At 38.7% G+C, this 72089-nt stretch overlaps 3 protein-coding genes and 1 long non-coding RNA gene across 4 annotated transcripts in view; 1 reads left to right on the plus strand and 3 right to left on the minus strand.

Annotated features, from left to right (window-relative positions):
* LOC135088435 (uncharacterized) overlaps positions 1-527 on the minus strand; it is a 2963-nt gene extending 2436 nt beyond the window's left edge. Inside the window, exon 1 of the long non-coding RNA XR_010261038.1 lies at positions 227-527. This is a non-coding gene — a long non-coding RNA (uncharacterized LOC135088435). The remainder of the gene's footprint in view (positions 1-226) is intronic.
* A 6105-nt stretch (positions 528-6632) lies between these two features.
* Positions 6633-23369, plus strand: LOC135088436 (small ribosomal subunit protein eS4). Its single transcript, XM_063983250.1, has 6 exons — positions 6633-6716; positions 7053-7311; positions 9286-9383; positions 15277-15448; positions 18560-18689; positions 23197-23369. The coding sequence occupies exons 1-6, from the start codon at positions 6714-6716 to the stop codon at positions 23324-23326; spliced, it is 792 nt and encodes a 263-aa protein (XP_063839320.1). The 5' UTR covers positions 6633-6713; the 3' UTR covers positions 23327-23369.
* Positions 23370-29230: 5861 nt separating this feature from the next.
* LOC135071312 (zinc finger protein Gfi-1-like) lies at positions 29231-33941 on the minus strand. Its single transcript, XM_063965105.1, has 2 exons — positions 33449-33941; positions 29231-29781 (listed from the first exon to the last, which is right to left on the minus strand). Exons 1-2 carry the CDS (start codon positions 33939-33941, stop codon positions 29231-29233), a joined length of 1044 nt encoding a protein of 347 aa, XP_063821175.1.
* A 3251-nt stretch (positions 33942-37192) lies between these two features.
* LOC135071313 (radial spoke head protein 3 homolog B) lies at positions 37193-54074 on the minus strand. The gene is made up of 8 exons (XM_063965106.1): positions 53254-54074; positions 52607-52697; positions 48629-48784; positions 47767-47895; positions 46958-47324; positions 45735-45821; positions 45336-45467; positions 37193-37350 (listed from the first exon to the last, which is right to left on the minus strand). The coding sequence occupies exons 1-8, from the start codon at positions 54072-54074 to the stop codon at positions 37337-37339; spliced, it is 1797 nt and encodes a 598-aa protein (XP_063821176.1). The 3' UTR covers positions 37193-37336.
* Between the last annotated feature and the right edge of the window lie 18015 nt (positions 54075-72089).

Genomic DNA, 72089 nt, shown 5'->3' on the forward strand with positions numbered 1-72089 from the left:
TGATTATATTAATGATAAGATTAATTTAGATATAAAATAAACTTAGTTTACAGTAACTTTAATTTTTCTCAAAGATATAATAATACGCATTATAATATCTTTGAGAAAAATTAATACTGTAAACTTAGTATATATTCAATGTGGATATAACATAATTTAGTAATTAATATAATCGCACACTGTTTCTAACCTATAGCAACAAATAGCTGGAAATTCGGTAACTTACTCATCACTAGCATCGCTCCCATGGGATGCCTTTTCCCAAGTAAAACTTTCTTCGCCAGAAGAAGAATCCATAATAAATTTTATATTTAAATTTCTAAAAAATACATTGCATGAAACACGCAGTAAGTAAACCCTGGTTCACTCGCAGAATTCCAAAAATAATCAAAGTCAAACATAACCTCACTTTCATATCACTCATTTTTTTTAAGGCAATGACATTAAGGTATACAACCAATTTTTTTACTACTGATGACTAGGCAGCATGGTCTTTGACCTTAGCCTGTTCCAGAAGGAACGAATCATGAAGCTAAAGATAAAAATTGAGGGCAAACTTGGAACAAAAACTTGAGTCAAATACCTACTTATATCTATCTCGCTCTCTGTGGCCCTACCTCTCTTTTTAGTGTGAACTGTAAGTATTGCTATCTTCTTATTTAAATATCCTTGTAAATTCTTCGAAATAGCCAATTCACTAACCAAATCAGAAGTTAAACAAATAAATAATTAATATTCGAAACTAAGATTACCTAGTTAAATAAAAAATCACAAAATTGTCGGCCATTTAGGCTTAATGTGTTGGCGAATCAGGGAATTACAATCCCAATTCCTGGGGAATCGGTATCATGTGGCAACATCGGCCCAATCCGGCCCATCATGGCGGTTGTTTACTATTTTGTTTATTATGCAGTTAACTTCGTTTGAGATTTTTTACAGTTAATTCACAAGAAATGGTGCAAAATTTTGTAGTGCGTGGTTGCGGTAGTACGTGGTGTCCCGGAAGTCACTTAAGATTCCACGCGTAAGTGTTTATTTCGTGATTTCCGACATTGGATCATTGTAAACATTTTTCACATTTTTCACAGTAATTTCTTCCTAAAACGTTTTACCAGTATTTACACTTATCATTTAATGATACCTATAATACCTATGTCAAGAAATAAAGATTTTACATTGAGTTTCATTGACTTTGAGCAAATTTATATTTTTTGTTTACTTAAAAAGAGAGAGTCTGCCCACAAAGAGTGAGATAGTGATACATAGGTTGTGCTTTAATTAGGTGTTAAAAACGATGGTGGACTGTATTATAGAGAGGCCTGCCGGTGGTGATTGTGGTATGCCACTAGAATCAAGGAAACTCCAAAAAAGGGCCAAAACAGTAGGTATATTGTAGCTCAAAAACATTAACACGAGAGTACAAAAAGCAACTTCAAAATTTCAATCTAAAACAATATTAAAAAAAAGTAAAAAACCATAAACAGTTATCAAAAAGGATTGCTGGCCAAACTGCCAGCAACATCCTCCACCCCCCTGGCAGAGCCGATTTAGTCAGGAGGGGAACTTGATAGTAGTTTGACCAGCTTGATGACTGGTCGCCGCAGAATTCCGCCGGGAGAGTGGTGACCTCTGTGACGCGGATTATGTCGTCCTTGCCGGGGTGGACCGCAGATATTCTGCCTCGAGGCCATGTTCCCCGCGGGAGATTACCGTCCGCGATAAGGACGAGGTCACCAACTCGGAAATTCTGCGACGAAGAACCTTCGGGCGACCTTCTAGGAGCGATTAGAGGAAGGTACTCTTTGACCCAACGCTGCCAAAATAGTTCAGCAAGGCGTTGAGACTTCCTCCAATCACTCCTACTGAGCAGGTCCCCGGCATCAGTCTTGATAGGATGGTACGGTGACGATGAACCGATGAGAAAATGAAACGGCGTTAATAATTCGGGAGCGTGAGGTTCGCTGGATGCGTGGGTAAGCGGTCTGCTGTTCACCAGTACTTCTGCTTCATGAAGAGCGGTGCATAGAAGCTCGTCTTTGGGCACTTGCTCTGCCAGCATGGCTTTCAGCGCCGTCTTCACTGTTCGAACCATCCGTTCCTACGCTCCCCCCATATCAGGAGCTGAAGGGGGTATGGACTGCCAGGAAATATGTTAATTAGCACATTCGTCTCCGAAACACTGCTGGTAGCTTGCAAGAAGTAGATTATTAGCCCCAACGAAGGCAGTCCCATTATCTGACAATATCTTGCATGGGGTGCCTCTTAGAGCGACAAATCGTCGCAGGCACATGACTGCAGCGTCCGCTGAGAGGCTGTGTACAATCTCCAGATGAATGGCTCGGGTAGTAAGACACGTGAAGAGAGCAACGTATCTTTTTTCTCGTCGTCTTCTTACAGCGACTAGCATCATCGGTAGTGGGACCAGATTCGCGCGACGAATTGTGCAGGTAGTACAACGCAGAGTTATGAAGCGGATTGTGTTTCGCAGTCGCAAAATCCAGTAACGTTGGCGTATCTCGTTCACCACTAGTTCATTCAGTTTGTGAGCAGTCTTTTTATGATATGTAGTGTGTTACAAGGAGGCGAGCGCTGTGGTGACGACCATCCAATATTATCGGTCTCTTAGTGAACGAGGGCATATCAGGCGTGGCAGAGACTATTCCGTTCATTCGGAGTAGGCCTTCAGAATCGAGCGTGGGAGTCGAACGAAAGAGACGGCTGCTTCTGTTGACAGCTTGACGTCGGCGATTCGACCTCAATTCTTCTGAGAAGGACTCTTCTTGACATTCACGAATGATGTGAACCTCTGCCGTGTATAAATCCTCGTCGCTGAGCAATGGTAACGATGATAATGAATGCGCTGGATGACTATTATGAGCGCGCGAGGATGAAGAGAAACGTGTAGCCAAATTATGTGACCCCAATTTTGAATTTATGCGATTGCGGAGGATTTTGATATACTGATGCGCACGGGCGGTTGCACGCACCATCCGCAACCAACTGCTAAATCGCGAAGGGTCCACCGCCAATGTAAACGAAACAGGCGTTGGCGTGTGAGAATTTTGATCGTTTAAGGCATGAATCTGTATGTAATCTGCCTTAAACTCCCGTCCGAAATCATTCTGAGTTAAACTAACGGGTGGCAAAGTCTCCGAGGGCCAAGTTTCATGACTCTTAAGGAGGAAACTAGGACCGCTAACCCATCGAGAGGAGACTGCAGAACTCATTCGAGTAGTTTCGTCCGCGACGTTTAAACTAGTCGGAACCCACCGCCATTCACAGACCTCAGTGATTTCGGATATTTCTCCTACACGGTTGGCAACAAAGGGTTTTAATGAGCGGGCTTCAGCTCTTAGCCAACCAAGAACGTTCATTGAATCTATCCAAAATACACGCCTACATGGAGTTACATTGTGCTCCGCCAGTATAGTGGCCGCGAGGCGTGCGGCCAGCAGAGCACCCTGTAGCTCCAGACGCGGCATCGAAACTGGCCTGAGTGGAGTGACCCGTGCCTTCGCTGCAATGAAGGATAATTTGACTTTACCGTTTGAATCCAAAATACGCCAGTACGCGACACTCGCGTAAGCTAACTCGCTGGCATCAGCAAAGACGTGTAGCTCCAGCTCAGATTGATCTAAGTCCGCGTTGCAATGAGATGCATAGCAACGTGGAATGTTCATATTTTCAAATAAAAATAAAATAAAATAATGCGATATTTTCTAACCATGAACCCCATTCTTTTTGTTGGTCCATTGGTAAGGGTTCATCCCAAGATACTCCTGTTCGCCAACATTTTGAAGGAGTATCTTGCTATGAACTGTCAGTGGCGAAAGAATTCCTAATTGTCTTTAGCCATTTTACGCTCTAGACCTAGAGTATTGAAACGAGAACGAGCGAGAGCATAACTATCAGAGACATGCGGGTTATCCTCGCGCCAGAGCAAACCGACTTTAAACCTACCGCTAGATAACCTTTCAGCAGTCTTGTCGAGAGTTTGTAATGCACGCTCGTGTAAAGGTCCGCAGGATGTGGAACGTTTAGTAATTCCTAAAGCTTCTAATTTAAATTGTTCCTTGACCAAATTATCTAGTTCCGATAAATCGATATTTTTCACATTGGTTTTATTTATAAAATCAAATCCTTTAACATTCCTACTATTCATAGAAAGACCATGAAGTACCCAGCCTAGACGTGTACGAGTGGCTATTGGTTGTGAACGCGAACCTGACCTTAACTCTTGTGGTACTGTCAAAAACCAATCCGAGGCGCCAATAAGAACTGTAGGCTTGGCATCTTCATATGTGAGCTCAGAAACAATGTCACTCAGGTGTGAGTATTGAATGTCTTGAACCGAAACCGTTTGCCTAGACAGATCAATATTAGAAATAGTTCGAGCGTTATTTATTGTATAAAATTCATTACTGTATTTTCCTCTTATTTTAAATGAAACATACTGTATATCTTGCTCACAAACCATACCTCCTACGCCTTGTATGCGTATGCGTCCATCTCTGCCCTGGGTACCTATTTGACGCGCGATGGTGGAATCTATTAAGCTCGCTGTAGATCCATCGTCCAGCAACGCGAAGGTTTCAACATCACCTTGGGGTCCCCTTACTACCACAGGAATCACCTTTAGTAAAACTTTCCGTGAGGGATGTGAAGGGGCTAATGAACACGAAAGGGCAGTATCATTAGACAACGGATGCTCAACAGGACTAGATGGTTGAACTATCGGTTGGATATTGCTGTCATTAGTCTCCTGTTCGACGGAAACGTAGGTGGACATGTTGAGCACGGACGGTTGACAAAAGGTAGGTGCAGCAGCATTTTTAGAAAAACTGGTTGACGTACGATGTAACAGTTGATGATGATTGAGTCTACATTGATTTATGCCACACATTTTTCCTTTGGAACATGAACGCCATTGATGTTTCTTTTGAGATAAGCATTTATAACAAATTTTATTATCACGAAGAAATTGTACTCTTTGGTCAACATCGATAGACTTAAAACCTCCACAGTCTATGATACTATGAGATTTATGACAAAAAAGACAAGTGTCAGTTACGTCTGTCACAACATGGACGTGACACTTCCTGTCATGTGTATTGTTTTGAAAATTAATTTTATTTACAGGAAAATTTTGTTGAGGAATTAAACCAAAACGTGTGTGATTCCTGGATTCGAAACGAAGAAAATCAGACAGTAACTCCAGTTTGGATTTCTCACCTGTGTGTTCAGCGGCATAGCGTGTCCACAGCATACGCATCAACGGTGTTAACTTTATTAAAATTGTGTTGTAAAGTTCCGGTGAATGCAAATATTCCAACTGAACTAAATGTTTCAAAACTGAAATTAAATTGTGTACACGACATGAAATGGTGTTTAAATCTTTGAGATCTGTTTGTAGTCTAGGTAATGAGCGAATTTGTGCAAGCTCTTCTAAAACAATGAGTTCTGGCCGTCCAAAATTATCTTCTAGAGCTTGTATGACCTCTTCAGGGTCTCTAGAAGTCAGTAAGAGGGCGGACACAGATAGAGCTGCGTCTCCGCGCAAGGAAGATCGAATCCGTGCTAAATTTTCGGTGAGAGAGCATGACTGACTGGTATGATAGTATGACTGTTTGAAAGCTATCCAGTCAGCTGGTTTTCCACTAAAAATAGGTAGTTGAGATGGTCTAGGTTTGTTGGTTAAAGAAGTGATGGCACGAGCTAGCTCTCTAATGTCATTAGATTGATGATGACAAGAAGGAGAAACTAGATGTGGTTCTACATGTTTTGACGTCAACTGACTATGATTAGGTAGTAAGCCTTCTGAACCTTTGGGTACCGTGTTGACAGCATCAAAAGGACCTGGTCTGTCCTCTGCACTTGAAGCGGCGGGATTCTGCGGCTGTGCAGCGGCTGATACGATATCCGAGAAATGGTCAGGCAAACTGTGAACCCAAGAGTTGACGGAATTATTGCGTGTACTTGACTCGATGGCAGCGAGTTGAGCTGCCAGAAGTTTGTCTTGAGCTACCCTCTTTGCCTTAGCTAACTGCTCCTCAATTTCAAGCATAGCCTTAGCGTGAAGAGCTTCGGCCTGTAAGCGAGCTTTAACAGTGCTGGATGTAGATTTAGACCTATTAGAGTGAGTACCTCCAGCATTTGAGGTGGAGGTATCGACGCTTGGAGCGACTCCACCTGCTTGAGGCACCGTGACACTAGGATCTACACATACCTGTGAGGCTTGGGGCTCTGTAGGGTTACCTGATTGGTTCTTTACCTTGCTTCTAGTGAGCATGGTACCTTCACCTCTCCTATCGGAGGACCAATGTTAAAAACGATGGTGGACTGTATTATAGAGAGGCCTGCCGGTGGTGATTGTGGTATGCCACTAGAATCAAGGAAACTCCAAAAAAGGGCCAAAACAGTAGGTATATTGTAGCTCAAAAACATTAACACGAGAGTACAAAAAGCAACTTCAAAATTTCAATCTAAAACAATATTAAAAAAAAGTAAAAAACCATAAACAGTTATCAAAAAGGATTGCTGGCCAAACTGCCAGCAACATTAGGTATTCGGAGTGTGGCCTCCATTTTTATCTATAGCTTCATGGTCTCGGTATAAGTACTATACCACAGACTAGAGAGGACTATACTCTATGGTCTGCTGTCTGACGTTTGTTCTCTGATGACAGTTCTTTCTTGTTAAAATTTGTGTCCAACATGGTGAGTTTCGCGAATATTTGCCTTGAAATCCATTAAAATCTGAGAGTCAAATTAACTTTTTTAAACATTTGGTCCATATTCGTAAAGTTAGTGCTTGTTATAATTCGAGTTCTAGTTAATTTTCGTCCGTAACATATTTGAGCTTGATTAAAAACAGTTCGCGGGCGAGTGATCTATTTGTTGATGTCCCATTTTATACTTAGTTTGTAGCATTTATTTATTTATTTTAATTTTACTATCAAAAGCAATGCTTCTCAGTGACCGCATAGATCAATCACGGAAAATATTTATCTTAAAGTTTGAGGTTAAGCCCGGCTCTATGATGTTTGCCTGCAGGCTCGAGGACCTAAGAAGCATTTGAAGCGTTTGAACGCTCCCAAAGCATGGATGTTGGATAAGCTGGGCGGCGTGTACGCGCCGCGGCCGTCCACGGGCCCGCACAAGCTGCGCGAGTGCCTGCCGCTGGTCATCTTCCTGCGCAACCGCCTCAAGTACGCGCTCACCGGTAACGAGGTGCTCAAGATCGTCAAGCAGCGCCTCATCAAAGTGGACGGCAAAGTGCGGACAGACCCGACGTACCCTGCGGGCTTTATGGGTGAGCATTTAGTATTCATCTTATAATAATAAAAAAACAGTCATGTACCTTAACTATTCGCACCACAGTGACCAAAAAAGTACCTAAGCACAGAAATCTAAAACAATCATAACTGGAAAACTCAAAAATCGCAGAACATACATGGTGATGCTCTACATCTAGGCTTTAACTTAACACTACTTTTTGGGCAAGCTTTGTATATATGTCACCGGAAAATAACAAGACTCGTAAGTTGATCAATTTTCTAGGTAGTTGATCAACTCTCGGAAAATAATAAACGGCATTTGAAATGTACTATTTAACGTATGTATTTTAGTAAGTTGATTAATTTACGGCGTCTTGCCGTTAAATCATCCGACAAAGGCAAGGTGCAAGTTGATTGGTTAAAAGACTCACGTGCTCTTATACCGCTCCCCGCCACCCGGCCGCCGCCATTACCGGTTTAAACGTAAACAAATATATCTAGTCCGTACTTGTTTTCCTTTATTTACAGTAGCAAAATTAGCAATTGTTGTTTTGTTTGGTAATAATTCTCATTATAATGCGTGATTCTATTTATGATGAGTGAAATGGAGTCTGTAGTGAGTAGAAATAAACGAACAATCAGTGAGCAATACTAGTTTTGTCGATCGAGAACACTTTGATGCAGAGTTACAAAAGTACTACAGTGGGCTAAGTACAGTTTATTTTCTGTACTTAGCCCACTGATTGTACTGACTGATTAAACTGATTATAATACTTATTATGAATATAACTTACAATCATAAAACTCTGAGCTCCAATATGTTTTTTTAGACATTTTTCATTTACTTAACCTAATATAGCATAGACGAACTTGAATATCCCTATCTCTAAAATATAAATATTAAAACAAAATATCTAAGTGTTTGTAACTCTATGAATAAACACTTGCTAAATGCTTATAATTAATGCTGTCGACCAATCAGAGAAAAGTGTATTAAGTGACGGATAATAGTGTACCGTCAAATAGTACTCTGGGCAACGATTGGCCCATTTGTGGATGATTTTACTTGAAGCAATATAGTAAATTATTAAATTACGGCTAGGCACCGTAAGTTGACCAACTAGCTAAAATTCAATGCGTTAAATAGTACATTTCAACTGCCGTTTATTATTTTCCGAGAGTTGATCAACTACCTAGAAAATTGATCAACTTACGAGTCTTGTTATTTTCCGGTGACATATAGATTAAATCTTAATATTTTAATCATATTATAAAAATATTTTACAAGCTTTTATTTAATTTCACCTGTTCTATTGACAGTGAAAAAACCCTGTCGAGCTTGGGCTCATTTTAACAAATCGATGGGTGCCTGGAACAAAGCCGCAATAGCCATAGCAGCAGTTTTCCGATTAAGTGATTTTAGTAAACTGCGGGTCCCTATACACCTTTTGAATTTTTTTCAGAATTTTATCTTTGAAACTGCCTGATTTACCAAAAGCACTATGGATATTGAATCGTTATTCCCATTCACCATTTAAAATTTGTTGACCGGAATAATCGTGCCATATACAATGTTAAAACTTTTATTTAAATCTTCTACAAGCAAACGGCTATTACTGTATCCTTCAGATCAGCGCCCGAGGCTGCAATACACTATTGCTGTTTGATTAATTGCACACTTTTTACCGGAATAAAACCACAATGGACTCTTACGGAACCGACTTTCAATGTATGAAGCGGCAATATGTATTTCTACCTTTTTTAAAGTATATTCTAAGCACTATAACCTTATGCACATTCTATGTTACTCCAGAAAAAATAACGCATCGTTTGATATACAAACCGTTTTGATACGCCTCGTAGTTTAGAATTATTCAAAATTGACACTAAATCTCTTCTCCTGTAAAATTGTGTTTTGTCGATTGCGGCTTTGTTCCAGGCACCCATCGAAATCACCATGTAGGTTTAGAGGTTATAATATTGTTAAATATTATTATTTTCAATTTCAGATGTTGTTTCTATTGAAAAAACAAATGAACTTTTCCGTCTTATCTATGATGTCAAGGGCAGATTTACCATCCACAGGATTACTCCAGAGGAAGCAAAGGTATGCTTTATTTTTCATAAAAAAAAATACTTTGTTTAGTCACAGTGATTCTTTAACCACAGAATAATAATATTGTCAATTAGAATCATTACGATTTTTAGTTGTTTAATGCAGATTATAGAGCTAAGAAATCTTTAATATAATTATGTACATTTGTTCTACGACAAAAATTGAAGGAAAGGTAAGCTGCCCCCTCCTGGCAATCTCTCACTGCCACTCTCTACACACACACTGTATATTAATTCTTCCTTATAAATAAGTAATAACTAATTATTTTTATACCTTTTATTGCATGTTCTTTATTTTACACAACATGAAAAAATGCTAGTACTAAAACGACAAAAATAATTGTATGCAAGTAGTGTTGCCGAACTATACAGGATGACTGGAACTGAACCCGCCATAGCTAATACGCGTATAGAGGAGGTCATTTGCTAATTTATTGAACCTTACTTTCTATGACTAAATTTTTATAGTTTAGGAGATACGTCAATTTTTTACTTTTTTCCGATTTTTCCGAAATTTGACCTAAAAACTGCTTATTTTTTTTATATCATTGGAAAGAAGAGAAGCTAGAGATATTTTAAGGATTATTGGCAATCCGTTATCACCATTAATTTTTTTTTAATCGATTTCGAAGTAGATTTTTTTGTCGTGGTTTGTACTTTTGTTAGACTTTGGCGGCTCGTAACTAGCTATTCAAACATTATCTGGATCAGAAATTTATTTTATTAGAATAAAGACATGGGTCATTGTCAAATTTTGCGCAGGTAAATGTAACTTAAAATCATATTTTTTTCAAAATAAATATATGCTTAGATATTACTTTTTTCTATGTCCGTGTCCGTTAAAACAACTGTATTATTATCTATTACAGTTTGCCGCGATGTTTAACCAATAATTTAAGATTTATTCCAGATTTAATGGATCAGGGTGAAAAAAAATACAACTTTGTTACCGTTACGTTTTACCTTTTATTATGAAATTAAACAAGTCAGTCGCAAATATTTTGGGACTAATATTAAACAGCATTATATCTTTTACATATATTTAGAATCATAACAGTCTTTTTTTAAGTTTAACAATCATCAATCTAAACTCTTAAACAACTCTGTTACTTCTTGAATATTAAAATACCTTAAATTCTACTTAAGTCCTCCAAATATCTATTTATCAGCAGCTAACTGGAACATAATACTGTAAAAATATGTAATAAATTAACGCATCGCGATATTTGCTATATTATATTGACTAGCTTTTCTTTAAAATCTTACTATGTTCTTTAATCTTTGGGACAGAAAAGTAACAGAGTTGTAACACAGTAACATAGTTGTTATTTTTATTGAATATTATGTAATAATTTGCACTTATTGAGCTTGAGATCCAAATCACTTCATCAAAACATTAACTTATGACTGTAATTCATCAATCAAGAGCTTACTTTCTTATAGATTCCTTATCTTTATAGTAATAAAAATTAGATTTTCTTGGAAGAGTAGCTGAAAATTTGAAATAACTTATTTCTCAAGTTTAACTAAGGGATTATCAAATTGGTAATATACTCTTTTACCTTTGCAGACTTTTTTAGGTTCTGGAACAACGGCAAGCAAATTATCAAAAGCCTCATAGGATAAATCACTTAATTAATTTGAATTTTGTTGCATTATCGTCGATTGCCTTAAAAACATTATTTTAACGTCTTTTTCTTGATTATTTCTACGGCGTTCTCGGGTATCGTCGCTGCTTCTCAGCAGGCGTTAGAGGCATTTTAATAACGTAAATATCCTGTAACAATGAGTTTTTGGGGTTATTAATATTTATTATTTCGATTTATTTGTATAAAACAAAGTTACCCATTGCTTGAACTTTTTAAATTGCAACTGATTAAAAAAAAGTAATTTAAACATAATATTTTAGCAAAATTAAAGAATAATATAATGGCATAAGCAACTCTGTTACTTTCTAAACAACTCTGTTACCACACGCTAGTAACAGAGTTGCAGCAACAGAGTGGTAAATTTTACATTCCATCATACACCAGTCAAAAAATAAAGCGTGTAGCAAAATATTTCGTTCACATTTAACACATTTACCCCTTAGACAATATACTGAACGTAAACTAATGAAAAAACATTCATTTACTTACGTGAATAGGTAGGTAACAAAGTGGATGCGCAATAAAAACACGCAGCACGTTCAACACCTTGCGGTCGACTGCCGAGCGACTTACCCCTCCTCCCGATCTAACGAACTCCCACGACGAATGCAGACATCCCACCCAAGATTAAACAATATCCAAAATACCGCCATTTCCATTTTGAGTCGTGAATTAGTTAGTAACATAGTGGTCCAGGTGGTTCCAGATAGTACGTGGGACAAAGTTTAGAAAATTATTTAAAAAGTACATTTTATACTGACTGATTTTAAAACATATTTTATTGAATATTTATAATAATCTGTTTACGATGATAATTTATTTTAAGAAGGTTACTATAGTAGAAAATGCAATTATTTGATGTTTATTGTAACGGAATGCTACATGGGACAGGTACAATTTGTAAGGAAAACCTTTCTGTTACCAATAATGACCACTCTGTTACTTTAAAAAAAATTAAAAATATTGAATCTTGAGTCGTTATTCCAATAATGGATGTTCGCTAATGCGATGTATTTTGTATTTAATACATAATTCGTAAAGGATTTTGACATTATCACTAACAAAAAAATAAAAAATGTTGAGGGACACGTTTACCTGCGCAAAATTTGACAATGACCCACATATTCGATATTAATATCAAATAAAAAAAACTATTGAAATCACGCGAGAAAAAATATTGAAGCAGTTTTTAGGTCAAATTTCGGAAAAATTGAAAAAAGTATAAAAATTGACATAATTATCTCCTAAACTATAAAACTTTAGCTATAGAAATTACGGTTCAATAATTAGCAAATGACCTCCTCTATACACGCGTATAGAGGAGGTCATTTGCTAATTATTGAACCGTAATTTGTAATACGCATTAGCTATGGGTTCAGTTCCAGTCACCCTGTATATTGATGGTAAAACTATCGATATTTTTCATCTGTTAAAGCGTTATCTATCGATAGGCCAAAACAAGGCAATACTATTGCAATACTATCGATACTATTGATAGTATTGCTGCTCGCGAAGAATAAACTATAGATTATATCGATACTAATGTTGCTAGTAAATAAAAAAACTATTGATAGTATCGATATTATCGTTATTATTTAAGACTATCGATAGTCTGTAAATTTGCAATAGTATTGGGTATGTTTGTTTATATTCATTTTTACAATATTTCAAATGTTTCGCTTGACTTACCAACTAAACATATATTTTATTTTTTTTTCCTTTTTATATTTGCAATCGACTTAGGTCATAATCAGATGTTTTGTCTTGCTTTTTTGTTTGTGTTCATGAGGAGGGGTATTCCAGTAAATTCTCTCCCTCGGTTTTTACTAATTCACGTAGCAATCTAGTCCAGCCTTCCAATATTCAGTCCAAGCCACTAGCATCTTTGGTCCAACTGTAATATTTGCCATCTTTTCAGTCTTGTGGTGGTCTTGTGGGTTTGTTCCACAATTTCTCTAGCAAGTTGGTTTGTGTGATGTTTTAGCCTTTCCTTATATTTGGTACAGTATTTGCTCACCTCCTCCCTGACTAACTAAACATATAACAATAATAATCTCACTTCTATTTAAAACTACCTGCATTAGTTAAGTACGGCAAATAAAATGTACCTATTGCCAATTTTGGAAACATATAATTAAATGTTATTAATATATGAAATAATTCAAGTATTCCAATAACCCTATTGTTGTGCTTATTAATTACTATTATACCCAAATATTGTAAACGATATACATAGATGACCCACGCTGAACTGTCCCACCAAACTTAATGACAGGGGGGCGCTACCATCGTTCAACTATATGGTTTCCAACATGGCAAAAATCGGAACCAGCGATCCAGTATTGACGGTGGCGCCCCACTGTATGTCACGGATAGGACAGTTCAGTAATTTGGAACTATACTATTGTAAATTGCCAAACTATCGATAGTCTAGAACAATCGATAGTATCGATAGCTTTTTATTCAAAAGCGACAATACTATCGATACCATCGATAGTTTATTCTTCACGAGCAACAATACTATCGATAGCACATATTCAATAGTATTGCCTCGTTTTGAGCTATTGATAGTATCGACAGTATCGATACTATCGATAGTTTGGCTATCGATAGACTATCGATCGGCAACACTATATGCAAGGTTAAAATAATTTCGAAAGCTCTTAGCACAAACGGAAAAAAATTAATGATGGGAGAACTCGTAAAAAATAAAACTCGATTTAACCCGAGTTAAAATCCACATAACTCGGGTTGAACTCGAGTTAAGTAACTCGAGTTAACTGGGTGGACAAGTGAATGTTTTTTATTTATTTTTACCAGTTTAATCCCTTAGCTTCGCATTAATACTTAGTTAAAAAAATTAGACCTGAATTTTCCACTATCTGAATGGCTACAAATCTTTTACTATCAAATTAATTAAAGCGTTAATACCAGAAATTTAGCGTTATTTTTTTTGGCACAGTGACGGGTTTGAGTGTGCCTTAACCTTTTTTGAGGAGGCTCAACATCCAATGTGGTTGTCAATACAAGTAACTGCGATGAATCAGTCGAAGTACTCATATTAGGTACTTTCATTGTTGATAATGAACTCTGACTTTCCTCGATGGCAACATTAGGATGCTTTTTTTAATGTGGTTTAATAATGTGGTCGTATTTCCACTATATTTGAATGAATCTGAACACTGTTTACACGCAACGCGTCCACTCTCCGGCGATTCGAATACGTCCCAAACTAAAGATTTTCTTTTAGGACCCGGCATTTTTCAAAAACAGAACATAAAACACAAAAATCTACAACAATAACCGGCAGTTTCTGTCGGTTCCATACAGTTTACGAACTCGAGTCAGAGAGAATTCAACTCGAGTGGGCTCGAGTTACGCCCAACTCGAGTTAACTCGAGTTAGGTACTCGAGTTGACCATCACTAAAAAAAATGAATAAATTCCATACGCGATACAAGCTTTCGAAATTATTTGAACCTTGCATACAATAGGGATGATGACTGGGTAATTAAATCGAAATTTTATTTAGTCCATCAGACAGATAACAAAAAAATTTTGGAAATATTTTAGAATTTTTTTCATAATGTAATAAATACAGAATTATATTGAGTTGAAATGTCGCGTGACGTCACTTTTGAGTAAAAAATCTACTCAAACGTGACGTAACGCGCCATTTCAACTCGATGTAGCACTGTTTTTTTTTAATTATTTAATTAAGAAAGAAAATAAAAAATATGAGTAATATTTTCTAATTATTTGTCTGTCGTTTTAGTACTAGCATTTTTTTGTGTTAAGTGTAAAATAATGTTCCTTACAGAATACAGGTTAACCTAAAAAGACCTTAATCGTCAGCCCACCTTAAAAACATGACAGAATACAACTGGCGGTCTAAGAAACTATTATGTATCTGGAAATGGAATTTTACCTTCTATCATCAGCTCCTCAATATAATAACTTAAGAAAAAACATGAAAAACGATATGTGCCTATAAAATTTCAGGGTTGCCCTCGATTTCCCTAGGATCCCATCATCAGACCCTGACTTGGTGACAATGGGACCACCTAGGGAGTATAGGGTTATCAAACAAAAAAAAATACAAAAAAAACATGCACTCGAATTGAGAACCTCCTCTTTTTTTATGTCGGTTAAAAATAAATGAGTAAAGGACAATGCTCACGAAGTATGGAAAAAAACCCAGGCCCGGCGCAAATGAAATCCATTTTGTATTTTCCAGTATAAGTTGTGCAAAGTGAAGCGCGTGGCGACGGGCCCCAAGAACGTGCCCTACCTCGTGACGCACGACGGCCGCACGCTGCGCTACCCCGACCCGCTCATCAAGGTCAACGACTCCGTGCAGCTGGACATCGCCTCCTCGAAGATCATGGACTTCATCAAGTTTGAATCAGGTGACTTTTCTGACTACTGTCAATTTTTATTATTGTTTGTCTGATAGTGGAAAATTTAAATCCACTCGGCCATAATTTTCTACGTAAATTCCATTTTGGAAATACCTAATTAATTTCTGTCAACTAACCAAACTATTAAAACCAGCGCTATAGTCCGATTTTTAATTCGGCGGAATTCTGACAGCTGTAATTTTTTGACAATTTAGATTAAGAAAACTTTTTTGCTTTGAATTATTAATAATAAATATGAAATAATGTTACATCAAGTACAACTTACAAGAATGAATTATTGTTTGTTTTGTGAATTCAATGTACACTAATTATTATTATGTACATTTTAGAGATTAAATAGAAAAAAACGTGTTTTTAACACAGTAAAACAACATAATTATCATAAACGAAAATATGTATTGATCATCATTATCATCATCATAATCAACTTGGATTAGAAAATTGGCATCTTGTTGTTGGCTATTTGGCATCTTGTTGTTGGCTATTTTATGAAGCGAAGATTTTACTAACAAAAGAATTTTCATAAAAAAGGTTTCTAACCTATGGATTATTGGCCGGGGAGTCCAGTAGTAGAAAAATAATGTCACAAATTTTTTTGTAACTTCAAAACTATGATTAAAACTCAAATAACCATTTAGATTAATGATCAGTAGAATTTTAAGTCTTAGTTTTTAATTTGTGAAAATGCTCTCCATTCTTAGTGGGAATGTTTCAATGTTGGTAACACTTCTGTCAAAATTCCGTGGAATTAAAAATCAGACTATAGATCGTTTATAATGTCTAAATCGTACTAAAGTAAGGCGATTAAGGGCCAGTTTCCCATATTCATTCCTTGTCCAAATCCGGATTGCAACTGTCAAAGAACAGACATTTTGTATGAACTCCGTCCCCAGAACTGTAGCACTTTAAATACCTACCTTATATGATAGTACATGCTAATACTATAATTTTATTATATGACAGCTCAAGTCTGATATGTCTCAGTAAAAAGTTATGTCAAAAAATAAAAAAATCATAATGAACCCTAGAAAATACACATTAAATCACTTTTGACCAATTTAAAATGGTATATCAGGAGAGCTCGACACTGGGCCAAATCGACTCCTGCGACAACTCGACCCCTGTGACAACTCAAACCCTGCGACAACTCGATTTTTTTCAACTTATCTATACTTTTGACTTACTTCAAATGGTTCCACGACTGCTGGACCCTACGACAGTTCGACCCCGATGACAACTGGACCCTTGCGACAACAGTTTGAGTAGGTCAAAAGTAATTTAATCGAGTTGTCGCAGGTTTTGAGATGTCGTAGGGTTAAACTGTCGTAGGGTCCAGCAGTTTTGAAACCATTTAAAGTAAGTCAAAAGTGTTGTGTTGAAAAAATCAAGTTGTCGCAGGGGTCGAGTTGTCTCGGGCTCAAGCTGTCGTGATACCCTTTGATTGAAGTTGGTCAAAAGTGATTTACCTAGTATGTATGTATTTTTTCAGAGTTGATTATGAATTTTTATTTTTGATATAACTTTTTTCTGAGACATGTCACACTTGAGCTGTCTTACAATAAAATTATAGTACCTATTAGCATGGTCTATCATACAGGGTGGAAACGATAAGTGATCTCACCCGATTATTTCTAAACTATACAAGATATCGAAAAACTGGTTACTGATCCTGAAAGTGCTTCACGAGCTCTTTCAAACGGTGCTAATAATAGGTTTCAGAATATACTGGAACTATCCGAAAATTCAGTGTTTTCAGCTTCCATACATTTGGTAAAGTTACATAATTTTAAAAACTTCACAAGATATCGTAAAACTGGTTACTGATCCTAAAAGTGCTTCACGAGCTCTATCCAACGGTATCAATATCAAGTTACAGAATAAACTGGATCTATCCTAAAATTCAATGTTTCCGTCTTCCATACATTTAGTACTATCACAGTCATGGCACTCATCTCTTGATAATTTTATAGCAAGTAAAGCCTGAAACTTATGTTTTTCACTAATAATTTTAAATAAGATGCAAGTTACGAGTTTATTTAACCGACTTTTTAAGTTTATTAACTAACAAAAAATAAATTACACTTCTAATAATGTGTCGTCGGCATACATTTAGTATGGAAGCTGGAAATATTGAATTTTGGGATAGTTCCAGTTTATTCTGTAACCTATTATTGGTACCGTTTGAAAGAGCTTGTGGAACACTTTCAGGATCAGTAACCAGTTTTTCGATATCTTGTATAGTTTAGAAATAATCGAGTGAGATCACTTATCGTTTCCACCCTGTATAAGGTAGGTATTAAAGTGCTACAGTTCTGGGGACGTTTTGTCCCATTGTTCTTTGTATCTGTTTTCGATTAAATCTCCATAATTTTTGATGCATTTACACTTTAAGGTCTCTACCCACTACACTGTATCATACCATGACCGTGTTAGCAACGTGTCAGGCACGAAAAGGAACACGATACGCTCTACTATGCCCACTGAACGGATCGACGGCGTTCTGTGTAACATTTGTTGACGCTCCGTGCATGGCACGCGACGGTGTTGGTCGGTGACGGAACGGTCTACTGGGAACAGTGTCATACTTTTCAATACAAATAATATTTATTTGCCTTACACGTTCGTAGCACAGTCATGGTATGATACGGTGTAGTGGGTAGAGACCTTTAATATTGTAATAATTTAATAGTCTTAAAATTAATATGAAAAAGTATTTAATTTTAACAAAAACACCAATAAACCTGCACTAAAAAGTAGAAAATAATAATTACATACGTTATTTATTTAGACAAAAATGTATACCTTTACGACTTAAACTTATGATTTAAACATTATCAGAGTGTAAATGCATCGAAAATTGTGTATATTTAATCTAAAACTGCATTAGATTTGACAGATGAAACTTGAAATCCGTATTTGGACAAGGATTGAATATGGGAAACGGGAGTAAATCAACTGCCTATATATTTCAGTAACCCTGAACGATTTAAATAAAAAAAAAAGATTATTGAATAAACTCTTTATTTACAAAACGTATAAATTTACAACAATTTAGTGGAAGGTGTATTCCTGTCATGTATTATATTTGTGTCTGGGCAGGCAACCTGTGCATGATCACGGGCGGCAGGAACTTGGGGCGCGTGGGCACCATCGTGTCGCGCGAGCGCCACCCCGGCTCCTTCGACATCGTGCACATCCGCGACTCCACCGGACACACCTTCGCCACCAGGTCTGTCGCAACAAAACACAAAAGTTAATGATAAGCTTAACATTAGACCATTAGTTTTGATATTCAAGGATTTGTCACACTGGATGCGGTCTGCGGTCAGGTTGAAGTGAATGTCGTCCACGTACGGTGCGGGCTGCGTTCACTTTGACCTGACCGCAGAACTCATCACGTGTGACAAATCCTGTTAGTTAAAACCATCTGGATAAAAAAACAATTTTTAGAAATCTTTGAATACAGTTTTATTTCTTTTCAAAAATAATATCTACAGTATTAAGAGTACTTTCCCCTTCAGGTGGCATTACAAAATTCCACCCTGTTTAGTTTCCAACATGGCAAAAATCGGAATCAGCGATCCGGTATTGACGGTGGCGCCCCGCTGTCAATGTCACGGGTAGGACAGTTCCGTATATTGGGTCTATACTCAAATTACCTACATAGGGTAAACCACCCAATTATTGGCACTTTAAGCAGCTACTTCACAAAAACGGTAAAATTTACATGTAAAAATATGTTTTATCAAAGATAAAAACATTTATATTGGTCTTTTAATCTTTGCAGAATATTATAAAGTACTTAGGGTAAACCACCCAATCATTGGCACTGTACCAATTTATTGGCATGCTTCAGTTTTTTAAGAAAATTAAGATTCTTTGTAGCCAAACCTTATATTTTTTAGTAGAAATTGAAGAGTAATATCATCTATTACTCAACTGGCTACACACGTTTATTATTTTTTCAAACATCGCGGTGCTTCAACCATTTGTTTGACAAACCGGGACCTGCGCGAAAAAAACAATCGAAATATTAGTTTTTTACTAAGGTAAGAGCTATCATAATCTTTTAAAAAAATGCAAATCTGTTTTGTTGTTCTTATACATAATCATTTTGTCTTATTATTGAATATATTAACTGCCTTTTTAAAACATTATATTATAATTTAACCGCCAACTTTTAGTTATTTGTAGTGTGCCAACATTTGGTATGCGTAAAATCTGTTTATCCATTTTATTGGCACACATGCCAATAAAAGGGTATTTAAAATAATTTGAGTTTATTAAAAATTATACCTTGTTTGTCTCAAAATTGAGTTAAAATTGCATTTAAAATATTTTCAAACATTTTGGATATATCAATCCAAATGTTGGCCCACTGCCAATTATATAAAATCCATTTATTGGCACGGGTGTCAAACATTGGTTAAAAAGGTGCCAATAAAAAATATTATCCTTTTAGCCACTTTTAAAGCCTTTCAAAGTCTTATTCCACTAATCCCCGTTGACAATCCCTGTCAACGGGATTAGTGAACTTTTTGTTCATTAATCCCCGTTAACGCCAATGGCGTTTATAATGGGGATTAATGAACTAAAAATTTTATTTTTCTTTATTCAGAAAACTACGTTAAAAAATAAAATACTAATGTAAGAATCAGGTACCTTCTATTTATTATTGGATAACAACTCACTTATTATTTTTACTATTAAATTAAATTTAAGACTGATTACAATACTAAAAAAAATTAACACTTACCTGATAACCAAAAGCACTATGGATATTGAATAATTATTCCCCATTCATTATTTAAAAGAAGATGGAAAGTATTACATACAAATTTGGCCCAAAATGTAACAAGATAAAAATGGTGTAAATTAATAGTTTTGTAATCAGGCTTAAATTTAATTTAATTCGATTATAAAAATAATCAATAAGTGAGTTGTTATCCAATAATAAATAGAAGGTACATGATTCTTACATTAGTATTTTATTTTTTAACGTAGTTTTCTGAATAAAGAAAAATAAAATTTTTAGTTCATTAATCCCCATTATAAGCTCCATTGACGTTAGCGGGGATTAATGAATAAAAAGTTCACTAATCCCTGTTGACGGGGATTAGTGGAATAAGCCTGTGAAAGGCTTTGAAAGTGGTGCCACGGTCTACTATAATTCGGATTGAAACATCCTGATCATCGCTCTAAGACCGGTCCGTTCACAGTTTTAACTGACGAGAAAGAACAGCTTTTTGTTGACTGGATAAAATAAAAATCAGTAGCAAAAAGGATTTCCGAAGAGAAAAGAAGATTTGATAAAAGTGGTTATGGAAAGTTTAAAACCATATTTAAATATAAGCGTTTGAACTGATATGGTATACTATGTTCCTATACAAAAAAAAATGTTACTTTTCCTTAAACAAAGGATTTTATTTTGTTTATTTCTATCATGAATCTCTTTAAAACCTCTACATAAGACCTAGCAGCTATTTTTCAGTCTTGCGAGAACAGTGCCAATAATAGGTAATTATCACTGCCAATAAAAGGTTTGGCTATGCCAACAACTGGTATTTTGAGGTATTTTTTTAAAAGGTACACTATATTGAATAAATGATTTAATTTATTAATGATAAGTACTTTATAATATTCTGTAAAGATTAAAAGACCAATATAAATGTTTTTATCTTTGATAAAACATATTTTTACATGTAAATTTTATGGGTTTTGTGAAGTAGCTGCTTAAAGTGCCAATAATTGGGTGGTTTACCCTATCATTAATAAATTAAATCATTTATTCAATATAGTGTACCTTTTAAAAAATTACCTTAAAATACCAGTTGTTGGCATAGCCAAACCTTTTATTGGCAGTGATAATTACCTATTATTGGCACTGTTCTCGCAAGACTGAAAAATAGCTGCTAGGTCTTATGTAGAGGTTTTAAAGAGATTCATAATAGAAATAAACAAAATAAATCCTTTATTAAAAGAAAAGTAACATTTTTTTTGTATAGGAACATACCATACCAGTTCAAACGCTTATATTTAAATATGGTTTTAAACTTTCCATAACCACTTTTATCAAATCTTCTTTTCTCTTCGGAAATCCTGTTTTGCTACTGATTTTTATTTTATCCAGTCAACAAAAAGCTGTTCTTCCTCGTCAGTTAAAACTGTGAACGGACCGGTCTTAGAGCGATGATCAGGATGTTTCAATCTGAATTGTATAGTAGACCGTGGCACCACTTTCAAAGCCTTTAACAGGCTTATTCTACTAATCCCTGTCAACGGGGATTAGTGAACTTTTTATTCATTAATCCCCGCTAACGTCAATGGAGCTTATAATGGAGATTAATGAACTAAAAAGTTCATTAATCCCCATTACTTTATTTTATTTTTCTTTATTCAGAAAACTACGTTAAAAAATAAAATACTAATGTAAGAATCATGTACCTTCTATTTATTATTGGATAACAACTCACTTATTGATTATTTTTATAATCAAATTTAATTAAATTTAAGCCTGATTACAAAGCTATTAATTTACACCATTTTTATCTTGTTACATTTTGGGCCAAATTTGCATGTAATCGTTTCCATCTTCTTTTAAATGATGAATGAGGAATAACGATTCAATATCCATAGTGCTTTTGGTTAATCAGGTAAGTGTTAATTTTTTTTTAAGTATTGTAATCAGTCTTAAATTTAATTTGATAATAAAAATAATAAGTGAGTTCTTATCCAATAATAAATAGAAGGTACCTGATTCTTACATTAGTATTTTATTTTTAACGTACTGGGGATTAATTAACTTTTTAGTTCATTAATCCCCATTATAAACTCCATTGGCGTTAACGGGGATTAATGAACAAAAAGTTCACTAATCCCGTTGACGGGGATTGTCAACGGGGATTAGTGGAATAAGACTTTGAAAGGCTTTGAAAGTGACTAAAAAGATAATATTTTTTATTGGCACCTTTTTAACCAATGTTTGACACCCGTGCCAATAAATGGATTTTATATAATTGGCAGTGGGCCAACATTTGGATTGGTGTATCCAAAACGTTAGAAAATATTTTAAATGCAATTTAAACTCAATTTTGAGACAAACAAGGTATAATTTTTAATAAACTCAAATTATTTTAAATACCCTTTTATTGGCATGTGTGCCAATAAAATGGATAAATAGATTTTACGCATACCAATTGTTGGCATACTACAAAAAATTAAAAGTTGGCGGTTAAATTATAAAATAATGTTTTAAAAAGGCAGTTAATATATTCAATAATAAGACAAAATGATTATGTATAAGAATAACAAAATAGATTTGCATTTTTTTAAAAGATTATGATAGCTCTTACCTTAGTAAAAAACGAATATTTCGATTGTTTTATTCGCACAGGTCCCGGTTTGTCAAACAAATGGTTGAAGCGCCGCGATGTTTGAAAAAATTAAAAACGTGTGTAGCCAGTTGAGTAATAAATGATATTACTCTTCAATTTCTACCAAAAAATATAAGGTTTGGCTACAAAGAATCTTAATTTTCTTAAAAAACTGGAGCATGCCAATAAATTGGTAGAGTGCCAATGATTGGGTGGTTTACCCTATGCCATTAGCTGAGCCAAGCTTGTCATCCTGCTCACTCAAGAACAGGGTGAGCAGGACGTCAAGCGTGGCTCGCGAGCGCATGCGTCCGGCGTGACACTGCTATTGTTGCCAACGTTTATTCATTTTGGTTGTTGCAGACTGAACAACGTGTTCATCATCGGCAAGGGCACGAAGGCGTACATCTCGCTGCCGCGCGGCAAGGGCGTGCGCCTCACCATCGCGGAGGAGCGCGACAAGCGCATCGCGGCCAAGGTGGCCGGCCAGTAGATATAAGTCGACCAATAAAACATCAAAAAACATCAAAACCCTACCGATGTCTTTTATTCATTCTTCGTCTCCGATGGCGCATCCACACATGCCGGGCGGCACGGCCGGCGGCCAGGACGGCACACTGAAAGGCAAAGGCATTTTGAAAGCCGGCGGCATGTGTGGACACGCCATAACATTTAAGCGGCCACATAGGCTCTGTCACTGATAAATGTGAAAACATTATCCCCCTGGGCCACACACGTCGCGTTCAACGTGCGTGTTTTTACACTACCATTATTTTTATTCTGATAATTTTCGTTTAAGCCCATGCACTACGAACAACTCTCCCGCCTCAGTAATGCTAAAATGTTTATAACTTTGGGACACTATAGTTACAAAATGTCTTTAAATATGCATTATGTATGTCTAGTCGTTTTATTATTTGTAGTTTTTGTTTTAATAAACGTTTTACGATTTTTCCTACCAACATGACCAACTATTATCGACCGAGGTCCTCTAAATTTAAAGGTTCATAGAGATTGGAACATTCAATGAAAACAATAAAATTGCCTTGCGATATCAATCATTATTTCTAATTAAGAACCTAGGTGATGGTTAAGGATGAATCACAAAATTACTACCTAAATCGTAGAACATACATAGGGGTGATTTACACCTTGATGCTAGAAATTTAAATATCAGCTTTGAACGTTAACTCCCTGGCCACCCTGTATAATATGGCTGGTATAAGATGGGCAGACCATGAAGTGTCGGCATACTAAGATTGTCCGGGCACATCACGACTGATCCTGAAAGTGCTTCACGAGCTCTTTCAAATGGTACCAAATAAATAGGTTACAGAATAAACTAACTTATGTTATGCATAAAAAAAACTCCGAAAATTAAAGGTTTCCAGTTTCCATACTAAATGTATGCCAGCCACACAATATTAGAAGCACTGCAGACCCACGATACCCCTGGCGATACCCCTGGTGGTATCGTGGGTCTCGTTAAAGAACTACACTTCAGACCCACGATACCCCTGGGAGTAAAGTTGACAAACGAGGACCGGCGCGGGCGCGGCGCGCGGGGAGGGGGGCACATCGCGCGCACAGTGTTGTGGAATACCTCTATCAATTCTAAATTGATTTCATTGAACATGCAATAAAATGTATATCGTTAAAAATAAAATAACAACAATTCATACCTACATACAACGAATAAAATTAATTAATAGCACTTATAAAATAACTTTTTGACTTTAATTATTTATTTTTGTCCTGATACTTTAATCTATGTTATTTAAGATAATTTCAACTACCACGTTGTGTGTGACAATGATTTAAATGAGTAGTTTGCCCTTGGAAAAAGAATATTTATTCACATAATATTAATTTTAGGCTATATTTTAATTTTATGTAGTAAGAATAAAGTTTTTTATAACATTACAAAACTTCTCCAGTAGAGCAGTTTGTATGGCAAATATAACCAGATAAGATGCCACTGTGTTTAGGTTGATGTGCTGTCGTCCGTACCTATCACAAAATAGCTCCTTTATGGTTATGGTGCCCTGGTACTTTACCTGATACTAATTAATCATTATACGAGTACCTATGTAGATATAAATTGTTGTTATTTTATTTTTATTATTAACGATATAGGGGAACCTGTTGTACTTAGGCCAGTTTTTCGAATTTTGATTTTTTGAAAAATAATGGTGATAGTTAAACTTGTCTAGTGCAGTTATATTTAAAGATCATTTAATTAACTACATAATTCATTCATAAAATTGTGTATAATTTTAAAAATTTGGGCATACTAGCTGCTAGAAAAAAAAAAGGGAAAACTGTCCTAGGTACAACAAACCAGATGTACCTTGGACCGTGTACATTGTACCTATTTAAATAAATGCTTATATTCGCTTCAATTTGTTAATTTTATGTTAAATTATTATTTGAAATATCAATTATTACAGTTATTAGCAACAATATCTAAGTAAAAGTATTTTTTTTAAAAGATTCTCATCCATATTTTTTGTACTATTTATTTTTCACAATTTTTTGGCAACAAATCACTTAAATTTAAGCCGGCTCTCCAGTCCATGTTTAGCCTTACACAATCAACAAAAATATGACAATATTCAACATTTTTTCTAGAAAATTTTGTTGAATGTTGATATGTTATGTCGTGTAGGACAAAATACGCGCTGGAGTGGCTTTAACTTTTAATCTAGATTTTTTTATTTGTTATGATTTAACTTAAATTCTAGCAAAATATCCATTAAAACCGCTTTATCAACAAAAATAATCTTAAAAAAGTCATATGAAGATACATTAAACGTAAATTTAAAAAAACATTAGAAATTAAAAAAATATATATCAAAAACAGACTTTAAATTGCTATTTTGAGGTCTTCGGGGCATTGTTTCTACCTAAAAACATACTATAACACTATAATATGTTTTTTTATTACAATAAAATTCTCATTAAAACGTAATCAGTGACCAAGGTACATCGCTAGTTGGGTGGTCAAGGTACAACATTACGACTACTTCACTTAATAAGCATAATAAACCCACTTCCATTTGAGCTTAGGATCTGAAACTCATATCGTCCAGTAGCTAGATATATAAAGATTATGTTCTAACTATAACCGTTTGGTCAAACATGCAACATTTTTCATAAATTGACATGAAGTAAACCTCCAAAAACTCACTGCGTCAGTGTAAAATATTAAATTACCATTTTTTCTTGTACTTGCACGGCGTCGGCGAATCTTAGCTAACTTCACGTTAATGTTGACAAATAACGTATGTAATACCCTAGACAACTTTTCATAAAACCTCATAATTTAAAAAATATATACAATTGTTTTAGGTACAACTCTGTCCAAGGTTCAACAGGTTCCCCTACGTTTTATTGCATGTTCAATGAAATCAATTTAGAATTGATAGAGGTATTCCACAACACTGTGCGCGCGATGTGCCCCCCTCCCCGCGCGCCGCGCCCGCGCCGGTCCTCGTTTGTCAACTTTACTCCCAGGGGTATCGTGGGTCTGAAGTGTAGTTCTTTAACGAGACCCACGATACCACCAGGGGTATCGCCAGGGGTATCGTGGGTCTGCAGTAGTAGTAGGGATGTTATGGATTATGTAGTTTCGGTTATGGATACGATTACGGATATAGGAATAATATTATACCGGTTTCGGTTACGGATATTTTTTATTTCGGAAAGGTATCCGAAAGTTTCGGTTACGGTTACGGATATCTGTGCTTTCGAATGCAATTTGAGATAAAATAAAATAATAAATAAAAACTACATCGAACAAAAAGTAATTAAAAAAATAAAAAATTATACTAGATGGCATTTTACTCATAAAACTCATTTATTTTTGTAAATAGGCTGTAAAAAGCAGTTATTTCACATTATAAAGGTAAATCACATTACTTCACGTTATAGGCCAGTAGAATTAGCTTTTAAATCGGAAATAATTCCTACAAAAGATTTTATTGCTTTAATGGCTTCATTGGTTGCCCATTAAGACTCCTAGGTTTTCGACTTCGACGGAGTTGTGCTTAAGTGGTAGGGGCGCCCGAAAGGGGCGCTTTTTCGGTTTTCCGGTTATACCACGTAAAGGACTTACTCTATCGAAAAGTGGTCTTCCTGACGGTTGAAGGGCATTTAATCCTGCGTTAAATAAGACCAAATTCATAATTTTTGGACAAACCGTTCTCGTGCAAATGTTCGGCAAAGTAGAAAATATGTGTTTAATTAATGACCCTCTCTACTTCCAATAGCTCTTCACCCGTAGGCTCCCAAGCCTTGTAAAAGGTCGCCTTAACCAGCGTATCCCTGTCAAGGCTCACGAGTTGGATTCGCTTATCCTTGTTCGTCCCAGCACTCCCAGCCGTTCCTTAACTGCGGTTGCTGCACCTCTTCCTGGCACTCTCCTGAACGACTCTGTGTTACCTAATGTGGCTGCCCCTCTTCCTTGTACCCTCCTGTACGATTGCATTTCTTATCCATATGCCTGGTCCAAGCTTTGACGCCACAAAATCAACTTCGTACGCGTGAAAATAGTTTAAATACTATTTTCCGTGCTTGCAACATTTTTTTTTACTGCTTCGCTTCTATTAGTCGTAGAGTGATTGTTTATATCCTATAGCCTTCCTCAATTTATGAGCTATTCAACACAAAAATAATTATTTCAATCAAACTAGTAATTCTTGAGATTAGCGCGTTCAAACAAACAAACAAAAAACTCTTCAGCGTTTTAATATGAACATGTTGTTGTTGAACCTTAGACCAGGCATACGGCTAGGCAACGTAGTCGCGCAGGACGATACAAGGAAGAGGGGCAGCTACAGTAGGTAACACAGAGTCGTTCAGGTGAGTGCCAGGAAGAGGTGCAGCAACCGCAGTTAAGGAATGGCTGGGACGAACAAGGATAGGCGCATCAAGCTCGTAAGCCTTGATAGGGTTACACTGGTTGAGGCGCTCCTTTTCAAGACTTGTAAGCCTGCGGGTAACGAGCCATTGGACGTAGAGAGGGTTATTAATTATACACATATTTTCTACTTTGCCGAACATTTGCACGAGAACGGTTTGTTCAAAACATATGAATTTGGTCTTATTTAATGCAGGATTAAATGCTCTTCAACTGTCAGGAAGACCACTTTTCGATAGGGTAAGTCCTTTACGCGGTATAACCGAAAAACCGAAAAAGCGCCCCTTTCGGGGGCCCCCACCACTTAAGCACAACTCCGTCGAAGTCGAAAACCTAGGAGAGTCTTTATGGGCAACTAATATGAAGCCATTAAAGCACTAAAATCTTAAGTACGAATTATTTCCGATTTAATTCATTTTTGTGTTTAATTCTGGCCTATTAAGCCTTTGTATAATTCTATACATAAAACAATTGAAACTGCCTACATCCGAAACTTCAATCGATTACGGTTTCGGATATTTTTTTATTTCTGATATCCGAAAGTTTCGGTTACGGTAATACGGATATCCATAACATCCCTGTATTTGTATTGTAAGTGTATTATTTTTATTAAATAATAAACTTAAAATAAACTCGTAATTTGTATTGTTATTTAAAATTATTTATGGAAGACATTAGTTTTAGGCTTTACTCGCTATAAATATTATCAATGAGTGCTATGACTATTAATTTGAATTTTTGGATAGATAGAGTTTATTCTGTAACCTATTGCTGATATCGTTAGAGCTCGTGAAGCACTTCGAATCAGTACCTAACCAGTTTTACGATATCTAGTGTAGTTTTTAATATTATGTGGCTTTACCAAATGTATGGAAGCTGTAAACATCGATTTTCGGATAGATCCAGTTCATTCTGTAACCTATTAAATTTATTGATACCGTTTGATAGATCTCATGAAGCACTTTCAGGATCAGTAACTAGTTTTTTGATATCTTGTATAGTTTATAAATAATCCGAGTGAGATCACTAAGTGATCTCACTTATCGTTTCCACTCTGTATACTGAATTATTTTGAATTTTAACTCTCGGATAAAAGTTTGGTCGAATCGGGCCTAGGTAATTTGGCATTTAGAAATAAGAAAATTGATAATCCTAAGTTATACAAATTATATTTCTTCCCTTCTTTATACATGTCCGTCTGAGACTTCTCCAGCCACTTTAAATAGGTGTACTTTATGTAGGCTTTTGGTTTAGAGGTTCACTTTCTTTACTGATCAGATTTACATCGGGACTAGACTAGGTAACACATATACAAGGCTCAAAGAGATGCCACACGCACGGGCGTCGACATTGCGTTGCGGTGCGCAGTGGTACAGCGGCGGCTCATACATCAACGCCCGTGTGGCGTCTCTCTCAGCCGATCGAAGATCGTTTCCAAACGTCCATGTCACCTGTTAAGTACCTGCTCCGATGCGGCTACGGGACGGCACACAGCGCGTGGCGCGCGCGCACGTGGCGCTCCAGGTCGCGGCGCCGCACCAGCCGCTTGCCGCACACGCCGCACGCGTGCGCGCCCGCGCCCGCCGCCGCGCCCGCGCCCGCGCCCGCGTGCAGGCGGACGTGCTTGTTCAGGTTGCTGGGGTCGCCGAACGCGCGCAGGCAGTAGCGACAGCGCAGCGGCTTGTAGCCCGTGTGCGTGCGGATGTGTATCTTGAGGCCGTACTTGCGCGAGTACAGCTTGCCGCAGTACACGCACACGTGGCCGCCGCGCGCGCGCCCCCAGGCGGCCGCCAGCGCCTCGAGGCGCGCGGCGTCGGGCTCGCGGGCGGCGTCCTCGCGGGCGGCGTCGGGCTCGCGAGCGGCGTCGGGCTCGCGCGCGGGCTGCAGGCGCCGCGCCAGCAGCGGCAGCGCGCGGCGCCACACCGCGGCCGCGTCGTGCGCGCCGCACGCCAGAAACAGGTGCAATTTCAGCGGGTTGGGGCGCTCGAATAGAGCGCCGCACTCGTGGCACGCGTAGCTCCGTCCGCCTAGTAGAGTGTAAAATTCACTAAATGTCCGTCATCCACATTATTAGTGCCCGTCGCTGTGGGAATTCAGACACACACCCGTATTCACAAACGAAGCTTGCTTAATTGAAGCAGCAAATGGAACGCACAGCGTTAAATAGAGCTCTGTGATTAGTACGTGTGTGTCACCCTGTGCGTCCACCACCTCATAGTCATCATCAACAGCCCTTTACAGTCCACTGCTGGACTATGAGCCTCCTCCACTATAGTGGAGGGTTTTGCCATAATCTCCACGCTAGGCAGGCGGGTTGGAGATCGCAGTTTAAAAGATTGATGTTTTTCAGAGAGCGCTGCTGCCCATTCTCTGTTTGATGTGTAGTCCCTAAGTCGCCTCTTACGACACCCGCGGGAAGAGTAGGGGTTGGTGACAAATGTATTCTACTCTGCCGTCACCACACGGCTTGATGCCACCTCATAGTAATGTTTGTGAATACGGGCGTCAGTCACTACGCCAGAAAGCAAAGGAGCTTGTCATGTTTTTGTTGTTTTAGTTCAACTAACGCAGTGTTTAAACCTTATTCATGACAGGAGTCGACCCCCTCTATCATGATAAGATATTTTGCGACCCCCCGACCGTTCGCTTTTTTTCATGCATTTTATTACATTACAAAATTTTATTATACAGGGTGTTTGGCGCATCGTGTGCCAAAATGATTTGGCGGATTGAATGGGTCATTTCCTATATTTTCAGCCCCCATAACACGTTCCATGCCAGGCGGTTACTTTTATATTAATTTTTTTAGTAATTTCACCAAAATACCCAAATCGCATCATTTAATTTCGATTTAAAAAAAAACTACTAGGCGTAGCTTCAAAGTAAATATTTTGTTTTGACGTGCATTAATGTAGGGTTGCATCAAATCTAAATTTACTGGCAAATATCATCTAGTTTTTTTTTAATTCAACTTTGAAGTTTTCCGAAAAGTTAAAAATGAACTGAACATTTAAGTTTACATGGCTATAAAAAAATAAATAATAGACGTAGCGATCTTCGGATTTTATCAAAACTTCTCTAGTCTATCCCCATTCAAATGGTATACTAATCTTGTTTAAATAATAACAACAACTTCACAAATTCCTAAAATTAGTGCATTGACTCTACTCGAACTGATTTGCGAAATTTGTGTTTATAGCCCCTTTTTGTGTGAATAGCACTCACGACATCTTCTAATTTCGACTGTTGTCGTATGCAGCCACATTTCTCTTTTTATTACTACAAAGGCGTTTTCTATTCGTTGTTGTAGTTCTTCTATTGTTTGAATCCGTTACGTACACCAGTTCTTTAGTTTGTCCCCAGACGTAAAAATCTAACGGAATTAGGTCTGGGGAACGTGCAGGCCACTGTATAGGGCCATCTCTTCCAATCCACGAGTAGAAAACGCCTTCGTAGTAATAACAAGAGAAATGTGGCTGCATACGACAACAGTCAAAATTAGAAGATTTCGTGAGTGTATACGTGTTGCCGAGGCGGTCATTTTGAACAAAATTTGTAATAATTAATAAACGATCAAAATAATTATTTACGCCTTTAATTTCAAGAAATCCACATTGAAAAACGATAGGGAAAAGGTTTTTACATTGCATAAGATAAGTATTTTTTACCTGTTAGGTGTTTAATTAAGTGCTATTAATTAACACAAAAAGCCCTATAAACACAAATTTCGCAAATCAGTCCGAGTAGAGTCAATGCACTAATTTAAGGAATTTGTGAAGTTATTGTTATTATTTAAACAAGATTAGTATACCGTTTGAATGGGGATAAACTAGAGAAGTTTTGATAAAATCCGAAGATCGCTATCTCTTTCATTTATTTTTTTATAGCCATGTAAACTTAAATGTTCAGTCCATTTTTAACTTGTCGGAAAACTTCAAAGCTGATTTAAAAAAAAACTAGATGATATTTGCCAGTAAATTTAGATTTGATGCAACCCTACATCAATGCACATCAAAACAAAATATTTACTTTGAGGCTACGCCTAGTAGTTTTTTTTTAAATCGAAATTAAATGATGCGATTTGGGTATTTTGGTGAAATTACTAAAAAAATTAATATAAAAGTAGCCGCCTGGCATGGAACGTGTTATGGGGGCTGAAAATATAGGAAATGACCCATTCTATCCGCCAAATCATTTTGGCACACGATGCGCCAAACACCCTGTATTACAAAGATTTTTTAGGGACCGAATATTTCAATCCAAAGGTACACCATAATGGAGAAGTTTGGTGATGTTGAAAACATCATATTTTATTTTCGGCGAATGGGATTAAAATATAGACCAAAACTAAGTTTTTTTTAGAAATCCATCAAAAATGGTTAAGAAATTATTTATTTAAACTATACCTACATATTTTCGCGTGTCCTCAATAAGTGGGGAAAACATCCCATTTCGAAACTTGTCAGTATGAAGCCAGGTTTGAAATGGGATTTTTTTCCCACTTCGTAGCCAGCTACGAAAGACTACGAAATGGTCCAAAATCTACCTTTATAACTTTATTGTTTTTTTTTAACAGAGCTAGTTTTTCGACCTCTCGCGACCCCCCTATAAAGGCTCCGCGACCCCCTGGGGGTCCGCGACCCACAGCACAGGTTGACAACACTGAACAAACGGATCTACTCGCTCGCTTACTGGGAGCGCAGGAATCCTCGAGTGCATGTCACCGGGCGGAGGTGTCGAGCCGCGCGGCGCCGGTTGTCGCTTGCCTCTCGTGTCAGTTTCAAGGGCACTTGCGAGCCGTTTGCAAATTTTTAGCATTGGTTTATCATTTCCAACAGTATGACATAAAATTGGGTTTTGTTTAAATTATTTTCTTCTCTTCTCTTCGCCGCGCTTCCCTAGTATTACGCTGGTCTGGTCTTAAGTGTGCTTTATAGTCAGTGACTATCAGACCTATAGACTAAGAGCTGGTGAACGCCAGACCTACGTCATTTTATAAAAGCTGAAAGTTTGTCAGCGTATAGTAAGTAGAATTACAGTCTATTGAATATACAGAAAAAGCCACCGTAAAAGTTAGGCTTACTTTAAACCATATAAAAGCTGACTATTATATAAAATATTTGGGCAATAATTAGAAGTAGTTTCCTCATCAGCCAGACAGTTTTGACAGTTCCAACTCCTTGCCAGACAGTTTTTTTTAAGATAGCTGCCAAAGCCACGATGACCCGAACTTCATGATTCACCAAAATTCTATCCTATATTGTGAGGATACGCTGACAAACTTTCAGCTTTAAAAAAATGACGTAGGTCTGGCGTTCACTAGCTCTTAGTCTACTAGGGAGGCGTAAACCCAGCGAGCGCTGGCAAGACACGACGTACGAAAGAAGAAAAAGGTCCTAAAATGGTGTTTTCGACAGGGTCCATAATTGTATCTTAAAATAATACCATATCACCTCTGTAACATTATGGATGCAATAAATGATTGAGTCCTATTTGACGCTACTGTGGGTCAGGCCTCACTTTAACGACGATAGACGATATCCTCTTTATTACCGTGCTCATCCGACAGGTCAACAGAGTGACGGGTTTCAAACACGGTCTAACTTTGAAGCAGAAGGTACCGAAATCGAACGAACCGATACCTGGTTCGTTCGATTTCGGTATTCGGTACGAATGATATTCGTGAACGCTCACCTTTAATGTTAGCCAGAGTGAGGAAGGGCATGTCGAGAGCGGCGAGCAAGCCCTCGTCGAACCAGAGCGGCGGCGCGCGGCCGGGCGGCGCGTCGGCCAGCAGCCGCAGCCGCAGCCGGCCCGCGCCCGCCAGCGCCAGCTCCGCGCCGCGCGACGCCACGTCCCCCGCCAGCGGCGCCGCCGCCGCCGCCGCCGCCGCGCCCGCCGCGCAGCCCAGCCGCGCCGCGCGCCACTCGCCGCCGCCGCCGCCGCCCGGCCGCCGCAGCGCCGCCTCCAGCTCGCCCACCGTGAACTCGCACGACTCGAAGCCCCGCGGGAGCGCGCGCGGCGCCGCGGGCGACGTGGTCAGGGACGCCGAAGCGAACGACCGGATTTCGGCGATCATCGCGATGCTGTGTGGCGAGAGGGCGGCGCGGGCGCACGTGGGTCGTGACTGCGAGCGCCGGGAGGGTCGCGCGCGCTTTATACGGCGGAGGGCGGAGGGCCGATGCATCTCAGCCGCCCTCCGAAAGCGGCGCCCCGTGATTCGCACTCGAAATCGTAGGCCCTCCCCGTTTCTCTATGGCACTACACCACATACGACTGCAATTTTATTAATCTGCAATTTAATTAGAAGTTACATAAGTAACCGAAAAAGTACTTAATCGAGTGAGAACATTTTACATTGTTATTATGGAGTAGCTACGAAATACCTACGACTTTTTAATTCTTCATCATCATCATCATCATCATTTCAGCCATAGGACGTCCACTGCTGAACATAGGCCTCCCCCAATGCTTTCCATGTTGATCGATTGGTAGCGGCCTGCGTCCAGCGCTTCCCTGCTACCTTTACGATGTCGTCGGCCCACCTTGTAGGTGGACGTCCCACGCTGCGTTTTCCGGTACGCGGCCTCCATTCCAGAACCTTTCTGCCCCATCGGCCGTCAGTTCTGCGTACCTACTATGTGCCCTGCCCATTGCCACTTCAGTTTGCTAATCCGTTGGGCTATGTCAGCGACTTTGGTTCGTTTACGGATCTCCTCATTTCTGATTCGATCTCGCAAAGAAACACCAAGCATAGCCCTCTCCCACTGCAGACCCACGATACCCCTGGCGATACCCCTGGTGGTATCGTGGGTCTCGTTAAAGAACTACACTTCAGACCCACGATACCCCTGGGAGTAAAGTTGGCAAACGAGGCCCGGCGAGGGCGCGGCGGGCGGGGAGGGGGGACGCACAGTGCACACGGCTAGTGCACAGTGTTGTGGAATACCTCTATGAATTCTAAATTGATTTCATTGAACATGCAATAAAATGTAGGTATATCGTTAAAAATAAAATAACAACAATAAATTCATACCTACCTACATACAACGAATAAAATTAATTAATAGCACTTGTAAAATAACTTTTTGACTTTAATTATTTATTTTTGTCCTGGTAGGTAGGCTATGTTATTTGATGTGATAAAAAGATAATTTTATCTACCTCGTGTGTGACAATGATTTAAATGAGTAGTTTGCCCTTGGGAAAAAAAGAGTTATTATCAATAATTTATATTTATATAAAATTAATATTATGTGAAAATTAATATATTCACATAATATTAATTTTAGGCTATATTTTAATTTTGTGAAGTGAAAATAAAGTTTTTTTTAACATTACAAAACTTATCCAGTAGATCAGTTGTATGGGAAATATGTATAACCAGTTGAACAGTTGAGCAGTCTAGTTGAGCATTGGGAAAATTTACTACGGTAAATAAAAGGTACCAGGGTAACATAACCTTATGGGAGCTATTATCAAATTCTTCTTGGTTGACCCGAGAAATAAATATCTACCTGTCACAAAATAGATCCTTTATGGTTATGTTGCCCTGGTACTTTACCTGATACTAATTATTCATTAAACGAGTATGTAGGATTGTAGGTATGAATTGTTGTTATTTTATTTTTAACAATATAAATTTTATTGCATGTTCAATGAAATCAATTTAGAATTCATAGAGGTATTCCACAACACTGTGCACTAGCCGTGTGCACTGTGCGTCCCCCCTCCCCGCCCGCCCGCGCCCGCGCCGGGCCTCGTTTGCCAACTTTACTCCCAGGGGTATCGTGGGTCTGAAGTGTAGTTCTTTAACGAGACCCACGATACCACCAGGGGTATCGCCAGGGGTATCGTGGGTCTGCAGTGGCCCTCCACTTCCATAGCACGCTGTGCAACTTTGAGCTTCTGTATAAGGCCTATAGTGAGAGGCCACGTTTCCGAGCCATAAGTTATCACTGGTAACACACATTGGTTATACACTCTAGTCTTCAGGCATTGAGGTAATTTGGACGAAAAGATGTTGCGTAGTTTCCCGAACGCTGCCCAGCCGAGTTGGATTAGACGATTGACCTCCTTCTCGAAATTGGACCTACCTAGCTGAATCGTTTGTCCGAGGTAGACATACTTGTCGACAATCTCGAGAATTGAGCTCCCAACTGAAACTGGGTAGGGCGTAACATGGACATTCGACATAAGCTTCGTTTTGTCCATGTTCATCCTCAGGCCTACCTGTTGGGAAACTCGATTAAGGTCTTCGAGCATTGTGCCAAGATCTTCCAACGATTCTGCCATGACCACAATATCGTCGGCAAACCGAAGGTGAGTGATGTACTCGCCATTAATGTTTATGCCGAATCCTTTCCATTCCAGGAGTTTGAAAGCGTCTTCCAATGCAGCGGTGAACAGTTTCGGAGATATAACATCTCCCTGCCTAACGCCTCGCTGCAGTGGAATCGCCCTCGTGCTCTGCTCCTGTACTCGGACCGACATGGTGGCGTTTTTGTACAAGCACTTCCTTTTAATTCTTAAATAAATAATTTATTTCATAACAATGGGTGCATTAATATTAGTGAACGTAGCGCCCTTTTAAGCTAGTGAGCCTGTATCAGGGAGCAACGCTCTTCCATTAATTTAGTCATTATAGTAGAAGATGTACAGTTATACAATAATATTTTAAATACTTTAAAGTTGAAAGTAACACTATCAGAAATGAAAACAGACATTCTTTAGAATCTACGTTCTTAGTAAGATACAATAAAACAACGTCATACGATTAGAATTTTATTTTAATTTTATTACTAATATACCAACAACGTAACGTAACTTTTCGAAACAAAATCGTAGATCTACACAATTTACAAAATTAACAATATTTTCGATTAGTATCACTACATAATAATTATAATGACTATTAATAAAGTCTATAATGCAAGTAGATAACATGCTATGAGCACCGAGTAAAGAAATCGAATTTTATTCTTTACTCACTCACGTAACGCCCGTGCGGTCACTCGTAGTTTGTAGCTCGTAGCTCGTAGCGCTCTCATTTATTTGAGCAAGTATTATTAAACAACTGTATTTATTTGTATAAAATGCTAGGTAGGTTGCATACATTCTTATAAATTTCAAAATAGTATTAGGTAAGTAACCTATTCGTTCCATACCACATTATCATAGCCATTTTAGCGTCGAGTTGCAGTAATAGATGTTTGTCATTAATGATAACATTTTTTTGAAGTATTTAGGAACTGAATTAATTTTTTTAATGAAAAGCTCTTAAATTTCTTTAACAGCACAAAAATACTTAAGTACCTACATCTTGAAATTAAATGGAATAAAGAAAACTAGTATTTTATTTAGTTCCGAAAAATAGCGTATAGACTAAATATAGTGTAATAATTGTAATAAATTATATCACTACATAAAATAATATTGTTTTTTTCAACATATTTACCGATCTCTAGGTACTTAGTTATTTTCCTAAAGACGAACCAAAACTTTGAGTGTTCATAGGTAACGCAGATAGGGTACAGCTGTGCTGTCCTGTCACTCAGTTGCACCTCCCAGGCCGCCGTGGTGCTATACGGGTGCTTCTGTAACAACACAATAATGTTATCCATTAAAAATTCTAAAACTAACTTACCTACAAATAATAATAATTAGAATTTAATTTACTTATTTAAATTGTGTTGAGTGAGTTTTAGATCGAGCTATTTGACAAATCCCTGGCATAATCCGAAAGTAAAGCGGCACAAGTGTGGTCGGGGTTTGGTTGCGGGCCTGCAGTGAGGGAGCGCGCGAGGGGCACGCGGTCAACTAAATACACGTGTAGGTGTAAATGTTACGTAACTGTGATTAATTGACGATTATTAATAATTGTCTATCATTATTAATAATTACCCAAAGTTGACGTAAAAGTATGAAATTTATCGCAATAAGTACCTACTTGGTGATTATAAATTAACCTTATTATCGATAAATGTGTCAAAGGAAATCGCGGGCGGCGGCAGAATGACATGATGCTGTCATTCTGCGGAAGCCATTGTTTGAGAGAGCTGTTGCAATAGACGCCTTAAAACATCAATCAATGTAGTTTGTGCTTTATTTTTAATTATATTCAGAATATATACAAATATACAACGTGTTCCCGACGATATCCTTCATAATATTATCCTATAAGTACAGGTAGTCCCAAAAAGTAGTGTCAAGCCAAAGCCTAGATAGAGGTAGAGCACCAGTAGGGCTACCCGAATCACCCCCATATTGTATGTTCAACGATTTTTCGTAGTTTAGAAGTTGTCATTAGTTTTGTAACTTTTTTAAACTTCATGACCATGAAGTTTCCTTCCACCTTTTGGCCTGATAATCACTTTCCATCTGGTGAGATGAAGGGTACTGATGCTCTACCTCTGGGCTTTGGTTTGTATAACTCCAGGGTATTTAATATACTAAGACACGTGTCTTAACGCGACGTTTATTAATGAGTTAGGTACATTGTATACATGTACTCACGGCTTGACGTTTCGGCTGCGATGCTGCAGCCGTGGTCACAAGCAGACTGCTAATTGAAATGGAACGCGAAAGTTTAAAATCCAGGGTATTTTAGCTTTATTTTTTAGCCATAAGGGCCACAGTATTGATGCTAAATTACGTTAATTAGCGACTACGTTCGATCGCAGTATCACATCGTGCATTTTAGCGATTCTACCGCGCATCTATCCGATGCTGTATCGGCAACACTTGTTTAGCGGAGAGGTGACGTAGATGCCAAATCCAAAACAAGGCATCCGAATGTTTAATAATTATGTAAAGTGTAACGATCCTACGCTGTGTCAAGCTTCCGGAAAGCGACTTAATCTAATTATAGTATCAGGTGTTACTTTGCGGAAATCCATAATTAGATATAAAAAAGATAAAATTACTTAGCTTAAGATTTCCGGTCAGTGACGCCGGCACAAGTAGGTACCAAACCACACCACCGGCGCCCACCGATTACTCGTATATTATAGTACAAGCAAAGCGCCGCAAAGCATACTTAATGTGCATTTCGCCTACAAAACTAATTTGTTTACCACCTTGTAAGTAAATGATTAGGCAACGCGTATTTTTTTATCCTTTAGCATATCTAGGCATCCGGCAGCGTCTTCTGTCACGATCAAAGAAAAAGAACTCGCAAATTTAGCAGTTGTGTGTAGAAGGATTATACATAGAAACCATTTCGAGTTACTTCTGACCCCTTCACAATTCAAAACATGAAATTCGGCACGTTTATTTGGAAATTATGAATAAGTAATCATATTCTGGTAATACCAGAATCTTTATACCTTGATACCAAAGATTCTGGGTAGGTCAATCGTCTTTAACTATTGTGAATCGAAATATAATCGTATCTAATATTTTGTCCACTTTGCAATGTAATCCTGCTCGCATTGTGTTTTCATTAAGTGCTCCAAATTGTAACATTTAAGCTCTTTACATTACTAAAAAAAATGACTAAAGCGGCGCGTGCGCCGGCTGCAGCTGCACAAACACCGGCCGCGAGCGCGTCGGGGCGGCGAGCCAATGTTCGGACTCTGGCGATAGTTTAGAAAAATATGCGAGCCGAATATTCGTGAAATTGCTTTATCTAATTTAGACCTTATGACACAGAGCCCTAAGCTTCAAGCAATTTAGACGCGTGATATACACTTGTTGAAGGAAGCCGCGGGATGAGATTTGTATTATTGTTTCCGCAGCGCTAATGTGCTCTGAGTAGTGCAAAAATATTTGCTTAGCGTCGCGGACGCGCCGCGCACCGGGTGCAACTATTGTGTGCCTTTAATTAAGATTCTGCCGGGTGTTGGTGCTCATTTATATTTAATACAAAGTTTTTATTTAGTATTTTACATATTTCAAATCCAGATTAGATCAGATACGAACTAATTATTCCTAGGTGACGACACCCCCAGTTCCAAAACGATGCTAAAATCTTTTTTTTATTTTTTTTTTATTTATTGTTCACAAAAGGATACACATCAAATATGAAGATACACTTGCCAAACTGCATTACAGTTTGTCGGCAATAGTTCTCGTCCTTAGTTTTTACGGGCTCAGTTGCACCAGCCTACTTCAACCGTTACCATAGTAGTAACTGGGTGTTTTTTGTATGGAATTTAATAGATTTTTGAAGATTATTAAAGTTACAGCAAGATGGCACCACCCAGCCCGAGCATTCATTGTGTTTCCTGCTAATTACTACACTATACTATATCTACTCATGCAATACTTAAAAATTACAACCACTACAACAAATAATACAGTTCTTGAGCTTAGTTCTTAAGCAACTCACGAGATTCAAATTCAAATAGATTCAAACTCGGGCACAAATTGAATCCATTGAACTTTACTCCATCGCAAAAACAAACGTGTGAGCTCTTTGAATATCATACAATACTACATATAATTACTAAACACAGTCATATTGTTTAATAATGTCTCTATCCCTAAATCAAAACTAATTTCTAAATCAAAATAAGAAGTTTGTGTTGCATGCGCGGAGGGTGGCGACTGGCGGCCGCTATCGCGATCTGCGGCGCACGTGCGCCCGCCACATCACAGACGCATTGTGCCACTCTCGCCGTAATTGGAAATGCTTGCTGGAAGTAAATCTGTTTATTGTTATTTATACACTGTTTCGACCCACTGCGGCAATCGTATGATTACGAGTGGCGATAAACGAATTATGTTTACGATACCTTTCACTGATAGGAAGTCAGAATAAATGTTACCTACTTCGTTAATGTAGAATCGGATGTGATTCGATGCTATGATGTGCTGAACCTAAGCAATCAATGAAGTTAAGATAATTAGAACGGCATTAAAAATTATCATAGAGTCATTAAAGAGTACCTACCACCTACTGTGAAGAAAAGTAAAGGAATTGTCAATAAAAGCGATACCAGAAGCGCGCACGCGCCTGCTGGCCCTCCGCGACTTCTGTCGCTACATTTCGTTACGTCCGCACCCACTTCGGTCTATGGACGTCTTTTGTCAGCGGCTTCAGAATTCAGTTTGTTACAGAAAAAAACGAGAAATTTTACGACTGAGAAACGAGAAAATTTAAAGTCTTATCTATACTACATAAATGTATAATATTTATTTGGCACTTATAAACGGCAAAATAATAATTAAAAAAGAATGGCATTAAACGATCGGATATAGGTAAATCCCAGTTTAGGAGCTCAAAAATACTGATTATGGCGCACTGAAATACTTCCGTTTCCGTTCCGGGCATATTTCCGTTTCCGTTAGGCAAGTTTGAGATTTTATGACCCCCAACAACGATTCCATCCGACCAATCCTAGAGTGCTATTCTCATAATGAGCTCTATGTAGATGTTAAACAGCAGTGGTGATAAGATGGAGCCCTGACGGACCCCGTCACTTGAATGAAAGTTATTCGACAACACGCCATCTGTTCTCACCGAAGCCGTTCCTTCTTCATAAAGTTTCATAGTAAGGTGAACAAGGTGTTTAGATGTTCCCATAGCCAACAGAGTTTCTCAAAGTACTGGCTACTTTACTGAGTCGAATCAGTCGAATGCCTTTGAGAAATCAACAAAGCAGTACGTATTTTTACTTTTTAGTTATTCATAATTTACCAGTTAGTAAATTTTTCGCAAATACATTGGTCATCATAAAAATCGGCCCACCTACGTTTTACAGGAAAACTCGTTTCTACTGACACAAGCATGGTGCCCCAACAATATTGGTGTTATTTGAAAGCCTAATAAATATCCTTAAAGAAAAACACATTTAATTTCCTAATAAACGATTAACATATACAATAAATGTGACTTGAAAAACTTGAAAAAATAGGTCTTTTGGTGAGCCCAAAGTGAGGTCACTTTGGGCTCATCTCTGGGATCAATCTCACGTGTCCTCTTTAACAGATGGTTAGCGATTAATCCCAACTTAACAGTTTTATAGCCATAAAAGTTGGCTCAAGCGTAACGGGTGCCCTCTTAGACGCATAACATTTTTCATCATAATTTAGTTTGGTATAACAGTATTTGCATAAAGTTTTTTCGCATAAACTGTGATATGCATAGTTTTCTAAATGCATAATGGTTTCTTAGGCATAATAATAACTTTCTCTAATTTTCAATACCATAATTTAAATAATCATAAATGTAAAGAACATAATTTTTATATACATAAAGTTTGTTTTTAATAAAATACTGTAAGCATAATTTAATTATTTATAACATTTAAAGTCATAAATATTGTCTATAAGAGCAACCAACATTGAAGAGTAAATAATTATGTATTTGTGATGTTGCGAACGATCCTCCTTCCACCTTTATACTCTTTCGGCCTATAGATTTGCAAAAACTAAATTCTCTGTATCATTGTCATTTTTGTTCTTAATTTTTGACCTGTTTCTTAGAAAACTTAAGCTCGTGAAACTACATTCTGTTTGATCTTGAATCCCTCTTATCTATTATAACGCACATATTATACAGTCCACATTTCTTTTACAACATTTTAAGCTTGCCTGGTCTGAAATTATGTTGATCCCGACTGGCCGTGGTCTCTTCCACGTGGTACTAGTCTGCCCTATACTAGAGTGTAATTTAAAAGCCGGAGGCGCGGAGGGAGTGCGGTCCTCGCTCGCTGTAACATATATCCGGCAGCCGTGCGAGCTGAGCGGCTGAGGCTGGTCGCCGAAGGCGACCAGCAAGCCGAAGCTGCGGAAGCGAGCATGGCATGCCGGGTATATGTTACGCCAGAGCGGAAGGACCGCACTTCCCGCAGCGCCGGAGATAAGGCAATCCTAATGCTTGCTTGCATGCTTGCTTGCTTGCATGCTTGCATGCATGCTTCCTTGCTGCTTGCTTGCATGCTTGCTTGCTGCTTGCTTGCATGCTTGCGTGCTTGCTGCTTGCTGCTTGCTTGCATGCTTGCTTGCATGCTTGCTTGCTGCTTGCTTGCTGCTTGCTTGCTGCTTGCTTGCTGCTTGCTTGCTGCTTGCTTGCTGCTTGCTTGCTGCTTGCTTGCTGCTTGCTTGCTGCTTGCTTGCTGCTTGCTTGCTGCTTGCTTGCTGCTTGCTTGCTGCTTGCTTGCAGGCTTGCTTGTTTGCATCCTTGCTTGCATGCATGCTTACATGCTTCCTTGCAGCTTGCTTGCATGCTTGCTGTTTGATTGCATGCTTGCTGCTTGCTTGCATGCTTGTTTGCATGCTTGCTTGTCTATTTATATTTGTTAACTTATAACATTTTTATATTTCATATTTGTTAAAATTATGGTATTTTGTATATTATGAATGATAATATTTATGGCATTGGTTTAGATGCCAATAAATGTTATGCCTAGAAATCGTTATTAAAAAAACGAGTATACAGAAAAAATATATACTAAAATATTATTATAATAAAAGTAGTTATGGCAAAAAAAATATGCCTTATGAATTATTCTGTATGAACGTTATGCGAAATGATGAGTATGCCAAAAAACTTTATGCACTCTTAAATTATGACAATATTTTTTATGCAACCGAATATGGACCCAAGCGTAACTACCTATTTTTTGAAGAAGTGACTCTGAATTCTTCTACAGACACATTTTTGGGGTAAAAACCTTTCCTTTAATGAAATGAAGTTTAGAACTTGGCTTTTAAATGGTAATATAGTATAGTAATATTGGTGGGAAGTGGAGATGCATACGTTTGAAAGTGCTTGTCGCGGGTGGGTCGATTTTTATGATGACCAGTGTATAAATTTAACACCGCTCGGTTTTGTATTAAAATATCTCATTAACTGTCATCCATAATTATGTTATCTATTTGCCCGGTTAATAATTCCCCATAAAAAAAGAAGGTAACCCTTAAGCTTAGTAGGTACCACGAGGGCTTTACAAATAACAAATATTCTATTTTTTAAAAAGGTAGGTACTTCAAAATGTTATTTTAAGCACCTACTCTAAAGTATGATTGTCGCCAAACGTCGAGACACATTAGCGTACAATAGTCCGTATAGCGGCTTAATTTGGCGGACTCGCACGTGCGCTCTCGACATGGACTCGCCGTTTAAATTATTACTGCATCAATATAAAACTCTTAACTAACGCATACAACCGCGCCCCGCATCAAAACCATATTATAATGTCATCACACCGTATCAATCTTAATTGTTCGCGACCGCGACTCGCGCGCATAATGCGATCCCCCGGATTAGCGCGAGGCAGGTGCGGCCGCCATACCCGCCCCTATGACCCGGCCGGAGAGTTGCATATCGTCCGGCTCACGAGTCAGGTGCCGGGCACATCCCTATGTATGAATTTATACTTTGTGGAATAGGTACAAGGTTGATTTTAGGATTTATAATGTTTAATAGGAATGGCATTGTGGCGTAATGACAGCATTCATCGCGGCGTAGCGGATGGTCGGTGCGCGGTGGTGTCGCGGCACGTGGTGAGGTGGCGCGAATCGATTCGCAACGAAAACATTCGGCGGAGGGCGAGAGGGCGACATGTGCTGCGGACGCGCGCAGCAGCTGATGCGACGAAGATGGACATACAGTATGTATTACTATTCTTCCAGGACACAATGCACCTAGACCACAGACCACACAACCAGACCTACAGTTTGATGATTTGACAAAAATCACATTTTATTATAAACTAGCGGACCCGACAGACTTCGTTCTGTCAAAAATATTTGGAATGTCACCTACATTGCTTAGACAACAGTAAGTGCTTGTAATTTAATATTAATTTTATTGAATAGCAATAAGGTTTAAATTATCTTTACATTTTAGGTTTGTATGGAAAAAGAAAAAGGCTGTTTTTAAGGTTTTCCCGGAAGTTATTCGAACATCTTAACAAATGTAATTCTACGTATCTAGGCATTGCAGACGAACCTCAGTGGTTTATGCCAATGCAATATACATTGTATTATTGGTTAAGAACTTTTGTAAAATGTTAAAATTATGTATTCGATTCGTAAACTTCGTAGCTTGAAATTGACGAGCTGGCCATCCCTAGTGTTGGTGAGTTAGTTGAGGCACAGAATAATATTAAGTACTTCGTACAGAAGTTTTACTTCGCGAAGGTATTTAAACAAATGTATGCTCAATGTCATTAACAATATGGTGTAATTTAGCCTGTCTCAAGAGTCAAGCACCATTTTGTTGACAAACGTCAGTAATCGGCACTGCGCCGAAGCTATAGGGCTGACTTCGGTAAAATGATGTGACGTGTGGTGCCAAACTGCGGAAAATGGCGGAGGAAATACATGATTTAGCATGAATTATCATGAATAATATTAACTACTTATTTACCTCTCAGTGTCTTGAGGCAACTTAAAAAAGTACATTCTGTATTGTTATTATTATTTAGGCAGTTAAATACTGCATAGTATTTAGTACACCATTTTCTTTATTTTCTTCCATCATACAAAAGAATACGCGTGCGTGAGTCAATGTTCGCTCGTATGTGAGGCCTTGTCGAATAGTATGCTGTAGGTGGGCCATCGTGCGTGTTTTGTTTTCGATGTAAACTCGCGGAGATGAACAGGCCTGGTTGAGGCTCGGAGGGCGTACCTTCGGGCTCCTGCTCGGGGTCGGGCTCGGAGGGCGGCGTGGCGCTCTGCTCGGGCTCGGCGCGCTCGCGCTCGCGCTCGCCGCAGCCGCGGAACAGCTCGGCGCGCGCCTCCACCACGTCGCGCACGATCTCTGCGCACGACAACAGCGGGTCAGTTGCAACTCACTGATCGTTTCTAGTCCAGCCGTCCCCTTTTCAGGTGCGTGGGGTTAGGTCGGAAAATAACCCGAAAAAAAGTTTCAGTTTTAATCGCAATCAATTTTTTTACTACTTTGCAGTTTTAGCTTAGCCGTTTTTAACACAAGACAGTTACGCTGTCTCCACAAAATATTTGGGTCACTTAATACCGGAATATTACAAAATGATTAATGATTGAGTAAGTGTTTATTGAGGTGTACCTGTGATTACGTCCCTGCTCGTGATGATAGACTCGATCTCTTGTGACACCTCGCGCACTAGCCACGGCATGAACTCCTCATCCACCCCTGTAAGTGAAGTGATCGTTCCTGTAACTGCTATAGACGACAATATTGACTAACCTTCAAATAGTTCGTGACATCCAAAGTAGCCAAGAAGTTCGCAACACGTCTTGGTCACAACTTTTCAACCGACTTCAAAAAAAGGAGGAGGTTCTCAATTCGACCCGTATGTTTTTTTTTTCTATGTTTGTTACGCGATAACTCCGCCAATTATGAACCGATTTGAACAAATCTTTTTTCGGCGTATAGGTAATACCTCAAGGGTGGTCCCATTTAAATTTAATAATAAAAAAAACAACCCCCAAGGGTGGAAAATTGGGGATGAACTTTTTTATACGCAATATCTCCGCCGATTATAAACCAATTTGAACGATTATTTTTTTGTTGAATAGGTATTATCAAAAGGGTGGTTTCATGCGAATTTGAAGAAAATATTTCACCCCCAAGTGTGGAAAATTGGGGATGAACTTTTTTATACGCAATATCTCCGCCGATTATGAACCAATTTGAACGATTATTTTTTTGTTGAATAGGTATTATTTGTGTTCACGCATTTGAAGTCGGTTTTATTTTTTTTAAAAAGTTATTGGTCACTTGGGTGTCACGAACTATTTGGCGTTGCTGTACATAACGAGGCCCAGCATGCTGCGCCCCACTAGTTAATCGATGCATCCTTGAAGGCGCGCCCTTTGTCTATAATTTATGCTATCAAGTATGCAATGACTGGACAGTTGGTTGGTCAATTATTTTAAATAGTTACGCCAGATACTTAATCGAAAGTTTCAGATTTTGATGTTAACTAATTTTCATTCGAGTAACCTATTGTGAATACATCGTACATTCATCTATCAGTAGAATTTGGAATCTGGCGAAACTATAACCTATTTTCCATGAAAGTCTACAGATTTTTTAAAGTTTAACTTTTAATTTCTCCTTTTATTTTAAATGCCTCCGGGCCTCTTCAAGGCGAGAGTGAATAAGCACTTACAGGGCAGATATGTACCATCGTAGACTGCATCCCACTTAACATCAGGTGCGATTGTGGTCAAATACCTGCCTTGTTATGCATAAAAAAATAAAAAATAAAATGCAATTCGTTTTCCACAAACGAAAATGTTAATAATGCTTTAACACGACCTGACCTCTCTCGATGCGCTCGACGAGGTAGCCCTGGTCGCGCAGGCCGGCCAGCACGGCGGGCAGCAGCTCGGCCACGTAGCCCTGCACCAGCACGGCGGCGGCCGCGCGCTCGCGCGCCTCCGTGGCCGCCAGCTGCGCCACGCGCGCCTCGGCCACGCGCCGCTCCTTCTCCCGGTGCAGGCGCAGGTCGTGGGCGGCGAGGCGCGCGCGCTCGGCCCGCTCGGCGTCGCGCAGCTCGGCGTAGCGCCGCTGGTGCTCGCGCAGCGCCGCCAGCTCCTCCTCCTGCGCCACCTCGGCCAGCGCCTGCTCCGCCGTCTTGCCCACCAGCACCTCCAGGATCGGCTGCACCTCCAGGTCGAAGTCGAACAGCTGCAAGGGTGCACACGCGTTACAGGCTGCATCCCAACTTGAACGTTACAAAAAAAGAGTCTGCGAAGACTAAAGAGCCAGTGCAATACAGATTTTATATACATAAAATATACGTTGGTAATGTTGGTATCACTTTAAATAATTTGTAATGAGGGCTATCGTTTTTATACTTAACAGTTGGCACCCCTGGCGATTGACAGGACCTTACTCTACACTTCTACAGTGGCCATCTTGATGAGTGCAAATGCGATAGTCCTCCTACCACTTTAGCACTCACCAGATGGTGCCACTGTCTTCGCTACTAGCAAGTGACAGGACCTTACTCTACAGTGGCGCAAACTGGTGAGCGCTAAAACGATAACCCTCATTGAATTTAAATGATTGAATTAGACAAGTGAGCTACTTGTCAGTGAACTAAGGAAGCAAATGAAGCAATAGTTACATCTCCAGGGTAGATCTGCGTGTGCGCGTCGGCGCCGGTCTTGGCGGGCACGTAGACGGGTGTGGCGGGCCGGTCCGCGAACAGGTCCGTCTGCACGCCCACCTCCATCTCCGCGCCCTTGTCGAACAGCTGCAAGCACACCGCGCCTCAGCTGACTACCTGCTACTTGCAAACTGCAACTTACGACTACACCAATTATAAAGATATCCTAAGCGGAGACGAGGGACATGTCTTTCAGCTAGGGTGTATCCACCGAAGCTGTGGGGAGATGCGTAGTGGCCAGACTGTAGTGAAGATAATGTGCTGACTGACGAGAACTCGTTTCGTCTCCATCGCTCCTCTCCGTGCGCGTCGTCGTTAGCTTGCGAGATTAGCTCACATCTCTGTTCCTCAAAGAGGTACACGAATATGATACATCTCCGCTCATTATAATGGACAGCTGAGTGGAGACCAGATGTGTGAATAATGAAATTCTATTGGTTGTTTAGAGCAGGGTTTCCCAATTTTTTTTTGCCAAGGAACCCTAATTGATTATACTTTTCCTAGCGGAACCCCCGTACTACTCCGCCCGCACGCCCTGCCCCTCCCTTGTGCGTAAACAAGTCGGTGCGAGCGAACAACGTCGGTCACGAAACGAGTGATAATATTTTTTACGGAACCCTTGCGGCCTTTCCACGGAACCCCAGGGTTCCGCGGACCACCATTCGGGAACCGCTGGTTTAGAGCACATCTCCACTCCGCTGTTTCGGTGGAGTGTTGAGTTCGTCCGGGTTTAAAGCATAAAGAGGCGAACGTTCCAGGGTTTTTTGGTGAAGTGCCGTAGTCGGTGATGGGTGATGGGTGATGAAGTGAGCCAGCTGACCTCCTCGAGGTAGTACTCGGTCTGGATGGGGTGGTGGCGGCGGCCGGGCGCGGGCGGCGGCGTGCCGGGCCGCAGCCGCGCCGCCGCCGCGCGCCGCGCCAGCGCCCGCCGCCGGGTGCGCGCCGCGCGCGCCGCCGCGCTCTCGCCGCCGTCGCCCTGCAACACCGCCACGCGCCGCTTACTTACCGCACTGGAACTATAAGGCGGTTATTACACTGCGCCGCGCTCCGCCGATTTAGATAAAAAAACCCGCGCGCGGACGCGTCGTCAGTGTGAAGTGCCGCGCGTGTTTTCTATACAAGCTGAGGTACTTGCATACAATGATTAAATCTCGGAGCTCGGCGCAGTGTGATAACCGCCTTAGGCATTAGGCAGGCATCTCCAAAATTTTCTTAAGACTTGTTTATTTTCGAGCCGAATATAAAGGCCCATTTGCATAGTATTTCAATAGGTATCAAAATGCAATCATTAAAGTATTTAACAAAAATTACAAAACCCATGTAACGACTTTTTTCATTAATTTTTTTAAGATTTTTTAATATGTTTAATGGTTATTTATCCCGCAACGAATACAATAAATTAAAAACCTTGAAAAACGGTCCAGCCGTTCTCGAGTTATAGTGTTCGAACAAACCCGACTTTGTTTTCGACTTATTTATAAGATAACATTTCATAATGCTTCATTTGACGTATAGACAGAATTCTAACTAGTTTAATTGAATAGACATTTCCGTTTCCTTGTGTCACCCAGAATACGCTACGAATGCTACGTCTCGGCTCGTAGCAGTTTAAGTCGTAGCAGCGATACGCTACGACTTATTCAAATGAATAATGTATAAAATAATTTAAATTAACTCGTATGTAAGTCGTCCAAACAAAATAAGTTAACATTTTAATTAAAAGATGAAGAAGATGGTAATCCTTTGAAATCCAGCGTTTATGGTCATTATGCGCTCAATCCATATTTCTGATATCGACCTTAATTCCCAAATTCTACTCGCTAATTCGCTTCTTCATGTAGAGCATACGTTGTATGGCGCACAGCTATTGTAGAGCTTATGTATGTATCTGTGAATAAGGTGTTAAACACACCCGTGCGGCTCGATAGACGAACGGTGGTCGCGTGTCCACCCGGCCGAGGGGCGATAATAGGCGCCTTTCGTTTGCGCAGCGCCGACACCGTATCAAGAAATGTGAACATTTATAGTGATCGTAATGCTTAGCAGTATAGCCTATACTGCTAAGCTCTATACTGTATAGGGCTACTTAGTGTTTGCATAAATGTTCATAGGTTCCACGACAGTCATTGTGTGTACCAAATACCAATTGTAAGAATATTGAAGCATTGTATAAATATAACGTTAAAGAAGAGTTCAATAAGTTTTCCTAGCGCGTTTCGTTTTCCGCATGAAATGTATTTACATACATTTAGAACAAAAAACTTTACTAATTGGAGACAAATACCTACTTACTAATTCAGACGGGGATTCAGTAATAAATTATGGACGTAAATAGTTTCTAATTTCAGTCCAAAGTAACGCTAATGTAAAATGCACAAATTGCATGCGGCCGACTCATTGTTTACGATAGTTTTAACTTCTACTTTAGCACTTTATTAATACGGTTCAGAACATTTCAGCAAACGCTAAAATGGGAATGTGGATCAATTTGTTGTGAGGTCTTTTATTACTGATACAATTTAAATAATTAACTAGTCGTAAACAATTCTTTTTAAAGTAATATACCTACTTAAAAATAAAACTCTGCACAAAACTTTAAACATTGATTCGCTAGAAACCTTGGTCCATGCTATTTTTATTACGTCTATACAAATCACTGGGGCATGGTGTTACCGCATACAAAGTCAATTGAAAACATTCGACACAAATATGACAAAGCGTCTGGCGTTGTACCTTGTGACAATGGGATCACTGTGGGGGGTATATTGATTACAATTCATGACGAAGGAATGTTGGTTAGGGTGCAATCACTTACCACCACCATGTTTCAAAAGTCTTCTAAAAGTCTAAAGTCTCCCATTGAATGTTAAAAACTTAATTGATTTCTTTTTCTTAACTATACCTACTAAACTAATAATCCAATCTTATAAACTTATCACAATGATTGATGAACATATAAAAATTTAGCAGGGGGATAATTTGAGGATGGAGGATGGTTGCTCTCAAAAGTTCTAGTAGACTCCAGTACTTAGTAGAGGTTTATGAAATATTACAATCTATATGTTCGTAATATTAGATGATAACAATAAGATCTACTGTTTTAATAAAAGTTTTGATAGGGTTCAGAATTAGAATTTCATTAGACCATTGAAAGTAGCTGCGTACAAACAAGGAGGGGCGCTGTGGAACGGTCTAATGCTCGTAATGTCGCTGGAACTGGTGGCGGGTATTTTAGATTTAGTAACGAGCTTGTTTTGATTTCACCGTAATCTATCTATTATATAAAAGAAAGTCGTGTTAGTTACTCCAGTTATAACTCAAGAACGGCTGAACTGATTTAGCTGAAAATTGTCAGGGAGGTAGTTTAGAGCCAGGAGAAGGACATAGGATACTTTTTATCCCGTTATTTATTGCCATTAAGGCGGAACAAAGTTCGCCGGGTCAGCTAGTATATATATAAAAGAAAGTCGTGTTAGTTACACCACTTATAACTCAAGAACGGCTGAACCGATTTAGCTGAAAATTGTCAGGGAGGTAGTTTAGAGCCAGGAGAAGGACATAGGATACTTTTTATCCCGTTCGAAATTAAAAAAAAGTCTGCTTATTTATTGCCATTAAGGCGGAACAAAGTTCGCCGGGTCAGCTAGTAATAAATATAAGGAAAAATTCCATTATTAAATTCCGTAATAATGGAATTTTTCCTTATATTTTCCTAAAATATAAGTTTAGTCATTGCAGTAGCTAATGACTGATTATTTATTTTAGGTGTTTCGTAGCAACTGTCAGCACTTACGGTAGGCTAGCAGAAAATACGGTAAAAAAAATGTTTGAGATCAGATAAATATTTTCTATTTTCAATGAACAAGAACTAAGTCGTTACAGTCAACTTAGAACATTTAAAAATATTGCTAACGGCATTCCTTATCGTAACTTAACATATTTTATGAACTTGATACCCAACCACTGAGTCATAGAATGTGAGTGTATGTGAGTTGCAGCCGGTAGATGGTCGCAAAGCACCGTAATGTATGCGGGTGCGGCGACCGCGCGACACTCGCCGCCGCGATGTCATAAACATTTTATATTACGCCTGAAAAACCACTACAGGTAGTACACCCCCTGTGTTGCACCCTAACAGTTTATAAAATAGAACGTAGCTCATTACTGGAGATTTATTTATACTCGTATACCCTTTATCTACTATATAAAAATAAGTCGGGTTTTCCTCCCTGACGCTATAACTCCAGAACGCACGAACCGATTTCCACGGTTTTGCATTCGTTGGAAAGGTCTCGGGCTCCGTGAGGTTTATAGCAAAGAAAATTCGGGAAAAGGGGGTAAAACAGGATCCACGCGTACGAAGTCGCGGGCGGCCGCTAGTTTGCTTATACATGTGTGTAAGGGCATAATTAAATAAAATTCATTTATGGATTTGCTGATAATTTACAGACTATACTAATTAATAAAAAAACTATATTATCAATTATTGTCATTTTGGAATACGACATTTAGAATGAAAATTATGTAGGAGTCTAATACCAAATATGTACACTTTTATAAAGAGGGAAGATTTTATTGTTTATTTGTATTGAATACGCTCTGAAAGTACTGTACCGATTTGAAAAAATATTGCACCGCTAAGACCCACTGGTGGGCCCACAGGTAATTTTTTTTCCCTGTAGACCCACTGAACTACAGTGGGTCTACGGGTAATAGAATAAAACCATTCTACATTATATCTGATAAACATAGGCTATAGAATATGATTGAATAAAAAAGAGTTTGCGTCGTTACTCACGGCGGCATGCGGGTGCGCGCCGAAGGTGCTCCCGCGCACCACGCGCTTGTCGTGCATCACGTTGGAGTACTGCGTCGTCGCCACGCTGCCGCTGCAACAAACTCAACGTCAGCTCCACATCTCAGCAGCGCTACCGGCACTGTCCATTACAACGATATCTCATCTTACATTCTTTAATTCTTTTCCATACAGTTGCCGTGACCAACCTCTTTAACTACAAGGAATTTATTGAATCACATCAGAGATAAGATAAGGGAAGACAGCGAAGGGAAATTGGTGGTAGCGACCTCGACCGAGGAGATCGACCGCTGGGAAGTGGGGCGCCGCGGGCAGCGGTCGGCTGACCCCAATACATCAATACTCAAAAGGTGGACATTATTAAATTGACAGATACGAGAGTCATCGTCATCGTGCGTTAAGGTTCATTTCGACAAATAGATAGAAACATATTCATTTTCAAAGTACGGGGAAAATAATCATAACGGTAGTCAATAAACCAGGCCGATAAGCTCGACGTCAACACAGCGATAATGTCGATGATATTGCATACGGGTGTTTTTGTATCCATTTGAAATCGATCGCTGTAGACTGAAAACATGAATGCAGCTTTATTACGACTGTGCGAGGAATGAGCTGGTGAGACATACTCATACGTGTCGGCCTGCTCCAGCAGGTGGCGCATGCCGACCACGCCGGCCACGAGCGCGCGCACGCCGCCGAACACGTCCCCGGCGCGCCGCCGGCCGCCGTCGCCGCCGCCCGTGCCGCCGGGAGCACCTTCCTGCTTGTCGGGGACTGACCGCTTCGCCCGCATCGGAACAGCTTTGGGTTTGCTGGCGTACGAGTACACGATCTTCTCCCGCTCCTGTGGCGGGTACAGCGTCTGAAGCCCCAGGAGGCTGGCCACCTCGGGCGGGGGCAGCAGGAACTGCCCCGTCTTAACGGTAGTGATGAAGCGAGGCTTCTCGCCGTCGTTCGACCCTGATATCTTGCGCGTGCGACTCTTTCGTCCGGGTGAAGGGGATTTGTCCATTTTTGGCGATATTTTCTTGTCGCTATCGGGCGGGATGACGTCGATACGCGGGTTCGATCGACTGACCATTTTCCCGGGGGAAACCTGCTCCTTCGTGCTGATGTTGGGGTTGGAGGCCGCGAGAAGACCGTTCTTGGTCGGGCGAAATTTAGTGGGTCTACGCAGATTCGCCTGCAGGATCTCCTTCTCCTTGAGCCGGCGCAGCTTGAAGTCGAGCGCTCGCGAGAACTTGGGGTCGAGGATGGAGTGCGGCCCGTGCGGCGCGCCCATGGCGGGCGCGGGCTCGGCGCGCGGCAGCGGCTGCACCACGTTCACGTTGCGCGGCAGCGCTCGCTCGGCGAGGGTCACGTCGCGCTCGGCGCCTCGCTTCGGCTCCTCATGGTTGATGACGGTGAACGCGCTGGAGTCCTCCGTCGAGATATCCGCAGCTGGCATCGTGTCACATCACATGGTGCTCCGGTATTGTTTTGATTTGAAACTGTCAATTTATCGGATCTGGGTGTCGCGCGAGTCGCGGCGCGAGCCGGCGCGGTGTGCCCGGAGTGAGCGCGGCGGGCGGGCGGCAAGCACTGGGCGGCGCGGCCGGTGGTCAGCCGTCGTTACCTCTCGCCCCGGCGTCGCCGCTGCCGCATATATAATCGCGCAAGCGCCCACGTGGTCGTAACTGGGGTAAACATTACAGAACTGGGGAAGCGATTTTATGATATTAGTAATTAAAAAAAATAGTAAAAGTTCAACGCCGAAATTATGTAACGCGAAACTGGAATGGTCATTATAATTTTTAATTTGTGAAAAATGTAACCTATCCTATTTAAAAAAAATATAACTTTATCAATCACGTCTTGTGTAATGACGCGTTGCGGAAGAGGCGCGGGAACCGACACGTGCGCGTCTGAGCGTGACGCCTGCTATCACCGCTGTGTCACTTCACTGACATACTGACCGTTAACTGTCACGGTTCCATTAGTACATGCTTTGATGATTCATGTAAGAAAATTCAGAGACATCATTTTCAAAGCTTTCAGATTCCGATTTTTTTCTAAGTCCTTTATAAGTCAGATCCCATTGCTGAATACGTTTCTTAATACCAAGATGAGCATCAAGAATGTAAAGGTGCTTGTATGGGTAACCCTCTTGACCCCGCCTGCAAAGTAGCCGTGTGATTGAGGCGCCGTCCAGGACGTGCGTCACCCCCAAATACTATAATAATGTGGGGCCGGTGCGTAATAACCGGTTCACCACTAGCTATGACTAAAATAATGTCAGTTTTTAGCTGTGTAATGAATCTCGAAATTCGTCAAAAACATAAAAAAAAAATTGGTAAATTTTTATTGGTCCAGGCTTTGTTGAGTGGTTATGCGCTTACCGACACATTTTGCGATTATATTATAGATTATAATATTATTCAAGAATCACGTTTACGCGGCCAGGTCGCTGCAGCTATATCATACCACTGTTGCACACTGTGATAACCTGTGCAATGTACATTTAATTTTAACCTGTTTTGAGACAAATAAATACTTTTTATTTAGGTAGGTATATTCCCAGAGTTTTTAAAACTTTAAACAGCAACTATTCTAAAAATGTTGATCTTTTTCATTTGGCGAGACCACAGGCGAGACCAAACTACTTCAAAAACCAAAGTAATAAAGAATTCTTTGACGACATAGTACCTACTATATCATCGAATAATTATTTTATCTTAGCACTCTCCCGAAAAGAAATGAAAGTAGGTAGGTATCTGTTTGTTGCATATTGTTTACTTGTGATAATTATCTAGTTATGGTTTTAGCAGGTATACAGGGTGGAAACGATAAGTGGATTTTTTTTTATGCATAACAAGGCAGGTATTTGATCACAATCGCACCTGATGTTAAGTGGGATGCGGTCTAGGATGGTACATATCTGCCCTGTAAGTGCCTATTCACTCTCGCCTTGAAAAGGCCCGGATTATAGTTTTCGGGAAAGACAGCAGCAGGCAACGAATTCCAGTCCCTAGCTGTTCGCATTATAAAAGAGTCATCGAAACGCTTAGTGCGAGCTGGTGGAATGTCAACAATATAGGGATTGAGAAGATGGAGATGTTTGTGCACCTACATTTCTTTGGTTAAGAAAAAAATCCTACCGTAACATAAACATGTCCCAACGTAACCAGAAACGTATTTATTTGCAGACTTTAAATATTAATATCTTAACCTAGTCACAATCTAATGTCTCTGGCTGGGGGTACATAACGATTAAAATGTCTTAGATAGTTAGTCTTACTTAGGTTCCCAAGCACGAACCTAATATTGTCCTGATTAAGCGTTGACACATTTATTTTCATATCCATGTTAGTGAGCAGGTGATCCATCGCAGCGCTATGTGGCGGCCTTAGAGCAGGGCGTTGCATGTCGTACGGCTTCGTGCAGCCCATTACAGGAATGACAAGCTGACGTCACCGGCCACCACAATTAATGTGATTACATGCCGATGACTGATCCTTAACTTTCCCGTCTGCCTAAATGCCGGCTTACATTGCCCGATTCTACATTTAACTATTTTTGTAAAGAGTACTTGGTTCAGTTTTATTACACGGATTTACACGTTAAATAATAATAATAATATTTCTTTATTGCACAAAACTTTACAATGGTAGTAACACAATAAAAATATAAATATAAATAGTGCATTGCTGTAGGAGACACAGAGTAAATATACAGAGGTTTCCAAACTAGGCCAAGCCTGTATCTTGGAAAACCAATAAAAATTGAGTGTGTAACTTGCAGAGAAAAGGAAAACCAGTACAACAATGCAATTTCTGGTGCAAAAGAAACATCATGAGTAGCCTAAAAACATCAATTTATCAGGTTTTCTGTACTTAAATAATCCAGCGAGAGTAACCACTTGCTTAGGGCTATCTTTGCTTCCGAAACAGAACAAGATTTTATATTACAAGAGCTTGCTGCCTTATTATAAATACGCGCCTTAACATAGTCACCAAATATCCAAAATAAAGTATATATGTATCAAAGACTAAATGAGTAGTAGTCGGTTACATTTTTTTTATGCAAGACAAGGCAGGTATTTGACCGCAATCGCACCTGATGTTAAGTGAGATGCAGTCTAGGGTGGTACATATCTGCCCTATACGTGCCTATTCATGAGTAAATTAACACAAATTTTACAAATGTCACACAGATCAAAAACAAACATAATGTAGGGTAGACATTTCAGCAAGCATATACTTATTGCAAGCTTGCACGGAGATGGCTGTGTGCTCTAGCATTTCCAACACGCCGGTTTTGATATTACGCACTACTTATTATTAAGTACCCTACCATTATTATTTGGCAGTGGTGAGGAGGTAACGCCCGCGCGTCCTTGTGGCGTTATCGCGATTCACGAAATATACCGAAATGAAAATTTTGTGTTCTTTTATTCGCTATAATAGCCCATTACGCATTTTCATTACTGTAGGTACTCAGTACAGTGTCATGCTAAATTATGGTTATTGTAGAGTCGTACCAGTTTCAAAGTTTCAAGTCATCTTTATTCGCTGGGTGCGAAGTACTAGGTGGGGGGGACATAATCTATCGCAGCGCTCATGGTGGTCAAAAGTAGAAATAATGTAAGCTCTGTCATCAGATGTATCTGTCAATGGCAAAGCGATTCTACATAATACATTTTAATATCATTAATTAATCGCATGAAAAGGGTCCTACTGGGAACTTAAATAAAAGAGTGGACTGTATTTCGATAGGGCTGTTTTAATAGCCGTTTACAATTTGGAAATAACTAAACTATACAACGTGGTAGTACAAAAATGAGTCACAGTAGTTGTTGTGCACAGATGTTTGCCTTATGATGAGAGCGTGAATTATTGAACTCTGCCCTTGTTTTGTTCTTAATTCTTCTACATCTCGGACTTGTCCAGCCAATACCAACAACTTTCCTTTAAATACGGTTTGTGGTTGGAATTTGATATTGTAACTCTCACAAACCCGGTCTTCAAAACGATACTCATTTCGATCTGAAAACGATATTTAATTTATTACCAGCGATACAGAAACATTTAAATATATTTACTGTTATATAATGAAACCGTTAAAGTAGCTTTTTCTTTTTGTTTTACTGTAAAACTACAACTATAAATGAAGTAAACAAACCCTGACACAATCAAAATTAAACACACTTTTTGGACTTACCTCATTTGATTTGAATGACCAAAATGATTTCAAAACCTTTTTTCCACCCAAATCGTGGTATCACAACAATTTATTCGTTGAAAATATTTGTTATTTTTTCATTTCGATATTTTTTCACAAATATACGACCTAAATGTCAAATGTGACAGAACCCACAAAGTTGTGGACGCTAGTTGGCGCTGTAATCGTGCACGGAGCCAATACCTTTACTCGTTAAGTCGCCAGCCAGTCAGATTATGACATAAAATACTGATTTTAGTTGCTTAGCAAAATGCTGACAGAGTAAAGAAATATTTTGTTGCAAGGACTATTTTTCATCCTGCAAAGTGTAGCTTGTTCCTACGATGTGTATAATGATATTGCAGTTTTCAACCGACTTCAAAAAAAGGAGGAGGTTCTCAATTCGACCCGTATGTTTTTTTTTTTTTTTTTTTTTTTTTTTTTTTTTTCTATGTTTGTTACGCGATAACTCCGCCAATTATGAACCGATTTGAACAAATCTTTTTTCAGCGTATAGGTAATACCTCAAGGGTGGTCCCATTTAAATTTAATAATAAAAAAAACAACCCCCAAGGGTGGAAAATTGGGGATGAACTTTTTTATACGCAATATCTCCGCCGATTATGAACCAATTTGAACGATTATTTTTTTGTTGAATAGGTATTATCAAAAGGGTGGTTTCATGCGAATTTGAAGAAAATATTTCACCCCCAAGGGTGGAAAATTGGGGATGAACTTTTTTATAATATACATTAAGAATATGGTCTCAATGTACTGCCTACCTTCAGTGGTAACATCAAGGTAATAATTAGTTAACTAAAAAGCAAGAAATAAGTTAAATTTTATAAAAAAAAATAAAACCGACTCCAAAAAACCTACACTAAAAAGTAGAATAATAATTACTAATTACCTACTTATTTATTAGGACGAATTATTAATATTTATGTAGGTATACCATGATTGATACTTTTGGAGTCGGTGCAGGCAAACTTTACATGTTTCATAATCTTGGCACCGACTCCAGAAGTATCAATCATGGTATACCTACATAAATATTAATAATTCGTCCTAATAAATAAGTAGGTAATTAGTAATTATTATTCTACTTTTTAGTGTAGGTTTTTTGGAGTCGGTTTTTTTTTTTTTTTTTACAAACATTCTTATAAGTCACACAAAATAAGTGGCGCAGCGCTGCCTGTAAGCAAAGCTTAGCGTGATATATTTGAAAGTGAATAAAAGTGGAATTAAAACGCTGTCCGGAAGTTGTTGGGCGGTTGCTATGGCGACGAGCGCGGGCGGCGCGAGCGTCCACCGGCCGCCCATCACCCCGCCGGTCAGCGGAGCCCAAGGTTAAGGTCAATGCACCTCTGGTGCTAATAGCTCTTGTTAATCTGATGGAATTTGACGTCATCGTCTTAACCCATAAGGTTGTTACATTATTATTTTGTAAATAACATTTTATTAATACGTTTTATTCCAGCAGAATCACTGAATGGCTATTGGGCATACTTCTGAAATTATGGATAGAGTTGAGTTTAGTCAGTAACTCCCACTAGGTTGGATCGACGATCTGGTAAAGGTCGCGGGAAGAGCCTGGATGCGGGCAGCGCAGGAGCGGTCGTTATGGAAATCCTTGGGGGAGGCCTTTGTCCAGCAGTGAACGTCATTTGGCTGAAACGAATAAAAAAGTCCTCTTTTAGTCATCCTTGCAATATCGACTTCCGTTAGAGACACCAGTATGTCTGCAAAATACCAGTGTGTCTGCGTATCTATTTTTTTATCAGAATTCAGACAGATGAGACCTAAAGTCTTTGCTGTTGGAGCTGTCACAATTAAGTTTCTGACTTGATTGGACTGTGACTGCTGACTATTTTTTCTAAAGGACATAGGTATATCAAATAAATGAACGAAAAAAAGTACGCCTACATGTTACATGTAGTATTTACATTTACATAAAGGTTATCCCTTACCACGAGCATTTGCGTGTAATGTAACGTTACAGATTCGAGCATAACATCCGTGAGGGAGGAAAACGATTGTATTACAACGCGCACTTCGTAATACAAAACAAGTACGAATATATTATAGTACATCAATGAAGGAGGAGAACTGAGCATTACAAGTTATCTTGTAATGATACAATTTGTAATATATCAACTAAATCACACGAGAATGCTCGCAAAGTACTCATCAGTTAGGGAGGTATTGTAATGTAATGCTCTAATTCGAATCTATAATATTAAATTACACGTGGATGCTCCCGGTGAGGGAGCATCTTTATATGAAAGTGTATGTAACTTTTTAATGAGCAAAATAACATCATATAATAATAATAATAAAAAGCATTTATTTCTTTCTTTCACAATCCATTATTACAGTGAAACACAAATTGCTATGTACTAATTGAACAGGGTAAGATTGTGAGAGAACTGGAGTCTGAACTAGGCGAGAAGCCTGTACTACAGAGCGCCAGTACTCTCCTCTCTCGATAATGGCCGGAGCACATAGTAACGTATGTACGAGTATTATATAAATATTGGCGTGTGGTCTGTTCGTTATGATTTGCACAAGCTCGATCGGGTGCAATTATTTGAATTCCCTTAATGACAACAAGTTACAGGCCTCGCGATAGCGTCGCTCGGTGGCGTGCTCCGGGTGTCGCGCGGTGACGCTGCGCCACTGACCAGCGCAATCTAATCGCACCCGTCTGCATCTGATACATCTGATTACCCTGTGCTTGGCGAGCACATGGGGTCGTTACATAAACCAAGGCACAAATGCACTCTATGTAACTATATTTTTACACTGCCTCACTTTTTCTACTTGTAGAGACGTTGCAGTTGTAGTGGTTAATATGTTAAGTCCGCTATCATGTAGGTAATCTTACTCTAGTCATATAAATAAAATCTACGCTCTAGTTACATAGAAGAGTGAGATGATAAACAAAATAGGAACAATTCCAGCAAAATTAATTACACATACCTAATTAAGTTATTGCAGGTGATAAAATAATATACTTCAACCGTTGTGTCGCGTGCCTAGCCAGTAAATGTCCTACGATTACAGCTATCCGACGTACGCAGGTTGCACGTATCTTGCGGGGTATGGGTAGGCGTAGTTAGGGTCGGTGAAGCCGGGGAACGCGTAGCTCCCGTAGCGGTGCGCGTAGTCCCCGTAGCGGTGCGCGTGGCCCCCGTAGGCGGCCGTGTGGCTCCCGTAGTCGGCCGCGTAGGCGCCGTAGCTGGGCGCGTAGTTCCCGTAGCTGGGCGCGTAGTTCCCGTAGCTGCTCGCGTAGTTCCCGTAGCTGCTCGCGTAGTTCCCGTAGCCGGTGCGGGCGCTGGGCACCGCGCTCGTGTAGCGGCCGCGCGCGGGCCGGGAGCGTGCGCCTGCCGCGGTCGGCGAGGACGCGGACATCGCCAGTATTAATAATAGCGCCTGAAATAAAAAAAAATATATTAAAATGTTATTTTGTATAGATACATTTTTTCAGTTCTTCGATACATCAATGATAAACATGCATTTGATCCAAATTACATATTATTATTATAATAAAATATAATATTCATGAAATAAAACAAAGTTGTACTTACGTATTTATACATGCTTCTTTGAGCTGGTTTCAGATCGGTTAAAAGAATAGCAATGGCTGGAAGAACTGCATAATACTTCTTTTATACGCTAGGTTTATTTTTCGTCATTAGTAAAGTAAAAAGTTAATGATGACAGGTTGTTATTAATGATTTATTAGTTATTCGTCGTAATTACTAAAATTAATATTTAATAAGAAAGTAACTGATAAATAAATGTCTATTTTGTTAAAGCAATTAGTCGTAGTGAAAACCCTAATATTGATTTAGCGAATGTCGTAGTTCGAGCTGTTCATCTTTCTATGAAAAGCGAAATCTCACGCACGTGAAGCCGCGAGATATAGCTACAATAGCTAGTTTACGATATTTGCATAATATAAATAAACGCTACCTATGTTAATAAACCATAGAAATGGATCCTATATTAGACAACGACGAAGTTAGTAGTTGTTGTACTACAAATAAATACAACAAATAACTAATTTGTTTTTGAATGTTTTGACACCCCTATTACTTTCTATTTTTTGATCCGGCAGACAGTGATGAGGTGACTGGGTTTGTTGTGGCGTTTCTTCTCAGCACTTGCCATATGTTTGGTTCGAAGCGCTGGTAGGGAAAAAAATAAAGATGATTCCATGATTTGGCCGGCCATTATCATGTGTCCAATAAAAAGTCGGGCGGATATAAAATAAATAAAATTATTTTTTTGGAAAGTACAAAATTGTGTGGTTACGTAAGGGTCAGGCGAGGGCGCCGCCCGCCCTTGGGCCAGGCCCGCGCGGTCAAGCGCCGGGCGTCTTGGGCAGCCACGCAATTCACTCAGTCATAGTCACTTTTTTTTTTTTTATTACACCTACACATAAGGGCATTTGATTGAAAATAAATTATTCATTACTATGTGTCTTGAAAAAGAGAAAAATCAAAGTTGTGATTGACAAGATCGCTTTTATTAGCATAATTTGGTGCATTACCATGTTTGTTTAAACAATAATAATTTCTATTATTTTTATTTTTTTTATTTTATTTATTAGGACAACCAACATGACAAACATGCATACATGGAAATGAATTACTATAACTATATGGTGATTATTCTTAGTAGATGAGTAGGTATGTAAGATGATTAATTATGTATTGAAGTTTGAACACCACACAATAGTCTATACCAGCGGTTCCCAAACTTATTTAGTCTACTGCCCACTTTGAAAATAAAATATTTTTTAGTGCCCCCCATTTTTGTAGTCAAGAGTCGAGCTCAGTCGGTGTCTAAGAGTCCTCCTAGTACATGACGCCTCCCAAGCCTCTACATAACGTCCCGATTTTTTTTCTGGGTCTCTTACCGCCCCCCTTTAAGCCTGCAGCGCCCACAAGGTGGCGTTATCGCCCACTTTGAGAAAGACTGGTCTATACTAACATTATAAAGCTGAAGAGTTTGTTTGTTTACTTGAACGCACTAATCTCCGGAACTAAGTACTGGTCCGATTTGAAAAATTATTTCAGTGTTAGATAGCCCATTTATCGAGGAAGGCTATAGGCTAATACGACATCACGCTACGATCAATAGGAGCAGAGCAACAATGAAAAATGTTGCGAAAACGGATTTTCGCGCGTACGATGTCGTGGGCACAGCTAGTGTCAAATAAAAGGAATATAAATAATACAAAATTATAACATTGTTGTCTTTAAACAAATTATTGTTTTAAAATGTTTGCATTTTTTGATAATTTTGTAATAATGTAGTTTATGTCCCTGCATAGAGTTTTGCTTGAGGACCTTGAACTCAAAGTCAGTAATACAAATACAGCTTTGTACTTGAACTTGAGGTTCATAATCTCATAAAATTTGCCACGTAAGCATAAGTAATGAGTGTTTTTCACACTTCATATTTTCTGATAATGTTCGTAGGTAACGTAAAATGTTTATTTATCCTTAGCATGCATCAGGTTTCTACACACGAATTAGAAGTTAGCAACAATCTAAATGCGAAGACTTTCATAGCTTGAAATGGTCACCGTGGACAGGATGGCTTTACAAGGTCTGAAGGTACTCACCACGACGGATCCCTCTTGAGCTTCGCATTGTTGTAGAGCGCGCGCGGCGTGCTAGCATACGTATACGGCCCCTTGGGCTTTGGCGCTTGCGGCCCTTCGACGAGCACAGAGCGCACCGACACGCTCATGGCCGCGCCCCACCAGCGCCGCCACAAGGAAGTAGCACTCTTCCACTGCTGCCAGCAGGAAGCAACACATACGCTCCGCAGCGCTCGCTCGAACCCCGCGCTAGCCGGCTCGGCCTGTCACTGGAGACGTTGTCATCGCCGTCACCGCACATTCGAATATGGAATTGAACTCTCTCAATCGACGAGTCGGGTGTCGTCCGACATTTATAATGGATAGTTCAGAAGCGCGGAGTCAGTGTCCGGCGTGTTTATTTTGGTGGCGATGAGCCGGCAGTCATGGCAACGCGTCAACAGGCGGTGACAGGATGACACCGTCGCCATGGCAACGCGCTGAGGCAGACAGCCCACGGCCACGGCCAGTCGATGCCCACAGTCCTCAACCCACTCCACACGACCAGTCAGAGTGATAACGTATTTCATTTCCTGTACAAATTTAGTTTGTTATTGTTTAATAAAACCCTTATTGTGTTCAGTTACAGATACAGTGAATGACCGCTACGTATCGTGGATCAATATCAAATTACTAGTTTAGGTGTAATTTTTAGATTTTGTAGGTTTCACCTTTGCCATGAAAAGTCCTAAGAGGTCATGCATGGTATCGAATGATATAAGGGGGAACAATAGCTTGTTTGTCAAATTGAAATTATTTAATGTAAAATGAATTTATTTTTATTATTTAATTTAATTTTTATGGTGCTTTTTGTTTCTTTCTTTATGTTTGTTTTCTCTTTTTCTATTGCGCCCCCCTGCTGCGTTTTCCCTGCTGCCGGACTTGTGGACTCCTTTCTCCTCTTGCATCTCCGTCAGCAGGGGTACGCCGTGACAACAGAGGGCCCCCGCTGAAAATCAGTTTCAAGACAAGCCCTGGCGGTCTTGATGTACGCTGAGCACAAGCAGTTAATTGTCCACTTGTTTATTTCTCTCTGTTTTAATCTATGTCTTGCCTGCTTGTATACCTTTCTTGCAAATAAAAAGTTTTCTATTCTATTCTATTCTATTCTATTTATTATAGCTTTTGCCCGCGGCTTCGCCTGCTTGAATTTCGTCCAGTCACAGAAAGTTAATTTTTCGGGTAAAATTTTTCGCCCAGTCTGTACCTCTAGCACGAAAAACTTTCGATTGCGAATCACATGTGCATTCGAATCGCCATCAATGTTGTAGTCTTAATAAGGTTTTTTGACTATTTTTTTTATTTCTATCAAAAACTTTAATATGAAAACTGTATAGGTAGGTACACCACACCACCCCTGTGAACGTGACATAAAGTGAACTTAGTATGACAATTAATGGTAACTGGATAAGATAATTTTAAATTGGGTAAAAGCTTAGGGAACTGGCTATTTGTAGCAATAAAAGGTAGTTATTAGTACTGCTAAAATAATATTCAGGTTTACCTCCTTTGGGAACCGAGCTTTAAATATCTTGGCCTTTGCCGTGCCTTTGCACTGTTTGTAGCGCCATCTCCATGTTATTTAACGTACTACTAGCTGCAGCGGTGTAAGTGCTTTACATTTCATATGGCTTGCTGGCAAACGCGTAAGGGGTGCGGGACAATGTGTGTTACGTGGAAATGTATTAAATGTCCCCTAGATGGCGCTTACAACGACAGTTTAAGTTTTTGGTAAAATCTGCGAATGTTTATTTTAGGAAACTAAAAGCTAAACATGAAATATAAAAAAAAATATTTTCAATTCTGTAATTTTTCTAAATTGCATATACCTAATAGATACTTAAGTGAAAATGGTTTTTCGTCCAATAAACATAAACATTATGACGTTATGTATAAAAATGTAAACAAGTACAATAGTGTTTTTACGATAGTTTTTATTGTTAAAATTGTTTATTCATCAGGATTATTAATATCCTACTATTAATATTATAATTTAATATTTAATATGTATTATAAATGCGAAAGTTTGTATGAATGTCTGAATATTAACATGTTTGTTACTCTTTCACGCAAAAACTGCTGAACGGATTTTGATGAAACTTTACAGTATTATTGTTTATACCCCAGAATAACTAGGCTATAATTTAGGACGATCTGTGACAAACTGAATTTTACGCGGATGAAGCCACTAGCAAAAGCTAGTTTATTAATAATAATAATCCTAAAATAATTAATTCATATGATGTTTCGAAACAGCTTCTATATCTAATATTATTTTAGGGGGGTGTAATAATCCCAGCAAAAATATTATATCTTAAAAATACTGCCAAGTCTCATTCATTGCAGTCAAAAGTTAATAATTATTATGTAGAGCCACGTCCAAACTACACGATATTGTTTATTGTGTTGTTCATATTATGCAAATAATTTTATGTAATACCATAGTATAATATTATTGTATTTTGAGTATTGCACAGTAATACTAAGGCCTGATTCAACTTAACTTTTATCCGAGAATAACTCATCATGGTATAACTGCCACATTGACAGTTTCAGTATGGGAAATATGTAAAAACTGACAATTTATTCTGAGACTAGCGAATTTTGCAAATCTCACTGTAAAAACCATCCTTGGACTTCGACGACGGGACTTAAGGGGGACGGGACGGGATGTTAAGACCAGGGATGTTATGGATATCCGTAACCGTAACCGAAACTTTCGGATATCCGAAATAAAATAATATCCGAAACCGGAACCGTAACCGTTCAAAAGTTTCGGGTAGTTTCGAACGTAGGCAGTTTAAATTGTTTTTTGTATAGCATTATATGTAAAGGCATAACGGCCTGATTTACCTTTATAATGCCATCTATAGTCTTTTTCACGTAAGATGATCCTTATGACACTTCAAGGTTATCCATATTACGCATACTACATATGCAGAATATTTTTGAAAAAATATTTGTATTTTATTAGCAATATAATAAAAAAAAATTAACTACTTGTCTTGAAATAATATAGTAAAATCTGAGTTTATTGATTATATTTTAATCAAAGATGATGTAAAAATATTTTTTATTTAATGTTCGCAATGTGTGAAACGGAATAGATTTAGTGCTGGGGTATTTGTTCTATAACAAAATCGATTATTTCCGCGGTTCATTAATCGATTGCAGTGAATACTTAGTTATTAAAAACATCACAAAAATCAACTATATTTTTCGATTGTTGACTTTAATAAACGCATTGAAAATAAATTAATAGTTTTTAATTTAAAGAAACAGAACCAGTACTTTTTAGGAATCGTTTTTTGAACACGAAGTCCATGGAATTTGAATATTATCAATAAAAAATTGTTAAAATAATATTTGTAATTAAAAAAAAACATGTTTTTTGTTAAATAACACCTGTACAAAATATTTCTCTAAAAGTAGGTTTTACTAACTCTTAAAAAAAATCGATAGATAAATCGCTATGGTTTAGTTATGTGACATCTCTATAACTTTCAAACTCGAAACGTCATACGAATCATCTTAGGTGAAAAGGACTATAGTATCAATTTTTTTTATTTTTTTTTATTACTTTTTATTCGATGTAAAGTGTGCGGCCATGAATGAACCGTGTTGGACAACTATTGCAAATTACATTCTAAAGCACAGATATTCGTAACCGTAACCGAAACCGGTATAATATTATTCCTATATCCGTAACCGTATCCATAACCGAAACTACATATATCTATAACATTCCTAGTTAAGACAACTTTTTATTGGCGATACGAAGTTCGCCGGGACAGCTAGTTGTGTTACAAAATTGTGAATGTTATTTAAAATTATTGAAGCATATCACTCAAAACCAATAGTAAGTGTATGCAGAAATGAGTAATGAATTCGTTCTGCCCTCTTTGAAACATGTTAGTGTAAGTCGTACATTTCCCGACCGTTGGCGCGAGCGCCGTGTCCAAAGCCGCTCCCCGCTCTCGATGAAGACATCATAAAATAATGACGATATAACTTTCCACGAGATAATTCTCTTGCATGAAAACCCTCGACAAATACATCTTTTGCGCGCTACCAATACCAATTTTAACTCCCACGCGTGAGAGTGTAGAGTCGCTCGCGAGCTCCCGCGCCCCCGTGCTACTGTTCAAACGACGCCGCCGGACAGGGTTGTCAAAGCGTACAGCAATAAATATAGTTGCGCTTTCACTTAAGAGAGGAGAATGGAGTGAATTAATGATCTGTGCGTAATGTCCCCGAAACATAACTTCCGCGCTCTTTTGTCGTCATAAAAAAGTCTCCGGATGGCTTCGTCGGCCGCGTGACTCCGATTGCTGTTTTCCGCCGGTGGCTCCTAATGTTTGGATTCAGTGTATTTTTTAGGAAGATGTCGCGTAGTTGGCAATAAATAAAATAACTATAGCTAATGGCTCACATAGTTGTTATTTTTTGGGACATTAAAGTCCCGGACAACTTATTTTGGTCCGAGAAAGCTTTATATCTTTATGCCTATTTTAGGCGGTAGGCGGGATAGACACCGGACTGGATATTGAGTTTAGTTTGAAATAATTATAATGAAAGGTTAAAAAAAAAATATTTGTTCAGACTCATTAAATTAGTTCTTAGAAATCGTAATATTATGGAGCCTTTATATCTGCCCTACCAGCGCTTTGAGACAAACATTTGGCAAGGCTGAGAAGAAGCGCAACAAACACAGTCACCATTGTCTGCCGGTTTAAAAAAAGAATAAGTAGGGGGTTATGATGATATAATATTCAGAAGCAAGTTATTGTTACTTACCACGCATTCTCGCTGAAAATCTCGCCTTATGACCTTCATCTACCACAAGATCGTTGGCAATTTTAGTTGTATACGTAGCGCCTTGCTGTTGTCTAGATTTTGTAACAAGAACACACCCTTTGTGTAAATAATTATGATAAAAAATTTAAGGGTACCTACCAAATAGGGAATGTGGCGACTTGCCTCACTCACACGCCACTAACCCAGAGACATTTTAGTGAGCATAACGCGTTAGGTAACGCCTTATCTCATTCCCATTTTGTATTTCGTATATTTAGTCGGCCGTTTGGTGTAGTGGTTCAGAACGGACTACTATGCCGAGAGGTCCTGGGTTCGATTCCCGGCCGGTCAGAAATTGAATTGGGCTAGCTGGCGCTGTGTGAACTTGTCCAAAGATTTATATGTAGGTCCGATCAATAATGTCTCTTGCTTCAAGTTAGAGACCGGGCTACATCTAAAACTCAAGTTTCCGTTGAACGTGCGCACGCGTTTTGTTCCCGCGCGGGCGCGTGTTGCGCCATATCGATGTGCCGTGATTGAGCTCATAACGGTTATTACTTCCTGACAATATATTTTTTATTTATACTCATACATTGGTAGTGCCATTTTTGTTTCTTTATTTATATTTTTTAGAAGTTTAGGCCAGTCATAATAAATAATAATAATAATAATAATAATAAAATCATTTATTTGCAAGAACATGGTTAGATTGGTGTTAATTTAGTTAATTCCAGCATATTCTGTCGCATGCGACGTGCAAAAGTTTTTGTTCTTAAAGTTATGTTAATAGTTATTGCTACATTTGGTCTTAGATTTTACATATTTTTACAACTCAAAATACTTATTTTACTCATAGTTGTTTTTCATTACCATGATAGTAACAAGTAACAATACAATAAATACATGTCAGGGAACAAAATTTGAATTGCAAATGTCAAAGAAATTTAAATTAATAATTGTAAGATGTCAAATTAAGTTACATTACCGATGTCACATCATTCTATCATTTAAAAAGTCATTCACTGTATAATACATTTTAATTAACAAAAAGTCAAAAAGTCATAATTAAACATTAAAACATAAAAAAACATTTGCTTTTTATATGACGTTGTTAGGACAACTACGAGTGCCGATAATTCAAGCTTACACCTTTTGAAAGACCTGTGCTTGAAAAATAACAAAATTTGGGTCTTTTTTTAGTTTTCTGCTCTACAAATTTTCCTGCTCTTTAAGCTCAACTAATGGGAATCGAATTGCTGCAAGACTACAAATTGGTAATTAATATTCAGTAAAATCAAAAAATATTTTATACGTCCATTTATGGTATGTAATGAACTTTAAAGTACTCGTAGTACTGAATCAGATTACCGAAAAATTACTTAGTTTATAACTTTCAGAGCAGAACAGCTATTTTGTAATGAATACAAACATGGCTATCGAAGATTTCAATTATCTTAGCGGTTTTATTTAATGCAACAACGCTATTAAATAAAACTGGTGTCTCTATGTTAATTCCAAATCAAACAATCCTAACCCTTGTGCATTATTTCCACTGATTCATTATTTGAAATTTTTAGTGCCAGGTCAAACACGCTTATAGAGTTTCAATTGACTATTATCAACTTGTGATTCAATAGAGTTTTGACAGCGGTGGCCATTGAGTCCGGGTCGGTTCATAGTTAATATGGTCGATAAATAAACACGAGAAAAGCCACGCGGCGGGGCTGGTCAGGCGCTGGAGGAGGAATGTTGATTGAAGCCGGGCGCCGCGTGCCAGGGGTCGCCAGTTCGGTAATGAGCTAAGTTAGGGTCATCAAATCATTGTATAAAATATTGACGTATGCTTCTCTGTAATCATGCATGCGTGTACAGATAAATAAGATTCGCAGATAAAATACCTACACTTATTTATTTTATTTATTTATTTACTAGGTTATAAATAATTAAGTTTCATTATATTAAGACCGAATGCAATCGTTCAGTCCTTTGCGTATTTTGAGACAAAGAACTGCGATAATGTCAAAATAAAGACACATTTTAGTTATATCGTTTGTAAATGAAAAATGAAAAATGAAAATGAAATTTATTCGTCATTATCATAGGTACAAAGTTGTTAGGGGTTAGTAGGTTCCACTATGATCTGCCGTATAGGCATACGAATTCTTAATAAATTTGAATAATTATATAATCTAAATCAATTGGTATTACAAAATTATCTATGTCAATGCAGTCAGTCAATCTTTCTAATTATTAAATACAACAGAATAATAGCTAATGTCATAAAGTATACAATTTCAAATTATGTCAAAACTTAACCTAAAGAATCATTACAAAATTCATCAATGGTATAATACATTTTATTTAATAGTAGTAAGATCAGTTCCTTTTTAAACATTTTGTCATCACACTCTAGCAAGGCCTTAGGAAGCTTGTTAAACAGTTTTGGTGCCATATCTAAGAAACTCTTTTTCATTAATGCAGTCTTACACATATTTCTTTCTACCATAGGTTTCCTAGGTCGAAGACGATGAGCTATTGTCGACTCCACTCTTTTAAATTCATCTGGATGATATTTGACAAAAAGGCAGGCTTCTAAAATATACAGACACGGGAAGGTTAACAGTTTTAGCTTTTTAAATATAGGCTTACAACTGTCTGTTGATTTCAACCCATAGATTGCACGAACACATCTTTTTTGTGCTCTGAAAATAATTTCCCTGTAAGAGGAATTGCCCCAAAAAATCACCCCATATCGTAGAGTCGACATTACAAAACCATGATATGCAGCCAGAACAGTAGGTTGATCAGCTATTTTTGCGAGTTTAGTCAGTGCAAAAGAGAATCTATAAAGTCTTTTGCATACTTCTATAGAATGCGATTCCCATGACATATTGCTATCTATGAGAACACCAAGAAACTTGATCGAATGTACATTTTCGATTGGAACAGAGTTATAATTTATGTTTAAATTAAATTTCGGTTTTCTTTGAGTGAATTGCATTATCTTTGTTTTATCTAAATTAATATTCAAGTTGTTATGATCCATCCAGGCAATTATGTCTTTTATGGTGTCGTTTATAGTGATTTCATATTGATCAGGTTGATTGGTTTCAATAATCACTGTGCTATCATCAGCAAACAAGACCATAGGGTAGTTAATAGACTTAGGCATGTCATTAATATACACCAAGAACAATAAAGGACCCAACACACTACCCTGGGGGACTCCAAATTTAATCACTCTACCTTCAGATCTATATTTATTACTGTTAGAAGATGATATGCGAGTTATTTCTGTGAATTGGATTCTTTTGTCTAAGTATGATCTTATTAGATTCAAAGCATTTCCTCTAATACCATAGCGATATAGTTTTTTTAAAAGTATAGTATGGTCTACGTGGTCAAAAGCTTTTGACATGTCCATAAAGACAGCACAAGTTGGTTTAGTTTTGTCTAAATTTAATGTTACACGTTTTGCCAAGTCATAAATTGCAGAATTAATAGTCATGCCTTTGCGAAAACCTTTTTGTTCTTCTACCAATATTCGATTTTTTTCAAGAAATTTATATAATATATTGTAAATAATTTTTTCTATTACTTTTGAAAATATTGGTAGTAATGCTACTGGTCTGTAGTTGGATATATCCATTTTGTCACCTTTTTTATATAGAGGTGTTACAATAACTGACTTTAATCTATCTGGGTAAATTCCTGTATTAAAAATTAAGTTTATTATGTGGCTAAGCGGTAACGCAATTATTTCTCCAACATATTTCACAGCCAGAGTTGAGACTCCGTCGATACCCACAC

The sequence above is a fragment of the Ostrinia nubilalis genome, chromosome 4 (assembly GCF_963855985.1).
Source record: "Ostrinia nubilalis chromosome 4, ilOstNubi1.1, whole genome shotgun sequence".
NCBI lineage: Eukaryota > Metazoa > Arthropoda > Insecta > Lepidoptera > Crambidae > Ostrinia > Ostrinia nubilalis.

Coding starts and splice junctions, on each gene's coding strand:
- LOC135071312 (XM_063965105.1), bottom strand. CDS start 33,941: ATGCATCGGCCCTCCGCCCTCCGCCGTATAAAGCGCGCGCGACCCTCC. Junction 29,782..33,448: donor CACTCTGGCTAACATTAAAG/GTGAGCGTTCAC, acceptor ACACTCTACTAG/GCGGACGGAGCTACGCGTGC.
- LOC135071313 (XM_063965106.1), bottom strand. CDS start 54,074: ATGCCAGCTGCGGATATCTCGACGGAGGACTCCAGCGCGTTCACCGTC. Junction 47,896..48,628: donor CCGAGTACTACCTCGAGGAG/GTCAGCTGGCTC, acceptor GTGTGCTTGCAG/CTGTTCGACAAGGGCGCGGA. Junction 45,822..46,957: donor CGTCGAGCGCATCGAGAGAG/GTCAGGTCGTGT, acceptor CTTCACTTACAG/GGGTGGATGAGGAGTTCATG.
- LOC135088436 (XM_063983250.1), top strand. Junction 15,449..18,559: donor CTTCATCAAGTTTGAATCAG/GTGACTTTTCTG, acceptor GTGTCTGGGCAG/GCAACCTGTGCATGATCACG. Junction 18,690..23,196: donor GGACACACCTTCGCCACCAG/GTCTGTCGCAAC, acceptor TGGTTGTTGCAG/ACTGAACAACGTGTTCATCA.